Raw genomic sequence first — 72,089 nt, 5'->3', positions numbered from 1 at the left:
TGTATGGCTTTGACTATTAATATGACTATTGATATTAAAGTGACTTAAAGGAGAGTTGTATGACTGGGATTGCAGACTGGATTGGACATTTTGGAGATTCCTTCAGCATATACATCAGCATTTATACCATGAATAGTTGGCCTATCACACTAAGATAAGACAAGAAAGTAGTAAGAATTAATATCAACTCGGTTATCCTGCATGTTGAACTTGTGCGACCATTAATTGCAATTTCTTAAATACGATCCGATAGTGTCGGCACTGCATATTGACACATTGACTCACAAAGCTTCTCATTGAGCGCTGGGCTCTGGGTGACCTATGTAAGGGATCACTCCCTCCATCCTCATCCCACTTCACTGACTCAACTTGGCGGCTTGGATTTTCACTGTGGGCTTTTGGGCTTTGGACGGGGGTGAGCGGTCTCGTGTACTCAATCCCCACCTCTGCGTGGTGACTGACGGGGAAGAACTGAAGGAAAGAAGGAGAAGGGGAATAACTTTAAAACTAATAACCAAAAAAAAACAAAAACATAAAGGTACAAATTAAGTGAAAATTAACTGAGTAGATACCTGGCTGTTTCCTTTTTTTTCTTTTTTTTTCTTTTTCTCTCTCTTCCCTACTTCTCTCTGGAGTGTTTTTTTTCCAGAAGAGAAGTCAGGGAGAATGAGAGGCCGCCCAGTAAGAGGTGCGGTAGCCAATGCCCCCAAAATGAGTGCCAGTCCAGGCTGTGAATCTGGCCCTGTGTGTCTGTTTCAAGTTCAGTTGGTGGGAAAAAAAAATGTTATCTCTCAAAAATTACTACTTATTTCTAATTTTGTGATGTGAAATATCTCCAATTAGTCCAGTTTATTACCTTTAATGATGCATTTGTCAATGTGTCTGCTGAATTATATATTTTAAATTATTAAGCCAGTTTTAATATTATTGTACTTATAAATGGATGGCCTAATGCATTTTTCTAATTTCTACAACTCATTGTATGTATTGCTTGAAAAAAAGTCAAGTTGCCTTCTTGAACATCATGTACAGAGCGGTGCATTGTTGTATCATTTAAAATAAAGATTGTGGTGTTACCAGTGGGCTTTTTTTTTTACCATGTAACATTTCAAGTTAGTGATTACCTGTGAAATGGAATTATTAACATGATTAGGTTAATGAATAATTAAACATATAAAAAGGGTACTTATGTTGTTAACTAATTTAACACCACAGTTGCATCACACATTATAGAGCTCAGTTGGAAATAATATTAGCATCCCCATAACTAAAAAGTCATTACTAAATGCCCTGCTGGTTCTTATAATTGCTGTGATAAGCTAAGAACAGAATAATTGTCTTTTTTTCCAATATAGTTCTTTATGAAAACAAGCACTAAGCCCATATGCAAGTGCGTATATATATATATATATATATATATATATATTTATACATATATATATATATATAAAGCCCAATTATCTGAGGTATTTATCACAATTCAGTTTAAAGTTATATTTAACCATTATGATGTATTCTTTTTGGTTATGTGGTTAGAATTTTGTTATTTTTAAAGTTTAAATACTAAAGCAGTCACAATATTTAGACAATTATGATTACTAGAGCATTAGGGGGAATGTATAATATGGTGTATATATGTTTATTCTTTATGTTCAGGAATAAAAAAAAAAAAATAATAATAATAATAATAATAATAATAATAATAATAATAATAAAAAAAATCTAATTTCTATTACATTCTAATATTTCAGCCAATCTTAAGAGGTTGAAAAGACTTGCTCAGCATAATTATGACATCAAGTCATGACATGAAGGTCCCTCTGGCTGACAGTTGATGCTATTTAACCACTTCATTACAGGGCATTTTCACCCCCTTCCTGCCCAGACCAATTTTCAGCTTTCAGAGCTGTTACACTTTGAATTACAATTGCGCGGTCATGTAACACTGTACCCATTTGAAATTTTTATATTTTTTTCCCCACAAATAGAGCTTTCTTTTGGTGGTATCACCTCTGCGGTTTTTATTTTTTGCGCTATAAACAAAAAAAGAGCGACAATTTTGAAAAAAAGCACCATATATTTTCCATTTTGCTATAATAAATATCCCCAAAAATATATAAAAACAACATTTTCTTTCCACCGTTTAGGCCGATATGTAGTCTTCTACATATTTTTGGTAAAAAAAATCGCAATAAGCGTATATCGATTGGTTTGCGCAAAACTTATAGTGTCTACAAAATAGGGGATACATTTATTGAATTTTTTGTTTTTTTATTTATTTTTACTAGTAATGGCGGCAATCTGCGACTTTTATTGTGACCGTGAAATTGCGACGGACATATCGCATACTTTTGACACGTTTTTGGGACCATTCACATTTATACAGTGATTAGTGCTATAAAACTGCACTGATTACTGTCTAAATGTGACTGACAGGGAAGGAGTTAACACTAGGGGCGATCAAGGGGTTAAATATGTTCCCTAAAGTGTGTTCTAACTGAAGGGGGCGGGGACTCACAAGGGGAGGAGACCGATCTGTGTTCCTCTCTACTGGGAACACACATCGGTCTTCTCACCTCTGACAGGACGTGGATCTGTGTGTTTACACACACAGATCCACGGTCCTGCCATGTTCACGGGCAATCGTGGGTGCCCAGTGGACATTACGGCCACCAGGCATGCGTATCTGGTGCCGAGATATACGGCGGGGCGCGCGCGCCGCCGGAGGCACCTGCGCGCCCTCTAGAGGCTCCAAAAAAAAGATGTCATATGACGGCGGCCCGGAGGAACAAAGTGTTCCTGCCGCGTCATATTACAATACTGCGGTAGGGAAGTGGTTAAACTAAGATTTATTGGCATATTAAAACCTCCTATCCAAGTCACTTTAATTCTATGGTAAGAGGCCGTGAGGCTACCACCTCCTGCACAACTGACATGTTAAAGGGGGATGTACTATACAGGAAATAATTTTGTCTCTTCGGGTTCAACTCTTCATGACGTAACATACATTTTTCCAAATTTAGGTATAAGGCTGAAAACCCTCTAGAATGATGTATGTGTTGCATGAAACCCACCCATGGTAGTGAGACAGTCAACAGTAAATGGCTTCAATGTTTGGGACAAACATAGCTCTATAATCAGACAATAAAGATAACAGGGAAAAAACAAACAAAACTCAAGAAAATGGGCAGACTCGATGGACTACTTAGTCTTTTTCTGCTATCACATTTCTATGTTTCTATGTCTATTGTCTCAATTAAGGATGAGCCGAACACCCCCCTGTTCGGTTCGCATCAGAACTTGCGAACACACCAAACGTTCGTGTGAACTTTAGAACCCCATTAAAGTCTATGGGACTCGAACATTTGAAATCTAAAGTGATAATTTTAAAGGCTAATATGCAAGTTATTGTCCTAAAAAGTGTTTGGGGACATGGATTCTGTCCCAGGAAACATGTATCAATGCAAAAAAAAGTTTTAAAAACGGCCGTTTTTTCAGGAGCAGTGAATTTAATAATGCTAAAAGTGAAACAATAAAAGTGTAATATTACTTTAAATTTTGTACTTAGGGGGGGGTGTAAAGTCAGCATGTGAAAAAGCGCATGTTTCCCGTACATAGAACTGTCCCTGCACAAAGTGTCATTTCTGAAAGAAAAAAAGGCATTTAAAACCGGCTTTGCGGCTCTAATGAATTGTCGGCTCTGGCAATTACAGAGATGATTCATTCATAAAAAATAAAAATAAAAAAGCTGGGGGTCCCCCCAAATTCCATTAACAGGCCCTTCAGGTCTGATATGGATATTAAGGGGAACCCCGCCGTCAATTTAAAAAAAAATTACGTGGGGTTCCCCCCAAATATCCATACCAGACCCTTCAGGTCTGGTGTGGATTTTAAGGGGAACTCCACCCCAAATGTAAAAAAAAAATGGCGTGGAGTTCCCCCAAAAATCCACACCAGACCCCTTATCCGAGCACGTTAACCTGGCCGGCCGCAGAAAAGAGGGGGGGACAGAGTGCGCCCCCCCTCTCCAGAACCGCACCAGGTCACATGCCCTCAACATGGGGAGGATGTCCCCATGTTGATGGGGACAAGGGCCTCATCCCCACAACCCTTGCCCAGTGGGTGTGGGGGTCTGCGGGTGGGGGGCTTATCAGAATCTGGAAGACCCCTTTAACAAAGGGGACCCCCAGATCCTGCCCCCCTATGTGAATTGGTAATGGGGTACACTGTACCTCTACCATTTCACGAAGGAAGTGTAAATAGTTAAAAAAAACACACAGACACCGTAGAAAAAAATCTTTTATAAAAAAAAATTAAAAAATAAATCCAGCGGTGTGAATCCACTCTCGGCCCGGCCCCCCACTCCAACGTTGTCTTCTATCCAGCGACGGATGATCTCTCCAGCAACTGGTGATCAGCGGTCCGGTCCAGCGATGAGAAGATCCATCCGTCCAGAGCGCAGCAGGCGAGCTACTCTCTCCGCTGGACACAGCCCAGTGGAATGACGCGCTGGAGCTCTGACATTTCTTATATAGCTTCTTCTTCCCCGGATGACCTGCTTGCAATTGAAGTTCCCGCTGTGTAACGCTCCTGTTCTTATGCCAGTACTTTTATTACTGAGGACGCGGCGTCATCCGGTGACCCCGCCCCCCTCTGACACACATGTACTACACGGGGACTTCCCTATGGCTTTCCCTGTGGCGTCAGAGGGGGCGGGGTCATCGGGTGACGCCTCGTCCTCAGTGATAAAAGTACTGTCAGAAGAACAGGAGCGTCACACAGCGGGAACTTCAATTGCAAGCGGGTCGTCCGGGGAAGAAGAAGCCAGTGCAAGATGTGGATGAGAAGATCGAAGGAAGGAGCAGAGGAAGAAGAAGATGAAGGAAGAAACCGGAATGCACAAAAGAAGAAGCCGGTGCAAGATGCGGACGAGAAGACCAAAGTAAGAAGCAGAGGAAGAAGATGGAGGAATAACCCCGAATGAATGCACAAAAGAAGAAGATGGGAGAAGAAGCGCGGAAAGAAGACATTAATAAAGGAATTGTCAAAAACCGGCTATTGTCTTTTTTTTACATTTTTGACACTTTTTTTGTGAAATGGTAGAGGTACAATGTACCCCATTACCATTTCACACAGGGGGGGCAGGATCTGGTGGTCCCCTTTGTTAAAGGGGTCTTCCAGATTCTGATAAGCCCCCTGCCCACAGACCCCCACAACCACCGGCCAGGGTTGTGGGGATGAGGCCCTTGTCTCCATAAACATGGAGACAAGGTGCTTTGGGGGGACCCCAAAGCATCCTCCCCATGTTGAGGGCATGTGGCCTGGTACGGTTCAGGAGGGGGCGCTCTCTCTTCCCCCCCTCTTTTCCTGCGGCCGGCCAGGTTACGTGCTCGGATAAGGGGTCTGGTGTGGATTTTTGGGGAACTCCACACATTTTTTTAAAAAATTTGGGGTTGAGTTCCCCTTAAAATCCATACCAGACCTGAAGGGCCTGGTATGGATATTTGGGGGGAACCCCACATCATTTTATTTTTGGATGGCGGGGTTCCCCTTAATATCCATACCACACCTGAAGGGTCTGTTAATTAAATTTTTTTTAATGAATGCATTTTCTTTGAATTGCCAGGAGCCGACAATGCATTATAGCCGCGAGTCATTTTTAAATGACTTTTTTTCCCGTCAGAATGTCATTTTGTGCAGAGACAGTTCTAACCACGGGAAACATGCGCTAATTTACAGGCATATCCCCCCCCCCCCAGGTACGAAATTAAAAGGAATATTTCACTTTTATTGTTGCACTTTAAGCATTATTAAATTCACTGCTCCCGAACAAACGGCCGTTTAAAAAAATAAAAAATGCATTGATACATGTCCCCTGGGGCAGGTCTCCAAACACTTTTTAGGACAAAAACTAGCATATTAACCTTTAAAATTAACACTTTTGATTTCTCCCTTAGACTTCTAAAGGGAGTTTGGCGGCTTTACATATTTATTACATTGCGCCCTCTGCTGCGCCGGTTCACACGCACAATTGATGATTTATCCGGCGCACCAATTAAGCCATGAACCGGCGCAGCGCTTTGTTTATAGTAAATCAGCCCCACTGTGTGCATCTTCCAAATGTGGCTTTTAAAATGCTTAAAAAAATATTGATATAAAAAAGTACACAAAAAAGGTAGAATTTTTGATTGATTTAGATTCTGCCTAAAACAATTTTTTTTTTTGAACATCATTGATATTTTCCTTTATGATCTCTAAATCACAATTGCACACCATTATCTCTTCCACAACATCCACATCACCTAAAATAAAATAAAAAAAACCCATGTATTATACATATGCAGGCATACATCTATTACCTGAAGCTGTGGTCTCAGACACTGACCTATTGTGGTCACTATTTTGCCCACTTCATACACCTCTCCTCCCTCCACATCCTCAGGTTGTGGTGTGCTGAGTTCCCGTTCTTTCTGAGGTGTGGGGTTCCTGGTGTCCTCAGATGGCCCAAGTCTTTTCTTCCCTGTGATAATGAAACAAAAGGTATACTTAGCACACAGATATTTGAGGCCATAAATAGGAATATGAAACATTGCTTACAAGTATGGTACAATTGTCTGTTTTGGCAAAGTTCCAAGCTGAAGACATGATTATTTCCCTTTCCAAAGCTGGAATACTTAACTTTTTTGAACAAGTTACACACATGGAGACACCCCAAGTATCCACTGAGTCCAAATCCTCTCCTTACATTGAATCAAGTTTGCATTTCATTCTAGTTACAAACACATTAAGACAACATTGTACTAAACTTCTTTTAATACAAATAGGCATAACCAAATGTAGTTAACCTGTATCTGCCAAAAACATTTTATTAGTGGGCGAACGAACAATTTTTACTATGACCGATGGCTGTGCACATGAACCTGAAAGTTGACATTTTAACCACTTAACCCCCGGACCATATTGCTGCCCAAAGACCAGAGCACTTTTTGCGATTCGGGACTGCATCGCTTTAACTGACAATTGCATGGTCGTACGACGTGGCTCCCAAACAAAATTGGCATCCTTTTTTTCCCACAAATAGAGCTTTCCTTTGGTGGTATTTGATCACCTCTGCGGGTTTTTTTTGCACTATAAACAAAAATAGAGCGCAAATTTGGAAAAGAAAATAATATTTTTTACTTTTTGCTGTAATAAATATCCCCCAAAAATATATAAAAAAAAGTTTTTTTCCTCAGTTTAGGCCGATACGTATTCTTCTACATATTTTTCGTAAAAAATCGCAATAAGCGTTTATTGATTGGTTTGCGCAAAAGTTATAGCGTTTACAAAATAGGGGGTATATGGCATTTTTATTAATATATATTTTTTACTAGTAATGGCGGCGATCAGCGATTTTTTTTTCAGTACTGCGACATTATGGGAGGACACTTCGGACACTTTTGACACATTTTTGGGACCATTGGCATTTTTATAGCGATCAGTGCTATAAAAATGCATTGGATTACTATAAAAATGCCACTGGCAGTGAAGGGGTTAACACTAGGGGATGGGGAAGGGGTTAAGTATGTTCCCTGGGTGTGTTCTTACTGTGGGGGGGTGGCCTCACTAGGGGAAATCACTGATCTTTTGTTCATACGTCGTATGAACAGAGGATCAGCATTTCCCCCCCTGACAGGACCGGGAGCTGTGTGTTTACACACACAGCTCCCGGTCCCCGCTCTGTAACGAGCAATCGCGGGTGCCCGAAGGCGATTGTGCCCACCGGGCATGCGCACGGGACTCGGGGCCTCCGGCGGCGCGCACTCGCCCCTAGTATCCTGCGAGAGAGCTGACGTAGAGCTACGGGCTCTCGCGCAGGGGAGCCAACCTGCCGCAGTAAAACGACGGTGGCAGGTCGGCAAGTAGTTAAGCTGTCTTAGACAGGTATCTGCACCCCCTCCCCCCTGAAAGGTGCCAAATGTGTCACTGGAAAGGGGGGGGTCATCAAAGCAGAAGTTCCATTTTTGGGTGGAACTCTACTTTAAGTGGGTGTCATCTGTACCCATGGTGATATGAAAACAATCCCATTATCAGTGTAACCCGGTTAACCCCAATGAGAGCTGCTTCACTAAATGTCGGGGTGATGCCAAGGTTGCAACATGACTTGTTGATTGGTGAGACTCCATATTCCATATAATTCTTCAGACCCAATGTTCACAATTGTAACAAATTTTCATATTGTCTTCTAGACACAAAAGGCTGATTTCTTATATATATATATATATATATATATATATATATATATATATATATATATATATATATATATATATATATATATCAATACCTACATGACTTCCCTCTCCCAAAGAAGTCCAAACCTATACTACAGTGGAAGGGCGAGTTGAAAAGTTATTTGTCAACTCAGGATTGGGGCAACATGATTTGAACTTACTTACATGCACCCGTTCAATATCCATTAGAGAGACGGCCATAAAACTATACATCAGATGGTACATGACCCCCGTTAATGTTTTCTTCATTTGTATGCTGAGTCTAGTGTAAAACTACTGAACACCCTTTTCAGTCCAATCCAGTGGGTGATAGCCTATAACTGGCATTCCTCATATGCTCCCTGGTCAAATGTTTTAGCAAGATTAAATGATCTAAATGAACGCATTCATCATACACTTTATGACACATTGCATGTATTTACTAATACATGAGATTGTTGAGATATACTACTGTTCCTCATTACACCGTTTCCTCCAAAATATATGGCATTTTTCAGCTTACTTTTTCATCTCTCCTACGATGATACTACCTTATGTACAAATCTCTCGCATATCTATGCAGTCAAATTCATTATCTGTTTCTTATGGTATGTTCACTATTACTCAAATTCTGTACTGCTCTCATCCAGTACTACATGGTTTTGTCTCTTTGAAACGTGTGCCTAAGACCCCTTTTACACTGGGGTGGTTTGCAGGTGCTATTGCGCTAAAAATAGCGCCTGCAAACTGATCTGAAACAGCGACTGCTGTTTCTCCAGCGCTTTACAGCCACCGTAACTCCCGCCCCAGTGTAAAAGGGGCCTAATAAAATTGTTTCTAAGCAAACAAAAATAAAATAAAATTTTAGGACATTCATTTTACAAGAATTGCCATCTATGGTTTAATAGTAAGATTTTCCTTACTTTCTACCCTGTACTCTCAATATATAGTGAAAGGATATCTTCTTAATGTTAGGGAAATCTCCTTTTTTAGACATTTAATATTACATGAATGCAAATCATATTTACTGATAAACAGATTCACATAACATGGAGCCATTTAAACATCTGTATAAGAAATACAATTGTCAAAGTGTAGCACTACCCCCGAAGGAGCTGCTGGTTTGTTTTGGGTCTACGCTCTGGCTATCAACCCCAAAAACTGTCTCAAACCCTCCCTTGGCACAACTGGTATCAGTGGGAATTGTGGACCCCAATAACTGTTGGGGAACACAAATATCTTATCACACCACAGTAAATTATGTAAACAAATGGTTACCTTGAGTTGTATCGACCCCATAGGATGACAGAGGGACTGCACACAGATTCAGCTTAACCAATGTACCTCTTTACTTAGTAAGATAAAAGCAAAATAAACAAAGGTAAAACAGTAGTGGACTTCAAGAGCCCCACGAGAGTCAGAATTAGTGATAACAGATAAATACAAATTAAATTATAGTAACTATGCGGACCTGGGTAAGTACACAGCAAAGGGATCCCTTCAGTAAGATATGCACACTGAAGCACCTCCTCGCCAAGCCTCACCCAGCTCTCTGTAACAACAGCACTATACAGTCTAATGGAACCAATTACCCAGTTAAAGAGTATATAAATATATATCAACAGCTTACTATACCTATCAGGCAGTCTTTAGATAATATACCTCGCTAATGTGGTTTGGTGGGCCAGACCAAACCTTAATTTAAATTATCTCAACAGTTCGTGCACTTACGCGTTGGCATGCGTTGGCGCGCAAAGAGCAATTTGTATTCAGAAAAGGGAACAAGTAAACTGGTTGTAACAGGTGCTCTCCACGCCATCATAATGCTTTCTGGCGTGGAGCGCATACGGCGACCGTGCAATGGCGTCATTGAGCGGCACCGCATGCGTTCCACCGTGGAACGCGTAAGTGCACCGCAACTTACGTTGGTTTCTTTTGAATCAGTGCTAATGCACTGCACCTGCCTCTATGCTATAAACAGAGTGGTGTGCTGACTGCACACCGTTCTACTATTGTCAGCCGTAGCTCGGCCATGCTACAACCAATGGTGCCATCGTTCCCCATGCTGCAACTCTGACCAGCCTGCAACTCCTGCATTAATGCTGCTACATTTGCTGCAACAGACTGCCGTTGTCGGGGACAACCCTAAGATCTTCCTTGCTGAGACCCTACACTACGGAATCCCTTGTTGCTACACTGGAGCCCTGCAAACAGATAAGTAGCAATTGTTTCACTTGTAGTACTATAGAAAGATCTGCTGCATATATTCCACCTAAAAACAATTGCTGTTATTTATTAAGGCTTCTAGCTATTAACATACTACTTGGGATAGACTGCTGTGCCTATGACTGTTTGCTAAGGAACATCTTAAAGGGACATCTACTCTCTAATTACCTGAGCTATATTTGCCTCTCATATACAACTATTAGTTGTCTTCACAACTCCTATTTACTACGTGCTTGACATAAGTGTCATTTGTTTATGGGCCTTGCCCTAACTTGCTGAACATATTCGCTCTAACTTTTCTACAGTATGCTAAGGGTTGATGGTATTTTCATACCAACTCCCTTAGTGGCCTAATGCATTTGTATATGTTTAAGTGGTATGATGTAGAGAACCCCCAAACTCCTGTTTGCGTGGAGTGATGCCTGGGGTTTCGTACTCATAATCATTTGTATATACAAGTGCATTGGAATCTTCAAGTGTATGCTATCATTTTAAACGCTAATCTCTGGTCGTATGTTGTAATGTGTCCAACCTTAGTAGCTCAATGCTTGATGTGAGAGAGAGATGATGTAGAGAACCCCCAAACTCCTGTTTGCGTGGAGTGACGCCTGGGGTCCAATACTGAATTCTCACATAAAGAAGTGCATTGAAATCCTTGCTAGCCGCAGTTGTGGTTCACTTTGGGATGACAGTCTTCGGTTCTCCCATAGGTCACCGCTGCACCTGGACACCATCCGATCACTTCGTCAGGGATTCTCTCTCTGTCTCTCAATGGTGATCCACCAGGGCGTGGATAGGCCTCAAGGCTTTTGCCTAGATTTCTGGAGAGACACCTCACACAAGCCTCCTCGTAGGTTGAAGGGGTAGTCCAGAGAGAGCGCGCCAAATACGTCCTCCTCCTTAAATTACCTCCCCCAGCAGGCTGTGCGGAGTGCAAAGCATCCTGGAATTTTCAAAATAGGCACCTTCGGAGCCATAATGCGTTCCATGCTGGAGTGCATACGGCGCTCGTGCGATGATGTCATCGCCCGGCGCCATGATGCGTTCCAGCTTGGAACGCGGAAGTGCGCCGCACATGGCGCTTTGCTTGAATCAGTGCTTTTGCACTGCACCTGCACTACTCCTCTGCTCCCTATAAAGGCATTCACTTGGCTTCCAAGCCTTGTTCTATTATTGTCAGTCATAGCCTGTCAGCCGTAGCCTGTCAGCTGTAGCTCAGCTACCTTACACATGCAGCTGCCTTTGCCGGAACACCGCTCCAGGAAACAACTACTACTTTGCTCCTAAAACTTCCTCTACAACAACAGCATTGCTGGGAACTACATTCATGCATTGAACACCTTGCACCATGGACATTCCATCTCCTGCATAAAGATACCTACAAACGTATAAGTAGTCATTCCTTTACGTGTAGTTCTATAGGAAGATCTATCTCTAATGTATCATCTATTACAATTGTAGTATTACAAATATTGTGTGGATATTAACATATCTTCTGGGAGATACTATTGTGCTAAAGCTTGTTGCAAAGGATTACCTTAAAGGGACAGCTACAGTAGGTGAACCCGATTTTGTGTCAATCTCGCTCTCTTTCTCGGCGAGATTGAGCACCTACGAGCCCCATCGCGGGAGCCAGCGCCGAGCTGGCTTGCCGCGATGGAGACAGAGCCGTCATAGAAGCGACGGGAGATCCGACTTGGATTCCCGCCAATTCTACACGTGTGCGGCGTTTGTTATGAATCCTGAGGGGGAAGTCCCCGCCGGATTTTAAATAAAATGTGGTAGGTATCACATGGGTAGGTACAGAGCATGATGGGACTGTGAGGCCTATATAGGTCCGATGCAAGGCGCGCATCCGTCATTTCAGCGAGAAGGACCGGCGTGTCAACATCGGGAGAAGAAGAGAAGTGAAGAACATGACGTCACAGCACGGAAGAAGAACTCACAGCACGGAAGGAGAAGAAGACGTACAGCACGGAAGAAGGCACCGGACAGCGAGACGAAGAACCGGGGTGCGCCGAGTCAACAGCGGAGAGCGGCGAACATAGAAGGAGACCCCCCGGATAGCGGAGAAGACCCGTCGGGATAGCGGAAGAAGAAGCCCCCCCGCCGAAGACGCCGGAGGAAACCCGCCGGGGGGGTGGGGGCTTTTTTAAAAGCGACCCCCCCCCGGCGGTGGAAGAGAACCAGACGGCGGCCCCCACCAACCCGAAGACGTCAAAGAAGAAGCTCCCCCTGGTAAAAGAGCTAATAAAAAAGACAGGGGGGCCTCCGGAGCAGACTAATAAAATATTTTAATACCCTGTGTGGTTTATTTGTGTTTTTACCACTTTTCTTGCAGGTGAATGGGTAGGGGTACGATGTACCCCATACTCATTCACTTAGGGTGGGGGGCCGGTATCTGGGGGCCCCCTTATTAAAGGGGGCTCCCAGATTCCGATAAGCCTCCCGCCCGCATACCCCGACAACCAACGGCCAGGGTTGTCGGGAAGGGGCCCTGTCCTCATCAACATGGGGACAGGGTGCTCTGAGGTGGGGGGGGCCGCAGTGCGCCCCCCTGCCCCAGAGCACCCAACCCCCCCATGTTGAGGGCATGCAGCCTGGTACGGCTCAGGAGGGGGGGGGGGCGCTCGCTCGTCCCCACTCCCTTCCTGGCTGGCCGGGTAGCGTGCTTTGGATACGGGTCTGGTATGGTTTGTAGGGGGACCCCCTACGCCATTTTTTTTCGGCGTAGGGGGGCTCTCCTTACAACCCATAACAGACCTAAGGGCCCGGTATGCTCCTGAGGGGGGAACCCATGCCGGATTTTTATTTAAAATCCGGCGGGGACTTCCCCCTCAGGATTCATAACAAACGCCGCACACGTGTAGAATTGGCGGGAATCCAAGTCGGATCTCCCGTCGCTTCTATGACGCGCTTGCTGGGATGTGCTGTCACTATTCCAGTGAGTGCGAGATGTCGGCGAGATCTCGGCACCATGTCGCAGAGAATCAGCGCGATGCTGTCGTGCTAAAAACACAATATCACAAACACCTACTGTATCTCTAAATTACTACAGCAATATTTAGCTTATGTCTGCAACTATAGTTACCTGAGCTATATTACCTCTCATATGTAATCATTGCTACATCTATAATTATAGCTCATGTCTGCAACTATATTTACCTGAGCTATACTGCCTCTCATATGCAAATAGTATTATATCTACAATATGTACCTCAACTATGCTACTATAACTACCTGAGCTATATTGCCTCTCATACGCAAGTACTATTACTCAACTAAAGTGCCTGTCATATGCAAGTAAGAGTTGTCACTACAACTTCTATTTACTACGAGCTTGACATAAGTACAATTCCTCAAAGATCTTGTCCTAATTGTTTGAACATGTTTGCTCTAACTTTTCTATGCTAGGGGTTGATGCTATTTCATAGCATCTCCCCTAGTGGCCTAATACATCTCTACATGCTAAGCTTGATATGATGTAGAGAACCCCCCAAACTCCTGTTGATAGGAGTGATGCCTGGGGTACCTTACTGATAATGTATTAGTGTATTGGGATATTGACCTAGAACTATAATTTTAAACTCTAAGCTCTGGTCGCATGTTGTAATGCATCCATGCTTAGTAGCTCAACACCTTTCTTTATGTGACACAGAGATGATGTATAGATCCCCAAACTCCTGTTGCGAGAAGTGACACCTGGGGTCTAATACTGAGTTGTCGCATAGAGAATCGCATTGAAATACTTGCTACCCGCAGTTGTGGTTTACTCTGTTCACCAGTGCTGTTACAAGGCAAAGCACAAAAAAAGCCCACTTACACTTGTATGTTGCTGCTCATAAGTGACATGAAGCTTGTCCAAATCAATAATCAAACAATATGGAATTGGGTGAGCATTGTGTCATATATGATTAGTAGCTACCACTAATTACTGGGTTTTGGTTGATACATATAGCACAGGCAAATTTGGATTTATTACACTTATGTTTTGCAGCAACATGTACTAAAATGCATGTTTCTGCAACACATTGCAGCACACCTGCTCTATGTGTGCTGCAGTGCAATTGATTGTGACCGGCATCTTATAGCATTGCACAGTAGAGAATAATGCACAATGCCATGAAGTGCACTGCAACACATACCATACATTGTGGTGCACTGCCATGCTAAAAAAAGGGTTATGTACATTTTTGATCTGCTGTGGTGTGTTGGCAGCCCAACTAGCCTCCCTTAAGGGAAAAAAAAGTTAATATGCACCATAACATATTATATTGAATATTGTGCATGCATCTTAAACCAGGCAGTAAATGCAGTCTATTGATAATGCTTGATCAAAGATTGTGATAATTCCTAAAATAAGGTGAAGGCATTGTCAGAGGTATTACATATTGTACACTAAGGTACCCGTTAAGTTCACCAGGTGGTTTGAATACTACATAACCAAAAAGGTTATGTTTTGTTTCTGCTTGAAATCACTAAATCAGTTTTCATATACTTATAGTATTTGCAACTAATCCTCTATCATATTGTGGGTACCCGAAATACCACGCTTTATGTAATCTTTAAATATAAATAAAATATTATTCTACTGTATGGGCAATAAACAATGCCATATGTTTGTTTCATATTTCTTTGTTTTAATAATTCTACTTTTGTCCTGAAGTAATTTTATTCAAGTAATAAAATGTACTTGTGGCATACTAAAATTACTTCCCCCAGGCTTAGAGTTTTAATATAATCTCATTTTGGAGTTTATTAATCATATAATGCATTTTAATATATGTTTCTATTTTTATCAGAACAAAAACAGATAATCTATGATATGTTATTTTTATGGATATTTCCAATAGGATAAAACTTAGTAGTATATTATTTATTCAAGTAGTGGTAAAGTGAAAATAAATTGAGGCTTTTGTTGTATTGCTCCATTAATTAATACTATGAAAAAAAAAACATCCAGCTAATACCTGTGCATAGTTTCCAAAACAATAAAATGATTTTAACTACTTAAGGAGCGGAATTTCCCCCTTAATGACCAGGCCATTTTTTGCGATACGGCACCACGCCGCTTTAACTGACAATTGTGCGGTCATGCGCCGCTGTACCCAAACAAAATTAACATCCTATTTCTTCCCACAAATAGAGCTTTCTTTTGGTGCCATTTGATAACCTCTGCACAAAAAAAATATGTTATACTTTTTGCTATAATTAATATCCCCCAAAAATATGTAAAAAAAAATATTTCTTTATCAGTTTAGGCCAATATATATTCTTCTACATATTTTTTGGGGAAAAAAAATCGCAATAAGCGTATATTGATTGGTTTGTGCAAAAGTTATAGCGTCTACAAAATAAGGAACAGATTTATGGCATTTGTATTTTTACTAGTAATGGCGGCGATCTGTAATTTTTAGCAGGACAGCTACAGGACACTGTATCGCTGTTCCTACTTAGACAGAAAAGACAGTCTGTCTCTCCAGACTGAATGGGGATGTTTGTGTTTAGACACACACATCCCCATTCTGGCTCTCGTGCCCGTGATTGCATGTGGCCAGCGGCCGCGTGCATCGTGTGCTGTTCCTACTTAGACAGAAAAGACAGTCTGTCTCTCCAGACTGAATGGGGATGTTTGTGTTTAGACACACACATCCCCATTCTGGCTCTCGTGCCCGTGATTGCATGTGGCCAGCGGCCGCGTGCATCGTGTCCCCCGCCGTTAGATGTTAAAGGGCCAACATACAGCTATGGTGATACATGGGAATGTGCTGACTTGCCGCAGTATAATGACGGCGGTTGTTTAACCTCTTAACCCCCGGACCATATTGCTGGCCAAAGACCAGAGCACTTTTTGCGATTCGGCACTGCGTCGCTTTAACTGACAATTGCGCGGTCGTGCGACGTGGCTCCCAAACAAAATTGGTGTCCTTTTTTTCCCCACAAATAGAGATTTCTTTTGGTGGTATTTGATCACCTCTGCGGTTTTTAGTTTTTGCGCTATAAACAAAAATAGAGCAACAATTTTAAAAAAAATGAATATTGTTTACTTTTTGCTATAATAAATATCCCCCAAAAATACCTAAAAAAAAAATTTTTCCTCAGTTTAGGCCGATACGTATTCTTCTACATATCTACAGGTCTAACTATACGCGTCAAAATACCAGCTTTAACTAGAGACGACGTAAAGGAATGCGCCGGCCGCTCGTACGTTCGTGGATCGTCGGAAATAGCTAATTTGCATACCCAACGTGGAAAACGACGTGAACGCCACCCAGCGGACGCCGAAGTATTGCATCTTAGATCCGAAGGCGTACGAAGACGTACACCTGTCGGATCAAACCCAGATGCCGTCGTATCTTGTTTGGAGGATTCAAAACAACGATACGACGCAGGAAATTTGAAAGTACGCCGGCGTATCAGTAGATACGCCGGCGTACTCGCTTTGTGGATCTGCCCCATATAATTTACAAAATAGGGGGTATTTTTATGGCATTTTTTTATATATATTTTTTTTACTAGTAATGGCGGCGATCAGCGTCTTTTTTCCGGTACTGCGTCATTATGGCGGAAACTTCGGACACTTTTGACACATTTTTGGGACCATTGGCATTTTTATAGCGATCAGTGCTATAAAAATGCATTGGATTACTATAAAAATGCCACTGGCAGTGAAGGGGTTAACACTAGGGGGCGGGGAAGGGGTTAAGTATGTTCCCTGGGTGTGTTCTAACTGTAAGGGGGGGTGGACTGACATGGGGAAATGACTGATCTTCTGTTCATACATTGTATGAACAGAAGATCAGCATTTCTCTCCCTGACAGGACCGGGAGCTGTGTGTTTACACACACAGCTCCCGATCCTTGCTCTGTAACGAGCGATCGCAAGTGCCCGGCGGAGATCGCGCCTGCTGGGCACGCGCACGGTAGTCGGGGGCGAGCAGGGGGCGTGCAGGCACCCCTATTGGCTGCTGGGCGAGGTGACGTATAGCTACGTGCTCTCGCCCAGCAGAGCCGACCTGCTGCCGTATAACTGCGGGGGCTGGTCGGCAAGCAGTTAAACAAACTGGTCATTTGAAACTTTTTAATCATGTCTAAAGCCTCATACACACGGCCGGTTTTCCCAACAGGAAAACTGTGAGGAGAGCTTTTGGCCGAGAATTCCGGCCATGTTTATGCTCCTCGCAGTTTTTCAGACTGGAAAACTGCCCAAAAACCGCCGGACAAAAAAAAAAGAACTAGCTCTCTTTTTTCCCACTGGGAAAACCGGCAGACTTTTTCCCGGCAGTTTTTGCAGTTTTCCTATGGGAAAAACTGTGAAGGAGCATACACACGGCCGGGATTCCTGATCAAAGCTCTCCAAATGGGAAAACCGGCCGTGTGTAGGGGGAAAGACTGACCAAGCAGGTTCTCGGCTTTTCCCTTGGGATTTCCGACTGGAACTTTTCCCATGGGAAATCCCACACATGTGTTTGGGCATTACACATAAACATACTGGCAAAAGAAACATTTTGAAGAAGACTTATACAAACATTTGGCCTCTTTCCCTTTATTAAAAATGTAAGTTTCATGTTTGCAAAAGAAGAAAATATGTGGTACATTTCTGCAACACTTGTTTATCTGTTTTTTCCCTTTAAAAACCCTTCAGGTAAACAGAAAAATACCCACTGATCTGTCAGAAATGTAGTTTCTCTAAAGTTTTTCTATTGTGGGCTCACAAGGCAGCATTTTTGTTGACTGAGTTTTACCAGCCCTGGCCAGTTTCCTTTTGCTAAACAATCTAATCTATCCAATTGCGTTTATCTCCAAAGCAGTCCCAAGATAAGGAGTTGAATGGCTAAATTAACTCTGCAGAAAAAAACAGAAAGTGTGCAGAAGACACAGGACCGCTCTACATTTCTGACAGAATCAACCATTTTTTTTTCATTTATTTATAAAACTGTTAACAAAATCCTTCTACTGATATATAGTATTTAACAGACCAAAATGGAGAAAATATTATCATCATTAGGGATTGCATACACTTTACAAACACAAACATTTTAGGAGATGACAACATCAGCTAACACTAGCAGAGTTATAAGAAGCCCATGTTTTCAACTTTGTTGCTGTATCATATAATGTGACATACTATTGCCTTGGTTTGCTATCAAAGGAGGTCAAGCATTCAAAGGGAAAACTGTATTAACTTTACAAGACCAGAGGCCAATTTTAGCAGAGTAACATCTATTAAAGGGGGCACATTTTCTCCTGCCCATGTCAAAGACTTCTAAGATTGGCTATAGCCTGAGAGCCCCTTCTGTGGGTCTTATTGGGGCCCCAGCAGTGTTTCCTCTTTAGGAACAAAATCTGCTTTTAAAATTGGTAACTGCAGCGCTTGTGAAATATGTGGGGGGGGGGAGCTATGCTTTATCTCTTTCTTGGCCCCTTGTGCCATACAGGGTCACCTGTACTTTTTACCTATGTCTCCCTTTTTTGTGTTTCATTACCTTTTTCCATTTCCTGCTGTCATCTGCAGGTGTTGCATATGTGTGTATATGTATGTATATGTGATATGGGTGTGTGTGTATACGTATTGTAAGATTGGAGTGATCAGACTCCAGCGGTAGGTGCATTTTTTGTAAGTACTCCAGTCCAGAACTGAATTTTTAAGGGCCTGGTAGCCCACATTTATTTAAAAGCACAAAAAGTTCACAAATACGTCAGTAGCCCTCACATGGGGTTTCCACCATTACTGTATCTTGCATACCCAACACTTTAGCCTTCTGGCTTTCATTCTTGCCACCTGGCTGTTGCAGGCCTTTAGCCTAGGCCTTAGGTCTGCTCCTCAGAACAAACAAAGTTTCCTAGCCTTAAGCTGTCTCCTGATCAGCGCCTTGCTGCTCAATCACCAATGACATCTGCCTCCTGTAGACATGCATACTCTGGCTGCACCCATGCAGCGTCTGACTCCTCTCAGAGGGATGGGAGTCCACCTGACTCCCAGGCACAGACTTCCTGTCTGTTGGGTGGGGCCCTGAGCCATAGTCAGGTCAGAACTAAATAGCCCAACACACAGCTGTGCAATCAGTGTGTCTTTCTCTACAAAATCTGGCGTAAACCAACAGTCTTTAGTGTCGCACAGGGTCCCACCGCCACAGTATATACACATTAAAAAGAAAAAAATGTATGTGGATGTGTGGGTATACATATATGTGTGTATTGCTTTGATTTGCTTCAGCCCCGCACGCCCACGCTTTCAAAAGGGTGGGGCCAAGGAAAGGTGGACGTTCTTGAAAAAAGCATAGCTCGGATGGCTCTCCCACTCAGGAGAAAAGTTCCAAGGAAGACGTCTTTGCTCCTCTTCGCCAGAGCCAGCAACCCCAGCAAGAGTCCTGCAGGGCCTGTGGTGCAATACCTATGCCTAGGAGGCTCTTGAGTAGACACTGCCTGGAATAGTATGCAGCTAATAAGCAATGCCAAATATTTGTATTATTGATAAGAGTGAGTGAGTGAGTGAGAAACTTGTAAAGCGCAACACATGCAAACTGAATCGCCTCTGGGCGCTGTAGCCATTTCATGGGTAAGGAAAACCCCTTGACCTCAGAAGAGATGGGTTTTAATCTTTCTCCTGAAGGCCAAGTGGTCCGACTCCAGTCGAATGGTAGTTGGTAGCGCATTCCACAGCCGAGGTCCATGGACTGCAAATCTTCGATCTCCTTTGGACTTGTATCTGGCTTTGGGTATCTGGACAAGGTTTTGATTAGTGGATCGCAGAATACGATTGGGGTTATGGGCTTTTATTTTTTCGCAAAGATATTGGGGGCGTTTCCTTGAATACACTTATGCATTAGGCAGAGTGCCTTGAAAGTGATTCTGTCTTTTACTGGCAACCAATGAAGGGATCTCAGTGAAGGTGAGATTGATTCCCATGTTTTTTTGCCGATCACTAATCGCGCGGCCGTATTTTGAACGACTAGCAGACGAGTGATTTGGTATTTGGGGAGACCTAGATAGAGGGCATTTGCGTAGTCAAGTCTGGAATTGATAATTGTTCCCACCACGACTGTTATGTTCTCTTTCGGGATAAAGGGGGTGAGTCTGCGCAGTAGGCGCAGCAGATGGTGCAATCCGCTGACTACTGACCCTATTTGTGCATCCATTGTCATGTAGGTGTCAAAAATGACCCCAAGACTTTTGACTTTGGTGCTAGGTGTGATAGTTTTACCTAGAATGGGCAGGGGAGTCCAGGTTGACATGGGGTGACTTTTCCGGTTAGCGTGAAACAGGAGAAGTTCTGTTTTCGAACTGTTGAGTTTAAGATAACTGTTTGTCATCCAGTTATCTATTAAAGTAAGGGATTTCTCTAGTCCAAGAGAATAATCCTTTTTGTTGCAGATGCGGAAATACAATTGTGTATCGTCTGCATAGGAGTGGTAAAGTAACTTGTGGTTACTGATGATTTCAAAGAGAGGGCGGAGATAGATATTGAACAATACGGCGATAAGGGAGATCCCTGAGGGACTCCGCATGATACCATACGTTGTTCAGAAATGAAGGACCCCAGTTTCACTGTTTGGGAACTGTTTTCCAAGAAGGAGGAGAACCAGGGTAAAACACCTTCCGTGACTCCGGCTACTTCAGCTAGCTTAACCAGTAGTAGTCCGTGGTCTACAGTGTCAAAAGCCGCGATTAGGTCCAGCAGTATCAGGAGAGAGGATTCTCCTTCGTCTGCGGCCTCTAGAACGTCATCCCATATTTTGAGCAGCGCCGTTTCTGTTCCGTGACCCATACGGAAACCTAATTGAAATGGATCAAGTAATTTATGGGTGTCTTAATGCAGTTGTAGCTGTTGTACAACTTCTTTCTCCATTACCATGGAAAAAACATTTAGAGCTGTAATGGGCCTTCAGTTGTTTGGGTCTTTGGGGTCAAGGGTAGTTTTTTATAGAATTGGTTTTATTGTACCATGTATTGTACTATTGTACCATGTTTCTGCAAGGAGGGCACTATGCCTTCCTTGAATGATTGGTTTATGAGCTGCATGACAGCCGTTGCCAGTATATCGGCACTTTCTTTCTGCAGTTTAGTGGGGATGATATTATTGGGCGCTGTGCTGTTGCTGAGTCCCGATGATATTTTTAGTGGCATTGATGGAAATGGGTTTTAGAGTGAATTTTGGTGATTTTGGCAGATTTAAGTGGGTATTGGGTTTGTGATTTGGGGGTGGGGGGGTTGGTGCCGGTTCCATTTTGCTGAATACTTTCACGGATTTTTTCAATTTTATTAATGAAATAATCCGATAATTCATTGCAAAATTCTTGTGAATCGGAATTGGGGGCCTCTAAACAAGCAGGACTCATAGTCTGAGTGACCAGCTTGAAGAGTTTGCGGGGGCGGTTTAGGGCATTTGCGATGATGTTGGAGAAATGATTTTTTTTGGCCATGAAGATTTCTTTGTGGTATTTCGTTGTTATTATCTTGTAAATGGTGTGGTTTTTATCTGAAGAGCACCTTTTCCAGGCAGCTTCTGCTCTTCTACGCTCTTGCTTTAAGAACGTCAGCTGGTCATTAAACCAGCTGGAGTTGTTTTTCCGGATGCAAGTTTTGCGTTTTGGTGCTACTAAGTCTACAGACTGTAGTAGCGCCTTGTTGATGGCGTCAAGTGTTTCTGTGGCTGTTTGTTTTTGTTGAATTGTTTTTATTTTGTTCCCTAGTGTTGTTTTGAAGAGTTCCGAGTGGAGCTTCTTCTGCGATCTAGTCCAGTGAGTTGTCACCGTTTTGACGTTTTTTTTGGGCTGGCGTTTTTGGTGATTGTGAATTTAGTGGCATGGTGGTCGGTCCACGGTTGTGGTTCAATTTCCAAGACGTCTATTTCCAAATCTTGTTTGAAAATGAGATCGAGCGTATGACCTGAGGCGTGAGTGGGGCCTTGTATTAGTTGCTGCAGACCTAATCCTTCCAGATGGTCAATGCAGGCTTCGGCAACGGGGTCCAGCGAAGAGTTGGCCCAAAGGTTGAAGTCCACAAGCACCAAAAGGTGTTTGATGTTTAGGGTATATGTGGAGATGAATTCCGTCAGCGACATGAGAAGATGCATTTTTGGGCCTGGTGGTCTATAGCAAAGTAGAATATGGACCATGTCTTGGGGATTTGTTTGCAGCTGTAGAGTGAGGGTTTCCATAAATGGAAGCGAGTTTTGAAGGACTGGTTTGGTGATCGAGAGGTGAATCTTGTGGATCACCGCCAGGCCCCCCCTCTTTGCCCCACTCTGTTCTGCATTTGAATGCGATAATTTGCTGGCACCAATTCTCCAAGAATGGTGTTGCAATCAGCTGTGAGCCAGCTTTCTGTGATGAAGAGGCAGTCTAAATCGTGTTGAAGGATGAAATCATAGATTTCTTGTCGGTGTTTTACTGCCGACCTTGTGTTGACCAAAGCGTATGATATGCGTTTGGGCTGGGGTACCTGCGTGTAGTTTTTGACTGTCAATCGTCGGTTGATTCTTAACAGTTGCTCAGTCTTTAGAGATTTTTTGGTGACAGTTGGAAGTATAGAGGCATAAGGTTTTAATTCCCAGATAGTTTCTGCAGAGTATTTTAGATAACCCATGGTCGCAGAAAAACGTAGGGAAATTTATGTTTGATTGGGGGGCTTTGGAGGTGGTGGGAGGAAGAATACCCAGGTGAAGCATCACTCGTCAAGTCTTCCTTCCCCAAATTGGTCCAGAGGAAGGCGAAAAACCCCAGGCGTGCTGTGCCAATCTGCAGCGACCGGGGAAAAAAATGACTTCCTGATCCCTAGTGGCGATCGGTGAAACCCTGGATCAATTGATTTATGGGTGGGGGCGTGGGGGGTAGATACCCCTGTGTTACTGATGCAAGCTTATTTCAAGAAAAAACAGGTTGTGGAGAGGAAAGCAGGGGTCAGTTGAAATGGTATTTTAAATTGTGTGGGAGTGGTAAGATGGCCGCCAAACGGGAATAGGCCCGAGTCGGGGGCTGGGGTATGGGGACAATGCAGGGAGGGGGGTGGTGGATATCAGGTGGTGGTGGATATCAGGGGGACCGCGGGGAGAAGCCTAGGGGGGCTGGTGGTATTGTAGATAGCGGGGGAGGCTTTGGCTGAGTGAAAAACTCGGGTGTCCCGCTAGGCCACGACTGAAGCCGCAGACTTTCCTGGAAGCCGCCGCCGCTCTGTCTGGGCTCCAGATGGTAGCGGATGCTGGGGGCGGTATCGGGGGTGATAGCGGGGAGCAGGGAGATGGCGGGGGATGCGATTGGGGTGTAATGAGGGGGGTAATTGGACGTCCGTTACCCGGGATCAATCCGCAGCTATCCTGAAAAGGATGACCGCATCCGATCCCCGGATAAGGGGATAGCCCAGAGGCCAGATGGTGACCAGGCCTTACCTTGAGGAGCTGCCTAGGGTGGCAGGAGAGGGAGGTCAGAAGGGGATGGAGGATTGGTTCGTCTGGAAACAAACGGCGGATCCTTGCTGTTCTTACTGTGGCTGGGGGCTAGGAGGGACCTGCCTACCTGCCTGACTGCCTGTTCTGACTGGCCCTGGGAGAGCAGACTTGTCAGGAAGCGTCCTACTCTCCACTGAACTAGCACTGACTGAAGAGTGGCACAACATTCTGTTCTGAGCTCACCTTAATTACCTGAAGGAACTGCACTTGTGTTGAAAATTGTTGGGGGCTGTGGGATGTGCTGTGGGATTGTTGGGATGTGGCATCTTGCTAGATGCTTTTTCCTGCATGGCTGTCCTCCTGTAGAAGTCTCGAAGTCTGCCAGGCTGGTGTTGCGGCTGCCTGGGGGTGTCCTGGCCCTAACCCTCTCCCCCAAAGTTCTCTTTAGGAGAGATGGAATCTCTTTGCATTAGAGAGGTGTCTGGCGCCCATGAATCTATGTTGCACTGCACCCACTATGCCTTATGATCCACTATAAGTGGAGGGATGTTGGCAGACCAGGTTCTCATTAGACTGAAGGAGGCCTGGAACCTTGTTTCATATATTACAGATGCAGCAGTCTGCTACACAGAATATGGAGGAAGCCCCTCCTAGTTGCTTGTCTAACCACTAGAAGAGCACCTTGGGGGGCTAGGGAGGCCATATGGTTGAGACCCTGGGCTGCGAATTGCTTCCTAGAAGCAAAATTGGGGAAGAATAGAAGGGGTTAGAGAAAAATGCTCATATAAACAGGCTGCCAAAACCGTATATCCTGAAGAAGCTAAAGATCAACCTGCTCCTACATACTGTAGCATCTTCAGGTGCCGGAAGACCAGCAATAACCAGCCCATATACGGGGTGAGTCTAATGGGAGTGGTTTCATAATTATCAACCAGCTGCTGCACCTGCAGGACTCTGAGGAAAGTGGCAGGGTCTGCAAAATTAAATTTTTGTAGCAGTTGAGGCCAAAAATATGACTTGTATCTTAGTGCAGACTTCTGAGAAAATCAGTGAGCCAGTCACACAAGTTCATGGCCATACTCTTAAAGTAAGAGCTAGAGGGCACGCTTCATGGGTTTCTGGACAGCATGTGGTATAGATCCTTAGATGAAGCTACCAGGCACTCATGGTCACTTCAGGAAACATCTACTGTAGGTGACTGCGATATTGTGTCAATCTCGCTCCCTTTCTCAGCGAGATTGACCACCTACGAGCCCTATCACGGGAGCCAGCGCCGAGCTGGCTTGCCGTGATGGAGACAAAGCCATCATAGAGGCGACAGGGATCCGACTTGGATTCCCGCCAATTCTAGCTGCAGCATTTGGTATGCATCCTGACAGGGAGAACTCCACGCCAAATTTTAAATAAAAATCCGGCATGGGTTCCCCCCCAGGAGCATACCAGGCCCTTAGGTCTGGAGTTCTCCCTGTCAGGATGCATACCAAATGCCGCAGCTAGAACGACGGAACCCAAGTCGGATCCCCATCGCTTCTATGACGCGCTCGCTGAAATGTGCTTTGTCTATTCCAGCGAGTGCGAGATGTCGGCACCCTGTCGCCGAGAATCAGCGCGATGCTGTCATGCTGGAAACACATTCTCGGCAACAGGTACAGTACGCCAAGCCGGCTCGCCGTGATGGGAAAAAGCCGTCATAGAAGCGACGGGGATCCGACTTGGTTTCCCGCCAATTCTAGCCGCAGCGTTTGGTATGAATCATGAGGGGGAACTCCACACCAAATTTTAAATAAAAAAACGGCATGGGTTCCCCCCCAGGGGCATACCAGGCCCTTAGGTCTATTATGGATTTTAAAGAGGAACCCCCTACACCAAAAAAACGGCGTGGGGGTCCCCCCATAATCCATACCAGACCTGTATCCAAGCACGCTGCCTGGCCGGTCAGGAAAGGAGTGGGGACGAGCGAGCGCCCCCCCTCCTGAGCCGTACCAGGCCGCATGCCCTCAACATGGGGGGGTTTGGTGCTCTGGGGCAGGGGGGCTCCCTGTGGCCCCCCCTACCCCAAAGTACCCTGTCCCCATGTTGATAAGGACAGGGCCTCTTCCCGACAACCTTGGCCATTGGTTGTCGGGGTCTACAGGCGGGGGGCTTATCGGAATCTGGGAGACCCCCACCCTAGGTGAATGAATATGGGGTACATTGTACCCCTACCCATTCACCTGGAGGCAAAGTGTCAATAAAATAAACATACAACACAGGGTTTTAAAATAATTTATTAGTCAGCTCCGGGGGGTCTTCTCCGCTCTCCGGGGAGGTCTTCTTCCATCTTCTCCGCTCTCCACTGTAGTCTCAGCTAGAATTGGCGGGAATCCAAGTCGGATCCTCGTGGCTTCTATGACGCGCTCGCTGGAATGTGCTTTTTCTATTCCAGCGAGATGTCGGCAACATGTCGCCGAGAATCAGCGTGATGCTATCGTGCTGGAAACACATTCTAAGTTGTTTTTTTCTCGGTAGGATGAGACATTGATCCTACTGCTCTTCCAGTTTCAGCTGTTCTATACTTCCTCCGGGCCTCAGCCTATCCCCACATAGCTCATTAATGTCGTCTATATCGTCAACAACACATTTTAATGGGCTAAGAATCTTTTAGTTTGGACAAATTTTGAGTCGTGGGGTGTCGGTCACCAAGAAAAAGAGATCTGTTAGAGTTGCTGGTTTACATATCAGTTCAACCATTCATTGTAAAACAGAGCAGTGTTCGGTTCAGGCCATCACTTACAAGGCAGTATCAATTGCAAGAACTTTAAGCAGAAGGTTGTCAGAGATTCAAACTCTTGGAGCTCCAAAGTAAAAAAAAAAAATATATATATATATATATATATATATATATATATATATATATATATATATATATATATATATATAAATAGTTGGGTCTTGTAGATCATCTTGCATCAAATGCAGCAACAGCCTGCTATTTAACAGACAGCTGGACATTGCCTAACTTTCCAGAACATCACACAGGAAAGTCACACAAACTTTTTATTAATTTTCAGAACTTTAAAGTAGTATCTGTCCAAAATTGCCCCTTTCAGGTTATCTAAATAAACCTTTTGTCATTCCAGCTGGGAATCATCAAAGGAAAGAGGTTACTGCCTGGACCCTAGCAGACTTGGTTGTGCATATAGGCCTATGGGTTGCGAGCCTCCATCAGCTGCGGTGGAGCACTCTACCAGAACGGTTGAAGCCTCATAGGCAGCACATTCAAGAGAATGTATATTGTCTGTAGAGGGGTATCGTGGTCGTTTCAGCATTTCTACTCAAACTTGACGGTATAGACCCGGGGGCCTTGACATCAGGGGACTTTGTAGGAAGGACTATTCAGTCCTCTGTCTCATACTAATTAGAAGATTGGTTTGAAAAGTAGATCCCACCCTTTCAGCTAGTTATTTATCACTAGTATGCTGCCATGGTGGCGTCAGGAAAACTGAAAATTGTATCAAATACGTACCATAATTTTCCTTTCCTGACACCAAACCATGGCAGCATACGGTCCCACCCTTGCATGTTTTGGTATGTAGCTAATTACAGAAAATGGGGTGGGGCCTAACTAGGCCTTTAATTTATGCTATTCACTGGTCCTGAGGGGGTGGTCAAGAGGCGGAGCTCTATCAGTAGTTCGTATGTTAGTATGCTGCCATGGTTTCGCGTCAGGAAAGGAAAATTACGGTAAGTATTTGATAACATTTTCTATTATCCACACAAAGAAGGTGGATGGAGGAATGCTCCCTTGCTGGGACATTGTATTCTCACAGTGGCACCCACTATCAGAATACACTGATCAATGGCTGCAGCTACTGATTGTTGGAAAATCAACTTTCGTTGAGAGCGAGTGGCCAACATACTGATTGAAACAAGGACTGGCACAATTTTGATCAGGGTATGGCCAGCTAAACCAATAATTTAGATATAGGGGCAGATCCACATAGATCTGCACCTGCGCAGCGTATCTGAGATACGCTACGACGCCGTAACTTACCCGGCTTTGGTTTGAATCCAGAAAATATTTGCGCCGTAAGTTACGGCGGCGTAGTGTATCTCTTGCGGCGTAACCGCGCGGAATTCAAATGCGGCGAGTAGGGGGCGTGTTTAATTTAAATGAAGCGTGTCCCCGCGCCGAATGAACTGCACATGCGCCGTCCCTAAATTTCCCGCCGTGCATTGCGCTAAATGACGTCGCAAGGACGTCATTGGTTTTGACGTGGATGTAAATTACGTCCAGCCCCATTCACGGACGACTTACGCAAACAAAATAAAAAAAATTCAAATTCGACACGGGAACGACGGCCATACTTTACATTGCGTACGCCACCAAATAGCAGCTTTAACTATACGCCGAGAAAAGCCGAACGGAAACGACATAAAAGAATGCGACGGCCGCTCGTACGTTTGTGGATCATCGGATATAGCTAATTTGCATACTTAACGCAGATTACGACGGGAACGCCACCCAGCGGACGCCGAAGAATTGCATCTAAGATCCGATGGCGTACGAAGGCGTAAGGCAAATTCTTCACTGTCAGCATTCAGTTGAGTTCCTAATTGGATTTTGAGTCAAGTAGTGAGAAGTATGTTTATGTAAGTGTAAGTGCCATATCTTTCACAGTTTCTTTTATATTACAATAGTTTAGATTAAATAATTTTTTAAGAAATTTCTGCATCACCTAATAAATTACATAAGGCAATAACAGAGTATTTGCAAACCTGCACTGCAGAGTGTGCATTTTGTCCAAATTTTATTTCTACTTAATTTCTGGATTTCATGCTTTGGCAACAGTTTATAGGGGGTTTATCCTATTTAACATGATCCATCTCTTCTGGTGGCTCTTCATCATTTTCATCAATCAGGTAATATGTACTGTCCACAAATACATTTTGATTACTGTAAAAGTATCCCATCAGAGGCTGATTGAATTTGATAAGAAGCTACATTTGCATTTATAGGAGGGATGGTTTGATTAGATGAGGAAAAAGACTTGCTGAGTTGTTCAGTATCAAAAATTCAGATTATTGATCTTGCTTTGGTCATAAAGACAAATAAGCTAACAAAATGCCAAATCAGAAATGGCATTTTTGGTGACAGTATCTACTGTAGCTTTTACAGTTGCTGATAAGGTTTTAACATATCACCTAAAACAGCTATATATCACCTAAACTGCAAATTCAATCATAATTTAAAGCTTAAAGCTGGCCATACATGAATCAAAATTCAGCCAGTTCAGCAGGGGCCATCCTAATTTGAATCCATGTATGAGCAGACTGGGCAGAGATATTTACCACTGCTAGGGACTTATTAGTTGTCCCCACAATCAGGTCTACTAAGGGTGATTATATGAAACACCAGCATCAACTATGTAACTTGAGTATTTACACTGTGCACTTTTGCTACGGTCTCATACATGGCTGAAAGTATATTGCCCTAGCCTTGTTGCTGGTGGTCTGTGAAGCATGCTTTGAGAGTGTGTAAATCTATTGTGAATGCTTAAAGGTTTTCGGTTGGGGCCGAGCTGCATTACCTAGATCCATCCATACAATTGAGGGATGTTTTCACCAAGGCAGAGTTAGACCTTGTAAAGAGGTCTCAGTACCTGGTAATATTATTCCTGGTAATTGGAGCACAATTGGGTGATCACATGAAGCACTTTGTTTTTTCATATACAGTATACATAATTGTATCACCTATATTGGGACTGATTTTTTTTCTTACAGTACATTGCTATATGGACTTTATGAATCATGGGCTTATTGTTTTGCATATATATCAATTTCACATTTGACATGTAAATGTATGTGTGAATTATATAATTTTTTTTATGAATTAGAAGGCACTTATATACACTTTATGAGATCATATAGCCCCTCTTTCTCCTGAAATCAGTTCTGTATGGTTATACACAAGTCAATCTATTGATTGACTTGTGTACAAGCGGCCTGCCAGACTTCTTGAGCGATCAGTGCTGCCGGCTTTAGCCAACAACATTGATCATTGTATTCTGACAGGACAAGGAAGGATTGTCAGAATACAGTACCACAGTGCCAAGGATTCATCCAACCATATCAAGTGTGTGGATGGGGGAATCCTATGAATTTTGTTGTTCAACAAAAACAAAATCAAATTATTGGCTGCCAAGATTTAGTGTTTTTTTTTCCAGCACAATGGAAGGTTGAAATCATTAAAAATCATTAAAAAAATTATAAATTTTATTACAACATATATACTCCCATTCCTAGGTGGGGCCCCATCAATGTCATGCCTGATTGGCCACTCTGCACAAGGAAGGCGGGGAGAGGATACCCAGCTGCATGTGGTGGATACCCATCAGCAGTGGGTCCCCGCACATCTCATACGTGGCCAAGAATGGAAAAAGATGTCAAATCGTCGTCGATGACGGCGCTAATGCGGCATTGAAGCAGGAGGCCAGGCCCCACCCCCACATGCAGCTGGGTATCCTCTCCCCGCCTTCCTTGTGCAGAGTGGCCAATCAGGCATGATGTTGATGGGGCTCCGCCTAGGAATGGGAGTATATACTAGCCCTGGAGCAACCAATGGTTCATTTGCTTGACTCAATCACAAGGAACCACACACCTATCCCACACACTGGTCACCCCTTTCGCTGGAAGCTCAGTCACCTTTTTTTGGTATGTGTTTTCTTCCCTCTGCTTGATTTCATTCTACACACACTCCCCCATGTAGTCTCCTTGTGGGAACACATAGATATTTTGCTACACCATTTTTACGCATGTTAATAATCTATTTTTGACACATTAATTTCAGGAACACTATGCACTTTTCGTACACACATAGTATTTGGATCATGCTGTGACCACCGTGTTGTGCTCTGAGCGCTGTTCTCCATCCTTGGAGGGTTCCCCCGTCTCCACCCCCGGGGGAGACATCATGCCCGTACCCCCACTTTTCTTGGCGAATACCGGACTTGGCTTTGAGGCTGTGCAGTAGGTTTCCCAATTTGTCTCCACCTTGTTGGGACATAGTCTCTCTGTCCTTCCTTATTCTAAGGCCATTATTATTAGCCCCTGTCCATTTTTTTCCTTTCCAGAATATTACTTCATAACACTCCTGATAAATGGCTGTAATGCCAAGAAATGCATTGAGTGCCAATAAATGCCAACAGCTACTTGTCTCTATTACATATGTTTTTCAATCGATTTATTTTACCATGTATATTTGTCATGTCTATTTTCTATTTCTATTGCATGCTATGAGCAGCATATTTAGTGTAATCCTTGTGACTACCTATCTATTTGATACAAAATATCTGATATGAATTATAGATTGTAATAAATAAATCATGTACTTTAACTTCATGTTTATGTTATTATTTTTACTTGACATGGCGATCCCTCATTCAAAGTCCCATAAACTCTTACTTTTTTATCTACCAAATTAGGGATGGAGGCTGCCATGTGTTTTATATAGTGTGCGTGTCAGGTCACTTCTATTTACAGTATATGATATATAGATGTAAGTACAACAATGTTTATTTCATCATATATCAAGAAAATGTACATATAGGTATTAATACATACACAACAACATACAGTACTTCTGTAATACTTCCGGTAGGTCAGTGTCCACGTTGTGGGACTATTTGTGCACAGCTAGTAAGTATTTTGTGTATTTGTGAAGTGTATTGCGCTAACTTATATAAACATTTTACCACAACTGATCCTGTGAACTTGTTACTCAAAAAACAAAAAGTATGTGCATGTGTCTATGATTATTAGTTAATGTGCAAACAATTAACAAATAATGTGCAATGAATACCAGTACAGTGCCCTGTGCCAAACTATAACATATGAATTCCTCAATCCATCAAAAAAATGTGAAATAAATCCAAAAAGATCCACAGCTTGAATGTGCCCCAGGATAGCAAGAAAAATAAAAAAATTAAAAAGTAAAAAAAATATATATATGTATATGTGCTATGAAAATCCTTAATAGATGATTTCTTGCAGTGATGCCCAGCTATGTTTCCACCTTCACCGCAAATAGTGCCTACACCGTCACCGGATAAAATGGCCACTCACCAGATGGACCCAGAAATCTGCCTTTGGTTCATATGGATAACCACTCCCTCTCTCAGGTTTATCAGCAATCACTCCCAATGCTTTGGCTGTAGTCTTGTTCTATATCCACTCATGTAACATAAAAGACTATCATGGTGTAGTATATCAAATAATTTATTATGATTAAAACATATAGTTATTCCACTCACATGTAAAAGTGCCTGAGAGCCGGCACTGAGCTAATCCAGCCGTAAATAGGAGTATTTGGTGTACGAGTGTGTCCTGGTCCGCACGTGTGATGCCTCACTTTGTCGCCTGCGTTCCTAGCCTCGTTATACTTAGACTGGACATGACGAACTGGCAATGGTCCCGCAGCCTCTATGCATTTCGCAACTTAATGCGTCGTCAGGAAGCTGCCTCATTGGTGTTCGTCAGTCTTTTTATACCTCCCTGTGCTACTTGTTATCCTATCATCTGCTTTGTACAACAGGAAACACCACATCAGCCATTTTGACTACTGGCAATTCCCTGACTACTGGAACTTCCGGCCTGAAGTCCAAACTCCATTTTATTGGAAGTGAACTGGCCGCCATTTTAGTTACTGGCTACTGTTCGCTGCCGCTGGTGCGAACCTGCTGGCAACATTTTATTTTATTTTATTTTTTACATAGCTACCCCTCCCCCGCTTTGGTTTCATTGGTTTTATATTCACATTATACTTTAGAAGACTGCACTCCCCATTCCTGGAAGTAATACAACCTCTATTTTAACAACTGGTGGGTGTGTATTGCCCCAAGTGCAAACCTGCTGGCAACCCCCCATTTTTATTATGGAGACTTAACATAATCATTATAATTAGCCCCCTCAGTTATCCTTAAGCGTGTACTGAGTTACCCCTTTGTACACTCGTACACCAAATACTCCTATTTACGGCTGGATTAGCTCAGTGCCGGCTCTCAGGCACTTTTACATGTGAGTGGAATAACTATATGTTTTAATCATAATAAATTATTTGATATACTACACCATGATAGTCTTTTATGTTACATGAGTGGATATAGAACAAGACTACAGCCAAAGCATTGGGAGTGATTGCTGATAAACCTGAGAGAGGGAGTGGTTATCCATATGAACCAAAGGCAGATTTCTGGGTCCATCTGGTGAGTGGCCATTTTATCCGGTGACGGTGTAGGCACTATTTGCGGTGAAGGTGGAAACATAGCTGGGCATCACTGCAAGAAATCATCTATTAAGGACTTTCATAGCACATGTACATATATATATTTTTTTACTTTTTTATTTTTTTATTTTTCTTGCTATCCTGGGGCACATTCAAGCTGTGGATCTTTTTGGATTTATTTCACATTTTTTTGATGGATTTAGGAATTCATATGTTATAGTTTGGCACAGGGCACTGTACTGGTATTCATTGCACATTATTTGTTAATTGTTTGCACATTAACTAATAATCATAGACACATGCACATACTTTTTGTTTTTTGAGTAACAAGTTCACAGGATCAGTTGTGGTAAAATGTTTATATAAGTTAGCGCAATACACTTCACAAATACACAAATATAAATCCAACCTTTTGAGGTTGCACTTTTTATTGCAGCAAGACTTAATTAGAATATTGATATTATCTTGGCGCCGGTAACACATACATTTTTTCTAGTAAGTATTTTGTGGCTGCAAATATGACCTGCAGGTTTTTAATGTTTGCCTGCCATTAAAGTCAATGGGGCCCGCCGCAAACTTGCGGTTCGCGAACATTTGAGAAAGTTTGCGGTTAGCGTTCGCGAACCGCCCCGTCACATGTTCGTGCATCACTACCAGCGACCCTTTTGCTGCTAGGTGAAAGTGCTATCCACTACACCACTGTGCTGAACGAACATGTATCTAGAGATTCTTGTGTCCACTTGTGAAAATACAAGTGGGTCATGGCTAGGGACGAGCCAAACCCCCCGGTAGGGATGAGCTTTATGTTCGACTCAAACATTGGCTGTTTGGCGAACAGCGAACAATTTGGAGTTTTCGCATCAAATTCGAAAAGCAGCGGAAACACCCTTTAAAAGTCTATGGGAGAGAATGATAGAATGTTAATTTTAAAGGTTAATATGCAAGTTATTGTTTGGTGACCCGGGTCCTGCCCCAGGGGACATGTACCGTGTTTCCCCCCGAAAATAAGACCTACCCCGAAAATAAGACCTAGCACTATTTTCCAGGAGGGCTGCAATATAAGCCCTACCCCGAAAATAAGCCCTAGTTCGAGGTGATTGTCTGATTTTTGAGGAAACATGGTATAATCCTGGTACGGCGTGTGCAGTGTGCTGTGTGTCTGTAGCAGTGTCGGGTGTCATGTGCCTTTAATGCAGAGCGGCGCTAAGCTGATCTCCCCTGGTCTCCTCTTCTCCCCCCTGCCTGTCAGAGCTTCGGCGGGTAATTGAAAGCACTGTACGGAGCGGAGCCTCTGCAATCAATGCAGCACGGGAACTCCTGTCTCTTCCCCTGCCTGTCTGCGGGGAGCTTGGTCCCCCTCCCTTCACAGAGCTTCGGCGGGTAATTGAAAGCACTGTACGGTGCGGAGCCTCTGCAATCAATGCAGCACGGGAACTCCTGTCTCTTCTCCTGCCTGTCTGCGGGGAGCTTGGTCCCCCTCCCTTCACGGAGCTTTGGCGTGTCACTGAATCCACGGTGCAGAGCCTCTGCAATCAACGTGTGTGGTATGCAGCATGGATAATCCCAAGGTATTTACAGTTTCTTTTTCCTCACATGCTGGTGTGCCCTCTTCCCTGCTTGGAGCATTGCAGAGGCAGGAGGGCTGGGGTCCCTCGCTGGTGGCTGGGAGAGGTGGAGGAAGGCTGAGGTGTTTAGCACTGTTGGATTGCAGAAGCACACACATTCTGCATTGTGTGCTACTGCTGTAAAAGAAAGAATTTGGGCATTTTAAGTTTGTTCAAACTGTGGATTCCTGACAGACAGGGAGAGAGTGAATATATTAAGACCTACCCTGAAAATAAGCCCTACTGGGTCTTTTGTTGCCAAAATTAATATAAGACCCGGGCTTATTTTTGGGGAAACACGGTATCAATGCAAAAAAAAGTTTGAAAAAACTGCAGTGATTTTAATAATGCTTAACCACTTCCGTACCATAGGATTTCATATGACGTCCTTGATTTCAGTGGGGGTAATCTGAATGATGGGTGCAGCTACAGGCATTATTCAGATATCCTTTTTTACAGGCGGCGATTGTTCGCACCATAAGAACAATCATAGCGGCGGTTCCACCGCTTGATCATTCTTACAGGCGGTGGGAGGGGACATCCCCCTCCCGCCACCATCCGGTGCCTCTCCGGGCTCTCTCGTGCTATCAGAGGCCGGGAGAACTAATCGCCCGCCGCCGAATGAAGAGCATAGAGATTTAAAAACATAAACAAAGCCGCAATCGTGGCTAAAAGCATGAGATCAGTGAATTTTTTTTCCCGATCTCATGCTTTCCAGCCTGAAGGACAGATGTGGGGTCTTATTGACCCACCTCTCTCCATAAAGAGGACCTGTCACACACCATTCCTATTACAAGGGATGTTTATGTTCCTTGTAATAGGAATAAAAAACAAGGTAAAAAAAATGCAAAACTAAAAGTAAATGACGTAAAAAAAATTAAAAACAAAAAAATTAATTAAAACGCCCCTGTTCCTAGTAGCTCACACTCAGAAGCGAACGCGCATGTAAGTCCAGCCCACATATGTAAACGCTGTTCAAACCACACATGTGAGGTATTGATGCGTGCGTTGAAGCGAGAGCAATAATTCTAGCACTAGACCTCCTCTGTAACTCTAAACTGGTAAGGCCGTGTACACACGATCGGTCCAAATCAAGGAAAATGGCCTGAAGTCCAGTTTCATCGGTCCAAACCCACCGTGTGTACGGCCCATCGGTCTGTTGTCCTTCAGACAAAAATTAGAGAACTTACTTTAAAATCGAACCGATGGCCCGCTGACCGATAGGTCCAAACCGATGGTTAGTATGCACGACCATCGTTAAAAAACCCACGCATGCTCAGATTAATGAGGGGATGGGAACGCTCTTTCTTGTAAAACTCGCGTTCGTTTTTGACACGGCACATTCAACATTTATAAAATGAGTGTCTCGTTTATTGCAGCGCATTTTTTTCTTCGTTCTATTGCTAGAATAAACATGTTGTTTTGATGATGCTATTTAGATAGAGTTCTCCCATACTGATTTGTTTTCTTTTTTGCTTGTGATCTCCTGTTTTTTATGTTTTTTTCGCAAGCCAGATCTCCAAAATATTTTTTTGTACTCCACATATATATATTTTTTTTATTTGGCAAGTTATCACACCAATGTTTTTTTTGGTGGTTATTTTTTGTGAGAAATGTTTTTTTAATTTCTTTTTTTGTTGGACAATTTTTTTTTTTTTTTATGGAGATTATTTCTTTTTTTTTTTTTTGGCAAGTTATCACACCAATGTTACCCCCTCCCCCCTCATGGAGGTTGTGTCCTTTTTTAATTACACATTGTATTTCGGAAATGTTTGATGGCTATTCACCAGAAACACACAATAGACAAGGTTTTAACGTAAAATAATACCATACCGTAATATTACCATTTATTCTGGCCAAAATAAATTAGAAAAAGAACAGCAACACTTGATCAATTTACAAAATACATGCAGACTTTTTGGACACCAAAGGCACATTCAACCATGATCAAGAACAAAATCAACAATCTCAGGAGTCACAGTGTGCTCCACAAATCACAGAAATTAGAAGCAGCAGCAGATGACATAAATTACCCCAAGCTGTGGTACTACAACAACCTCAGTTTGTAGCCAAATCAGCAGAAAGGCAGGGAATCACTTTCTGGTCTTTCTTGCAGCATTCCTTCCAGGCTGCCTTGCAGAGTTACTTCCACGGCCCCGTCCACGGCCCCTTGCAGGTGGTGATGATGTGGCAGCAGGAGGAAGATGAAAAGCAGGCCAGGCCGGGTCACTCAAATCAGTGTCCCTTGTAAGCAGGTCCCTTCTCGCCCACCACATGACCTTGTTTATTATGTCTTTGGCCAGGCCCCTCTGTTCCTCCCCCAATTCTTGAAGGTCGTTGGAGAGGGATGCGCTGTAGCTCTCCACTGGGTTCAGGGGCCCCTCATGATCTCTGCAGCATCCCTGATCACCTGCAGGCTCTCCTCCTCCAGCTGCCTCAAGCGCCTCTTTTGGGTTGTTTGGCACATCTGGAGGGGATGCACCTGTGAGATGGTGCTGAGCCTGGGCACCTGCTGACATCCACTCGGCCCAGCCTCCTCCTGGCTGCCACTCACCCTTTCCGCCTGGCTGACATCTTCGGGAGCTGCCGCCTTCTGGCTGGTCTCTTCCTGTGTAGTAAAAAGGGACATGTTTTAATATTTTGCACAATCAATCACACACATTTTCATGCTCTTGACTGTTTTATTTTTTAGTAATTTAAATTGAACTGACTCTCATTCTGACCCCTGCAGTTGTCATCCCTTCTTTCTGCCCACGACTTTTGTTTGTGTTTCCAAGCTTTCCTTTTTGGTTACAAATTCATCTCAATAAACCAACAAGAATTTGAAGCCAAGAAATATGTTGTAAACTACTATACCTCACTGAAGCCCGGCAGATCTGCCTCCTCTATATCAGCCAACTCCTGGTCACACTCTGCAGGGGTGGGGGGAACCGTGGAAGTTCCGCTGGAAGGAAGCTTGGAAGGAAGGGTGGAAGGAAGATTGGAAATTGATTCCCGGCCATCCATTTGATCTTCCAAAAAGCTCAGCTCCTTGTAGTACCACAGCTTGGGCTCCTTTACAGCACTTGCTGCTGCTCCTGACCTCTGTAATTTGTGCTTTTTACAGTAGGTCTTCCTGTATGTGCCCCTGAGGTTGTTAATTTTATCCTTAACCATGGTGGATGTGCACTCCGGAATCCAAGTCTGCATGTATTTTGCAAATTGTTAAAGTGTTGCCGTTCTCAAATTGGCCTTGTGGTAGGCTGGGTTCCTGGAATCCCAAAGGGAGGGGAGTTCACAATATTTGTCTATAAATCGCATCATATTTTCGTGAATGTTCAATTGGTCCATCATTTAAATGTTTTTCTAGAATACCAAAAACAAGAATTATAAACACAAGGCTCAGCTTTTACATTGTCAGAATATGCGCACAATCTTTTGAGCTTCAAACACAGTGTCTCCTGCTGCTAAAATGATGCCCAGCTCTGCCCCATTGTTGTTGAAAATTATGACTTTACCTGCAGACCCTGTGTTTACATTTCACTAAATAAGTGGCATAAAAACATGCAAAAGTAATGATAGCATTCATCAAGGCACTATTCATGTGTAGATATCATGCCCCTCAGCATTGATGAGACGATACACTGCCTAATTACCTCTGTCCAACAATCAAAATCGTTGCCTGATCTGATACACAATAAAATAAAGAGGTTTTGCAATCTCACATATATATTTGGAGATGTCTCCGAGCAGATGGAGAGCAAAATAGCATGGGGGCCCCAAGCTAAATAATCGCACAAGGGTGTAATCAACATATAAACCCCCATCCCATGACTCAAGTCTCTAGGCCTCTGCTGGGCCCATTTTCAAATTTACCTTTGTTTCTGCCGTTCCTCACTTCCGTTCGAGCAGACTGGAGCAGACTCCGCGTAACTAACGTAATCACGTTGTTATCCTTATATCCCTGCGCATGCGTGAACCGCCGCCCTCTTCGCCCACCCATGATGGACCATTTCCTCTTTTCCACGCCCCTAATCATTGTGAAACAAGAATATGGTGGGGTTACAGGAGCGTGGTTTACCCTTTCCCGATGAGGAAAGGCCGGAGGCGGGAACATCACGATCCAGGCCCAGGCACTACAAAGCGGCAAATATGTCACTAGAAGAGATGGTGGAGATGGTGGACATACTGCGGAGGAAAGATCACATCGCTGGGCAAATTGGGAAGCCACAGTTTGCCATTCCTGTGGCGTGGAGGGAAACTGTGGGGACAAACAAAATAATAAAATGAGTACTTTGCCAAATAAACATTGCAATCACAATAAAAAACATCCTTGTGCAACATCAGTTTAACATTTAGTATTGGAGTGAGTATTTCATGGCCAAAAATATAGGCCCACTTATCAGACTCCTCACCCCTCTGATGGTAGGCCCAAAAATTATAAAATGAAGGAGAAAAAAAACATTGGGACAGATTTTAAGGGGGGGTAGGGGCAGAACTACAATGGAGCAGAAAAATCAGGTTGAAAAATGACTAGGCTAGGTGTGTTTGGCCCTAGGATAGCATGCTGGACAGGTTAGTGAAGGGAAAGATGCATGTAGGCCAAGAAAAGAGCATGGAAAGCTTACAACATGCATGGGGACAAAAGGGAACATTCACACCATATTACAATCATGGTAATTAGGGAAATATGCAAGAAATACAAGACATTAGCATACATTAAAAAGACATAGATTGTGATGTTTAAAGGAGTAAACTCACCTTAATATACTCCTCCTGCATGACTTGAATGATAGCAGAATACGTCTCCGGTATGATTATCCCAAGCGCCTGGGGAGAGATGCCTGTTGAGAACTTGAGGTCTTGCAGGCTCCTCCCAGTTGCCAGGTACCGCAATGTGGCAATAAGCCTCTGCTCGGCCGTGATGGCTTGGCGCATCACAGTGTCCTGCCTTGTGATATAGGGGGACAGAAGATCCAATAGAAGGTGGAAAACGGTGTCCGTCATACAGAGAAAGTTCCTGAAGTCATCAGGATTATTCTCCTGGATTTCCCTAAGCAGAGGCATATGAGAGAATTGGTCACGCTGGCACAACCAATTCTTGGCCCAGGAACTCCTCCTCCCACTGTTCCTGGCCAAAGTCCTTGAGTTAATATGAACTGCAGAAGACAGCCCATACGCAGCACGAAGTCTAGCAAAATCACGCTGCTCCATCATGGCTTCAAACCGGTCGGCTGGTCAGAACGCACTTAAAACAGAAAGCACCCCCAAATCCAGCAATACCTGTAAAGAACGCACTGCACACAGATACGAGCGGACAGGACAGCACTGCAAAGCAGAAACGACCCGAAATACAGCACTGAATGCCAAATACGAACCCACAAGCACACACTGAACCCGAGAATACGACCTGTAAAAGCACGGAGACTGAAAAGCGCGAATCAGCTCGAACCAAACTTTCACTAGCACGCGGTTACATGGAATTAGCAAAAGCGGACTCAAGGGCGGCGATGAAGTCTTTGGACTTCCCCTTTATAGTGACGTCATACGTGGTTTACGTGTCTGCGTTCTGACCAGATCGGATTTTGAACTGATGGTGTGTACGCACATCAGACCATCAGGCCACTTCAGCGGTGAACCGATGAAAACGGTCCGTCGGACTATTCTCATTGGATGGACCGGTCATGTGTACACGGCCTAATCTGTAAAAAAAATTCAAGCCTCGCCTATGAAGATTTTTAAGTCCCGAAATTTGGCACCATTCCGTGAGTGTGTGCAATATTAACGCGTGACAAGTTAGGTATCTTTACTCGGTGTAACATCATCTTTCATATTATCCTAAAAAATTGGGCTAACTTTACTGTTTTGTTATTTTTAAGTTTATGAAACCATTTTTTTTTGGCAAAAAAAAGGCGTTTTGAAAATTATTGCGCAAATACCATTGGAGATAAAACATTGCAATGACCGCCACTTTATTCCCTAGGGTGTCTGCTAAAAAAATATATATATAATGTTTGGGGCTCTGAGTAATTTGCTAGTAAAAAAATTATGATTTTAACATGAAGGAATGAAGTTCCAGAATAGGCGTGGTATGGAAGTGGTTAAATAAAAAACCGGCATGGGTTTTTGTTACACTGATCATGAAGGGGGACACCAAATTGAAAAAAAAAACGGCGTGGGTTCCCCTTCAGGAGCATACCAGGCCCTTAGGTTTGGTATGGATTGTAAGAGGGAACACCTACGCCGAAAAATGGCGTGGGGTTTCCCCCAAAATCCATACCAAACCCTTATCTGAGCATGCCGCCTGGCCGGACAGGAATGGGGGTGGGGACGATTGAGCCCCCCTCCTGAGCCGTACCAGACCGCATGCCCTCAACATGGGGGGGGGTGTGCTTTGGAGCAGGGGGGGCACTGCGCCCCCCACCCCAAAGCACTCTTGTCCCCATGTCGATTTTTTTTAAATTTGGCGCGGATTTCCCCTTCATGGTCAGTGTAACCTAAAAAAGATTCTGCCATTCAGGTGCACCACTTCAAGCCACGCAAAGGCAATTACGCCGCTTGATATTTACCAATATCTACTGATACGCCGGCGTAATTTTAAATTTCCCGCGGCGTATCTTTGTTTTGTGTCCACAAAACAAGATGGCATCTGGGTTCGATCCGACAGGTGTACGTCTTAGTACGTCGTCGGATCTAAGCTGCAATTTTTTGGCGGCCGCTAGGTGGCGTTCCCGTCAAAATCTGCGTTGAGTATGCAAATTAGCTAGTTACGGCGATCCACGAACGTACGTCGGCCCGGTGCTTTTTTTTTGAGGCGTACTCAATGTTAAGTATAGCCGTCGTTCCCGCGTACAATTTTGAATTTTTTTACGTCGTTTGCATAAGTCGTTCGCGAATAGGAATTTGCGTAGAATGACGTCACCGTCGTAAGCATTGGCTTGTTCCAGTTAAATTTCGAGCATGCGCACTGGGATACCCCCAGGGACGGCGCATGCGCAGTTAAAAAAAAAAGTTGTTTACGTCAGGTCACGACGTATTAACATAAAACACGCCCCCATTACATACATTTAAATTCCGCGCCCTTACGCAAGAGATACACTACGCCGCCGTAACTTACGGCGCAAATTCGTTGAGGATTCAAAACAAAACAAAGTAAGTTACAGCGGCGTAGTGTATCTTAATGCGCCGTTGTACGAGGATCTACCCCTTTATATCCACAAATAGTTTAGTTTTATGATTTTGAACAATTGTAAACCAATGTGTAATCTGTCATGTAGTGTATGTTGTCCAGTCTGAGAACTTATATTTTAAGCTAGGTTGATCAAAGGGCTTTGCAGGTTTTGATAAAATGCTCCTGGGAAAGTTTGCTCTTTCAGTGACAAGTGTATAAACATTAGATTTTTTGTAAAATGTAACAAATATAAAACCTGAAGCAGAAACTAGCCATGCTGCGCAATAGATCTCCAGCAGATCAGATGATTGCCTTTCTTTAATTTTCATTCGGTGTTATGAGAAATAATTAATATTCATTGGTATATAATAAATTAGTAACAATGAAAACAATCTGAGGGATATTCTAGCAGATTTGTACACAAACAACTTAAAGAAATATTTATGTAAAATCTCAGTGAGTTATTAGTAATACTTTATAAGGTACTGCCCTTGTTGTTTTAATTATACAAATAAAGGAAAAATGCCTCTGTAAATCCAATTTGGTTTATGTGACACATTTCAACATTGAGCATAGCTTCTTGTTAATTTCTGTTTCATTTACAAAGGGACATTAAAGAAGGACCTCAATTTTAAAAGTTGCCTGGTTGTACTGACCCTTGGAATCATTCTTCACTTCCAGAGTCACAAATTTACAAAAAAGTAAAATAAAACGTAGTGTCCTTTTTATTTTTTTAAATGACATTTTAAATATGTTTTTTCTATTTTCTAAAAAAAATATACCGGTGTATTAAAAAAAAAAAGGAAAATGCATAAACAATCTAAAGGAGCAGGTCTAAAATGTTTTTGCTAATGTTTTTTTTTTCTAATTTTGGGGGGGATTTTTTTCATATCAGAATTTATGATCATATCTACTAGTCATAATCACACATGATATGGTATTAAAAAGTAATATAACCAATTTCCCTTCTTTTCAAATTTTTTTAAAAGTTATTTGATTGATATTTGAAAGATCATATTACTAGTTCCCTAGTCCAGGGTTTAATGCTTCCTTATCTTCTCAGATATGAGTGTAGCAAAACCAGGTTGGTGATTTGATAGTAGGATCTTTTTTTTTTTACTGCATTTGCCTTATCTTGTGTTAAAGTAAACAGATAAAGGGTCAACCCGATCTTTTTATCAGATTTCTGGAAGCAGAGGTAAGAAATTGTAATATAACCATTTTTAATTGTCACACAACATTTTTTGGAACTTATATGGATAGTGCAGAAAAGTTTGGTGCCCATAAACTACAGAATGACATTTCATCCATAGTGTATTCCTCGTTAAGCTCATTTGAGGTGCTATGTATATAGTATATGAGTTTGCATTAACCCAGTGTTTCTCAATTCCAGTCCTCAGGCCCCCCCAACAGGTCAGGTTTTCAGGATTTCCATTATTTTGCACAGGTGATTTGATCAGTTTCACTGCCTTAGTAATCACCACAGCCTTTTCATCTGAGGGAAATCCTGAAAACCTGACCTGTTGGGGGGGCCTGAGGACTGGAATTGAGAAACACTGCATTAACCCAACAGGAGCATATCATGCTTACATCATTTTGTTTTGGGGACATCAGCCATTGTGCCTAATGTGGTTTAATTCAGTGGAAAAAAACAAAAACAAATGTACAGTATCACATGAGTTGATAGACAAACTACCAGCAGATTTTAATAATGTTCATATATTGCTATGACCATTAAATAAGTTCTGCATATACAAATAAAGAAGTATATAATAAGAATACTTGAAATAAGCACAAAAAGTGTAAAATTTTAATGTGAAAATATACACAAAAACCTTAAAAAATATATGAATTGGATAGTGCATTGTCTGAAATAATTAGCATAATTTTTGTGATCGTATTTAGTCTAGACTACGTTGTGGCGTGTAATAAATAAACTCCTTGGAGTCTTGTGCTTTCCATATTTAAAGGTCAACATTCTACAAGTGAACTTGAGATGATAAATGTATAAGGTGTATGATTTGCTTGACAGTCAAGAATAATTATCCAAAGTACAAAATATTGAAGGGCATAGTCTACTGTACAAGTGTGCATTCTGAACCAACCAGATCTATAATTAATCTCTTTTTGGAGCATTACAACCTTACCTTTTTATATGCCATCAAAGCCACATTGTAGAGTGGTGCTTTGATAAAAGTTCTAGAATTGTACTCCTTTAAGAGCTTCTCTTGTTATACTTTCTTTAGTGTATGAACACATATATTATTCACAACAAAGGTTATTTTGCACTACATTTATTTTATTAATTTTTAAAACAAAATGTATGTTTTAGTGAATGAATAGGTGGTAAAGCTGAAATCCAGGATGTTATAAAATACAAATTAATGCAACCCTGTAGCCATAATACATAATTAAATGCATTTTAAGGTGCAAGTGGTTTACGTGGTTGATTTTTACTTGGTATCAGTCTTCTGCAGAGCCACTACAGATGAGCTCAAATTTGGGTAAGGAAAAGCAGCACAAGTAGCCCATAATTTGTACTGTTTTGCAATGAGCATGCTGTTGGGATGAGGAGGGAGTGGAGTAACAGATGGATTAAATGTTCCTTCCTTATGCTTCTGAGGAGACTTCTGTTACTGAACTGCAGCAGAAAAAGTCATGAATGGCAGAGCTGTTGACACTTCAGACCTAAATAGACACATTTACAAATCCTTTGCAGGTACAATAGTTATCATATATGGATTTCCTCTGTGTATTTCGCTGCTTGCTTGGAGTTAAATTTTAGTACATGGATCAATTTACTAAGAGCTACTAATCAGCAATTTGCAGTAAAATAACTCATGCAGTATCTATCTCTTAGGGATGGGGTAAGTGTTTGGTCAAAAAAAAAAAAAATCATTGGCCACAATATTACCCCTGACTACACCTGTCAGGTGCAAAACTTTGGCTAGTGATGGTTTGGGGATAAGTTGCAACACACACAAACGCACACTATAAAAGGATGCTCTCAACGCAGCCCTTTATCAATGTGTGAAAGTTTAGTGACAGTGAGGGATAGCTGACATTTCTTTTAGGGACAGAGAGTTGGCTAGCGATGTGTCTTGTGCTACTAGTGTTTTATGCTTACAGGATCAGTGCTATATACAGTATTAAATCCTGTACTGCATATTTGATACATATACTTTGCAATGATTGCAGTTTGTGTGACTAAGGAGAGTGGAGTGTAACCCACCTGCATGGACCACATACAGTAGGACCCAACAGTCCTTCTTAGGACTACTTATTTGTGCGTATCGGCAGCAGGTTCATTTGCTGTGTTGTGCTGTCACCCCATTTTTTCTTGTAAATTTGGTGGTGTTTCTTTTTTCTTTTATGTACTACCGTATTTTCCGGCATATGAGACGACCCGGCGTATAAGACGACCCCCTAATTTTCCATGAAAAATTTTGGTTTTAGGATATACTCGCCGTATAAGACTACCCCCTACTTCCGAGACAACACCATTTAGAAAACAAATCAGAAACAAAAAAAAAACATCAGATTTGATTTAAACATGGTAATTTTAATGAAAACTGTTGACTTTCTGGTACTTAAAATCACCAAAACACATTAAACTTAACAGATTTTATTTAAACACAGTAATTTTAATGAAAACGGTTGATTTTCTGGTACTTAAAATCCTTCAAAATCCTCTTCATGTTCATCCTCTGACATCAGAAGTACATCAATGACATCTTGTGTTTCATTTGTAAGACAGTCATCATATGGATCTAGTTACACATCAGATGGTGTGGATTCAGTGTCGGCTTCCCCTTCATCTTGCCACAAGTACTCGTCCTCCATACCATCCAATAAATTTATTATGCCACACTTCTTGAAAGACTTGATTACTTTTTCTGCATCAATATCATTCCAAGCTTTTATGACAAAGTTGCACAAAACATCTAACTGTGGAGCATGCATGTTTCCTCCTTTTGTGAATGTCTTTTCGCCGCTAACCATCCACTCATTCCACTGCTCTCGAATGCGATCCTTAAATGGCTTGTTTAGGCACACATCCAGTGGCTGTACCAACGATGTCAATCCTCCAGGAATAACCGCTGCGTCTGTGTTCATTCTTCTCAGCCTTTCCTTTGTGCTGGGAGTTAAATGAGCCCTGAACATATCCCACACCAGTAGGCTACGTTCTTTACGAAGTCCACCTGGTCGTCTACTCCAAACATTTTCAAGCCATAGCTTTACCCCTTCTTCATCCATCCAGCCTTTTTCATTCACATGCACAAAAAACTTCAACAGGGAACTTGATTTTTGGCATTGTTTTTCTTTTGAAGATAATCATGGGTCTTAGTTTGGCACCATCAGCTGTACATGCTAGTACCACTGTAAAACTGGACTTCTCATGTCCTGTTGTTTTGATTAACATAGTTTTTGCACCTTTTGAATTTACGGTTTTATTTCCAACCATATCAAAATTCATTGGAGTTTCATCCATATTTCCGATCTGACTTAACGCATAGCCATGTTTCTTGCGCTGTTTTATTACATAGCGATGGAAATCATTTTCCTTGCAGTCGAGATCTGCTGGTAATTTTTGTGCAATTTTGGTCTTTTGCCTCAATACCAGATCATGCCTTTCCAAGAACGTAGTACACCAGGATACAGTGGCCTTAAATCCTTTGCTGTGATCTGGGTGAGATTTGGCCCACTGAAGTGCAGAAATCCGTATGCTGTTTCGGGTCACTACATAACCATTGCGGCGATGCTCATGCACCATGTCTGCTACATGCTTCTCGAGTTCTGGCCAATGTGGGGTGCCTCTTCTTAATGCACACTTATCCCTTGGCATACTCTTTAATGCATCTGCCTTTGCTTTCCAGTCTCGGACCATCTTTTCCGTTACACCATACTGTCTTGCAGCAGCGCAGTTATTAATTTCCTTCGCAAAGTTTACAACTTTAAGCTTAAAACTGGCTTCATGTTTCCTTCTCCTTGCTGGAGCCATGCTGGGGCCCTGTCTATCAGCCATTTCTGAAATCTGTCAGGTATTACAGTATCACTTTTTTTAAATCAAAAAGGAAACTGTTCACCAGTCCCAAAGATCCCACAATTGGTAGGCAGCAACAATAAATCCTCTCCTCCAAAGCACCATAAATCATACCGGTATTTATTATATGAAGGGGAAATCTGGAGCTGGATGTGCAGTACGGGTTGGTTATGATGCTTTGTAATACTGTATACAGTAGCGCAGGTACACACAGTATACAGTAATATCATGCTTTGTTAGTAGGTACAGTACAGTACCGTATATATGATGCTTTGTTCCAGGTACACTATATACTGTTGATGTAGATCAAATGCCTTTGTTGGTACAATATATAACAGTACAGTATATGTCACATGTGAGGTATTGAATGTCTGCTTTCTATGGGTCCGTTTTCTATTGCAGAATACATTCATACAGTGTGCACCACTAAGAGCCAATCATCAGCCGGCGCCGCTCCCATCATGCTCGGATTGGCAGATGTATTTTGACCAATCCGAGCAGGCGTAACAAGCGCTGCATGCAGTAGCAGCGAACATCCGCCAGCAGGGATTGGCCGAGCGCAGCACACAGTGTAATCCCTTACTACATCCCCGCACACGTGGCGGTAGCAGCTTCGGCGGCGGCCTCTTCACTCACCGGGATTCGCCTCTATACCCGGTACCGACCACCCGGCGGGCCTGGCACCAATCTGGCTACCTCTTGTACAAGGTATGGAGCACTCGGCGGGCATTAAAACGACATTTTGGCCATTGTACCCGGCGTATAAGACGACCCCCAAGTTTTGGCACTGTAATTTGGGTCTAGAAAGTCGTCTTATACGCCGGAAAATACGGTAGTTTGTATTCTTTTATTTTATTTTCCTTAAAAAAAAGGTAAAAAGGGGTTTATTTTTCTCGCAGAGTTTTTGGATGGATGAGCACTAAAGCCCTGTACACACGATTGGTCCATGCGATGAAAACGGTCTGATGGACCGTTTTCATTGGTTAACCAATGAAGCTGACTGATGGTCAGTCGTGCCTACACACCATCGGTTAAAAAAACGATTGTGTCAGAACGCGGTGACGTAAAACACAACGAGGTGCTGAAAAAAACAAAGTTCAATGCTTCCAAGCATGCGTCGACTTTATCATGAGCATGCATGGATTTTTAACCGATGGACGTGCCTACAAACTATCGTTTCTTTTTCTATCGGTTAGGTATCCATCGGTTAAATTTAAAACAAGATTGCTTTTTTTTAACCTATGGATAAATAACCGATGGGGCTGACACACGATCAGTTTGGTTCGATGAAAACGGTCAGACCGTTCTCATCGGTTTGACCGAATGTGTGTACGCGGCATAACAGTTGGCGATGCATTGGTTCACAGGGGTGTACATACGAATTAGAGAATCTAACCCAATTTTTTCTTCTCGCACCCCTGCACACACAGTAGTGTCTGCATATTGCTGCATGTGATGAAGTCCAAAATCTTCAAAGACTCTGAAGGCAAGCAGTCATATTAAATAAAATCATTTGTCAACTGCTCCTTCAAATTCATTTGTTATCAGATCATTTACCCTTGTTGCAAGATATACATTGGTAAAACTAGAAGAGAATTCCATAAGAGGACTTGGCAAGTATATCCACAAAGGACAACAATTCACCAGTGTCAATACATAGTTACATAGTTAGTCAGGTTGAAAAAACACACAAGTCCATCCAGTTCAACCATAAAAAAATAAAATAATAATATACTATAAATCCCATATATACCCAATTCTATACCCACATTTGATCCAGATAAAAGGTGAAAAACCCCAGCAGAGCATGATCCAATTTGCTACAGCAGGGGAAAAAATTCCTTTCTGATCCCCCGAGAGGCAATCGGATATTCCCCGGATCAAATTTACCTATAAATGTTAGTACCCAGTTATAAGGGATGAGCCGAACACCCCCCCGTTCAGTTCGCACCAGAACCTTCGAACGGACCGAACATTTGCGCAAATTTTTAGAACCCCATTGAAGTCTATGGGACTCGAACACTCAAATTCAAAAGTGCTCATTTTAAAGGCTAATATGCAAGTTATTGTCGTAAAACGGGTTTGAGAACCTGGGTCTTGCCCCAGGGAACATGTATCAATGGAAAAACGGTAGTTTTTTCTGGAGCAGTGATTTTAATGATGCTTAAAGTGAAAAAAATAATTGAAAAATTCCTTTAAATATCGTACCTGCTGGGTGTTACTATAAGAAAAAAGTCATTTAAAACAGCTTGCGGCTTTAATTTAATGTCTGCAATATGGATGAAAATCATTGAGAAAAATAGCATAGGTTTGCCCGCCCCTCTCCCCCAGGTCATTACCAGCCCCTTTGGCCCTATATACTTTTAACAGCAGTATACAGGCGATGCAAACAAGACAGGGACTGTAGGTTTGTTGTTAAGTATAACCTGTTTGTAATTTTGAACTGGTACTTTTTTAAAGTGTAGATCCAGCCCAAAAATCTATTTTTTAAGCTTTTGGAAAACATAGAGAGGGGTTATCACCCCTGTAACATGTGTTTTGCTGTCTGTGCGCATCTGTTCAGAAGATTGCACCTCACTTTCTGTCCCAATGACAAATGATTTTTTGAAAATGTGGGTTTTTTGGTGCCCCTCGGCCTCCTAACTGTGTTTTAAAGGTTCAACTTCACATCTATGCGATACATCAGAGTATGTGCCTTGCTGCAGAACAGCCTATTAATTCGATGCAGCGACATTTACCACTTAAGACCCGGACCTTTACGCAGGTAAAGGACCCGGACAGTTTTTGCGATTCGGCACTGCGTCGCTTTAACTGACAATTGAGCGGTCATGTGACGTGGCTCCCAAACAAAATTGGCGTCTTTTTTCCCCCACAAATAGAGCTTTCTTTTGGTGGTATTTGATCACCTTGTTTGCGCTATAAACAAAAATAGAGTGACAATTTTGAAAAAAATGCAATATTTTTTACTTTTTGCTATAATAAATATCCCCTAAAAATATAAACCAACATTTTTTTTCCTCAGTTTAGGCCGATACGTATTCTTCAACCTATGTTTGGTAAAAAAAAATCGCAATAAGCGTTTATCGATTGGTTTGCGCAAAACTTATAGCGTTTACAAAATAGGGGATAGTTTTATTGCATTTTTATAAAAAAAAAGTTTTTTACTACTAATGGCGGTGATCAGCATTTTTTTTCATGATTGCGACATTATGGCGGACACATCGGACAATTTTGACACATTTTCGGGACTATTGTCATTTTCACAGTAAAAAATGCATTAAAAATGCATTGTTTAATGTGAAAATGACAATTGCAGTTTGGGAGTTAACCACTAGGGGGCACTGAATGGGTTAAGTGTGACCTCATCTGTGCTTCTAACTGTAGGGGGCGGGGCTGGATGTGTGAAGTCATTGATCGTGTTTCCCTATATTAGGGAACACACGATCAATGACAGCGCCACAGTGAAGAACGGGGAAGCTGTGTTTACACACAGCTCTCCCCATTCTTCAGCTCCAGGGACCGATCGCGGGACTCCAGCGGTGATCGGGTCCACTGGTCCCGTGCCCGTGACCCACGGCTGGGCACTTAAAGAGGACGTACAGGTACGTGCTTGTGACCAGCCATGCCATTCTGCCGACGTATATCTGCAGGAGGCGGTTCTTAAGTGGTTAAATTAAATTAAAAGAAGGCCCATGCACTTTGGTGCTATTGAGGGGTGGCAGGCAGTTCATTCTCAAATTAATAGGCTGTTCTGCAGCAAGGCACATACATTATTGCGTGTAAATAAAAAATAAATAAATGCATGCTAACCAAAGCACCATGCATTTTTTGGAGAATCGTGAGAGAATTGTGATCTTCATTCTAAGCAAAAGAATTGTGATTCTCATTTTTCCCAGAATCGTACAGCTCTACTGCCTTTAGGAATTAATATGAGAAACACCAGCAAATCTATTGACGTAGCTTTAGGTGCACACTGTACAGAGGACACAGACAGTACACCATGTGAAAATACTGTAGCTAGCACAATCACCTGCCTGCCTGTCAGTAAATTAGGAAGAGTGGATGTAGCTAAACTCAATACAGTGTATAAATATATATACAACACCTGGGATGCATATATATCCTCTACACACTGTAACTCTAACTGACTAGCCTGCCTGCCTGCCTGCTCTATCTAACTCCAAAAAATGACATTCTCTCTCTCTCTCTGTAAACCACCAACACACTACACAAGGCCGACTTCCAGGCAGCATTATATAGTGTGGGGTGTATACTAAACCCCCTGAGCCATAATTGGCCAAAGCCACCCTGAGCCATAATTGGCCAGGGTGGCTTTGGCCAATTATGGCTCTCTGTTTTTTGCACACTGTGATTGGCCAAGCATGCGGGTCATAGTGCATGCTTGGCCAATCATCAGCCAGCAATGCACTGCGATGCCGCAGTGAATTATGGGCCGTGACGCGCCACTCGAATTTGGCGCGAACGGACCAAAACGTTCGTAATTCGACGAACGATCGAACATACGATGTTCGAGTCGAACATGAGTTTGACTCAAATACGAAGCTCATCCCTACCAGTTATATTATGTACATTTAGGAAATATCCAGGCCTTTCTTAAAGCAATCTACTGAGCTGGCCAGAACCACCTCTGCAGGGAGTCTATTGCACATTTTCACAGCTCTTACTGTGAAGAAACCTTTCCGTATTTGAAGGTGAAATCTCTTTTCCTCTAATAGTAAAGAGTGCCCCCCTGTCCTTTGTGTTGACCGTAAAGTGAATAACTCAACACCAAGTTAACTATATGGACCCCTTATATATTTGTACATGTTGATCTTCTCAAGAGTGAATAAATTCAGTTCCTCTAATCTTTCCTCATAGCTGAGCTCGTTCATGCCTTTTCTCAATTTGGTTGGCCTTTTCTGCACTTTTTCCAGGTCCCCGATATCCTTTTTGAGAACTGGGGCCCAAAACTGAACTGCCTATTTCAGATGAGGTCTTACTAATGATTTGTACAGGGGCAAAATTATATCTCTCTCTCTGGAGTCCATACCTCTCTTAATACAAGAAAGGACCCACAGCTTGGCATTGCATGCCATTATTAAGCCTATGATCTAACAAAATCCCCAGATCCTTCTCCACTACGGATCCCACCAGCTGTACCCCCCCCCTAGTATGTATGATGCATTCACATTCTTAGCCCCCAAGTGCATAACTTTACATTTATCAACACTAATACATTTTAGCGACGCACATTGAGCATCAACTAAAGGTTTTAAATGTATGGTAATTTACAAGCTTGAATTGCCTAAAATTGAATTGCCTAAAAGGAGGGGAGGCTGGGACAAGGTGGTATTATAAAAGGAAGCAAAACAGATCTTTTTGTTAGATTGTTTATCACCAAAGGGGTTAAACAGTCACTTGTCACTACAATGCTTCCTATGAATGGGATATGTTTCTTTCTGGTCTTGGTATTTTATTTTGTTTCCCTAAGTCTGTACAAAAATAGCTTAATTAATATCATTTGAGCTACTGCATGGCATATTAGAACAACTACCAGAGCTACCTGAGCCATCCACAGTGTCAACTGGAACCGCCGCAGCCATCACACACACACACACACACACCTATGGATTGCAATGTGGACTCTCTACTTATTGATACATGCATTAAGCGGAGCAGCCTGAATATCGACCCCGGCACACTGAGAATCCAGCATGATGGAACAAGAGCCATGAGTACTAAAGACCTCAGAATGATCTCAGTATTGGTCATATCAGCTGCAGGATGATGTGAAGGGTAGGTTACCCATCCAACAAGGGACCACCCCTGATATGCAGGTCAGGTCACAGGCACTACAGGGAGTCTAATTATATAGTACCCAGCTTAAATATAAGTATTCCTGGTATGATTATTCTCTTATTGCTCCTCTGCAATCAATATATGTCTGGCTGCTGTAGCATGCTCCACTTGGGTGGACTATTTACTCCCAAAGTACTATGTACTATTATGAAACTACCACACTGATACACAGGAGTCAAAAGGAACAGTCATTTACAACAATCATCTGTGCCACAGACTCTGCTTTTTTTTTCTTTCAAATAGTTTTATTGAGTTTTATAAAGTACAAAAAGAATGAAGATACATATGGGAACAATAGAACATAGGAGCATATATGACAAAGTAGGCCATTTACACCTTCTATAAAGGAAAGTAGAGGGTGAGTAACTGATAATAAGACAATTATAACATTCTAATCTAAAATTCAACAACAGAAATAGCTAGCCTTCCAAAGCTATAGTTGTTCTATCCAACGACAACCAAGTCAATGAAGATAAGCAAGAGGCAAAGATCCTATTTCCAAAAGGAGAGCATGAGAGAGCAACAAAAACAGTAAGGCTCGAAATCTTGACACAAAACCTTTAACATAACTAAGTTCTCTGTCCTCAATCATCACAAATCCCGGGTCCCGCCGAGAACGCCCCGAATGGGCACAAACTGCGCTAGGGCGACCACCCCGCGACCCCGAAGTGCAACGAACAACAAGGACCTAACATGCGTTCTGTGGGCTTAAAAGTGGCAAAGGATCCAAGCCTGAGCTTCAAGATGGGGAGACCAAACAACTTAATTTCCCAAAGGTAACCGGGCTACATTTCCATTTCGAACGTATTGGAGGCCATAATATCCCATTATATAAAGAGGGGAGGGAGATAGGAAAGAAAAGAGAAGAGGAAGAGCCAAACAGCAGGGCGGACCCCAACCATGTAAAGTGGCTATGTGTGTGTTATACCCGAATCCCCTGGTGGAGGGAAATGCCCATATGATGGCTGGGCCCAGGGCTCCCAAGTGGAGTCAAACTGATCTTTATAATCGAGCAAAATGCTTGTTAATTTTTCCTGGGACATGATCTATGAGATTTTGTTTTCGGCAGCTAAAAAGGAAATCCTGGGCTGTTTCCAAGCCTTGGCTATCGTCAGCTTGGCTCCCAAAAAAAGGAAGTGGATTAAACTCTGGGTGAATTTGTGAGTCTTGGGAATGAAAGTGTTGAGAAGGGCTACCTCTGGAGTTCTTGGAATCTGAAGGTCAGTCACTTCAAATATTAGATTGAACATCCTTTTCCAGAAGGGCCTGACTTTGGGACATTCCCACCAGATGTGGGCCATAGAACCCACCATATCGCAACCTCTGAAGCAGAGAGGGTTTGCGGAGGGAAACAAGGGTGCTAATTTGGCAGGGGTGAAGTACCATCTGGTCATCACTTTGAGGTTGGCCTCAATCAAGGACACATTCCTAACCACTTCGTTACTGAGCCTGTTTTTCAGATTCAGTGTTTACGAGACTAAAACAGTTTTTTTTGCTAGAATATTACTTAAAACCCCCAAACATTATATATATATTTTTTCTAACACCCTAGAGAATAAAATGGCAGTCATTGCAATACTTTTTGTCACACCGTATTTGTGCAGCGGTCTTACAAGCGCACTTTTTTTGGAAAAAATTCACTTTTTTAAATTAAAAAATAACACAACAATAAATTTGACCCAATTTTTTAATATATTGTGAAAGATAATGTTACGCCGAGTAAAATTATACCCAACATGTCACGCTTAAAAATTGCGCCCGCTCGTGGCATGGCGTCAAACTTTTACCCTTAAAAATCTTGATAGGCGACGTTTAAAAAATTCTACAGGTTGCATTTTTTGAGTCACAGAGTAGGCCTAAGGCTAAAATTATTGCTCTCGCTCTAACGATCGCGGCGATACCTCACTTGTGTGGTTTGAATACCGTTTTCATATGTCGGCCCTACTCGCGTATACGTTCGCTTCTACGCGCGAGCTCGTCGGGACGGGGCGCTTTAAAAAAAAAAATTTTTCGCATTTATTTTTAGTTATTTTACAATTTTTAACACTGAAATAAAAAAAAATAAAAAAATTATCACTTTTATTCCTATTACAAGGAATGTAAACATCCCTTGTAATAGAAAAAAGCATGACAGGTCCTCTTAAATATGAGATCTGGGGTCAAAAAGACCTCAGATCTCATATTTGGGCTTAAATGCAAAAAAAAAAAAAAAAAATTTGGAAATGTCATTTTTTCAAATGACAAAAAAAAAATGTATTTTTAAGAGGCTGGGCGGGACTGACGTTTTGACGTCACTTCCGCCCAGCAGAGCTATGGGGGACGGGCGAAGGAGATTTTTCCTTCAGTCTCGTCCACGCTCAGCTGCCAGATGGTCGCGATCCCCTCCGCCGCTACCGACGGCTCCGGTAAGCGGCGGAGGGCGCGGGACAGCGGCGGGAGGGGGGGGCCCTCTCCCGCCACCAATAACGGCGATCTCGCGGCGAATCCGCCGCGGAGACCAACGTTATCGTGTACAGGACCGTCGGCACTAAAGATGGATACCTCAGTTGTGGCAGCAGCTGCTGCCGTTACTGAGATATCCATCTTTAAAAACAGGACGTCTTTTGACTATGGGCTGGAAAGCAAGTGGCTAATCCCTTTATAGGCTCTAGAAAAGGAGGACAACCATGTTTCCAGATCCCAATGTATTTGGAAGTCATTTTCCCAAGAAGTCATAAAAGGGGCTTTGCAAAGCCGACGAGCGAGTGACTGATAGATAACAGAGATTCTACCCCTCTGTTCCTCGGCCTGTCTGCACCATAACTCGTAGGCTGTAAAGCGAGGTGGAATGGGTTTCCCCTTCCACAGTTTGTGTAGAAAGTGTTGTAACTGGCTAAACCTGAAGCGCTCCGAGGTCGGGATCTCTAACTGTCGTCCGCAAAATTTCAGAGACAGTGGACCCGAAGCCGTGAAGAAATGTCCGATTCGATACAACCCCTTGTCCAACCACCATTGGAAAGATTTTATGTCTAGTCCCGGGGTAAAGTCAGGGTTGTTGAAAATGTGGGCTAGTGGACGACATTCAGAGGTTAGTGAAGTTAAGGTTTTCAGCCTGTCCCAAAGGGAAAGGGATTGCGAGAGGATAGGGGAGAGAACGGGGGGTCGAATTCTGGAAGGGACCCATAACAAGAAGTCTAAGGTGTAGGTGGGTGCAGCTTGCCTCTCTATTTGTATCCAGTCTGGTTTCTCAAATTTGGAGTATAACGTAGAGAGTTGAGTGAGTCTAGCTGCCTGAAAATACCAAGTCAGTTTTGGAAGGCCCAACCCCCCTTCCTTTTTAAGTCTAAAGAGCGTATTACTGGATAACCTATGCCCCGCACCCCCCCCCCCAACTGAACTTGGTCACTTTCCTCTGAAGGGACTTCAGGTGGTCCATCCTGATGTTAATTGGTATGGCTCTAAACAAGTAAAGCAACCGGGGAAGAAGTGTCATCTTTATGGAGTGTAATCTACCAAGCCAGGATAGTTCGCTCTTAGCCCAGTTTTTAAGGTCTGCCTTAAGCTTCTGGTAGATGGGTGGAAAGTTTGCTGAATATAAGTGTTCAATTTTAGAAGTAAGGTCGACCCCCAAGTATTCTAAGGAGGTATCCCTCCACTTAAATTCAAAGTCACTTTGTAGAGTTGCTACTAAGTCAGGTTTCAGGGAGATGTTGAGGGTGTGGGATTCAGCATAGTTAACTCTCAGGGAAGAGACCTTTGTGAAGTATTTAAGCATTTTACAGAGGTTAGGGAGAGAAGTTATGGGAGAAGTAATGAAAAGCAGCATGTCGTCTGCAAAGAGACCGCATTTGTGGGTCTGGGCTCCGCACGATACACCACGGATGTCGGTATTGGAGCGTATGGCTATCGCTAAAGTCTCAATGGCTATGGCAAATATCAAGGGAGAGAGGGGACACCCTTGTCTGGTGCCCCTGGAGATGTTAAAAGAAGACGAGAAGTGCCCTTGGAGACGGATCATCGCTTTATGGGTGGAATAGAGGGAATGTAAAATACCCAAGAAACGATGACCGAATCCCCATTGTTCCATGAGAGAGAAAATGTATGGCCATTTGACAGAGTCGAAGGCCTTGTATAAGTCAAGGGATAAAAGCATCCCTTCCTGTTTGGGACATCCATCCCATCCCGATTGAAGTAGGGAGACTATATCAATGGCCCTCCTTATTTGGTCTGATCCCTGCCGACCCGGGATAGACCCCACTTGGTCCCTATGGATGTAACGTCCAATGAAGGAAGCTAGGCGGTTGGCTAGAATTTTCGTCAGTATCTTCAGATCATTGTTTATGAGGGAAATGGGTCTATAATTTTCTACCTCCTCCGGGTTCTTATTCGGTTTAGGGATTACTGCTATGTAGGTGGTATTGAGTTGAGGATCTAAAGGAGTACCCTTAGCTTTTGCATTGAAAAACTTTGCCATGAACGGTGCCAATGTGTCTGCAAAAGCAATGTAGTATGGGACAGAGAGGCCGTCAGGTCCCGGGGCTGAACCCGTTTTTAGGTTCTTTATGACCTCCTTTATTTCCTCAACCGAGAACTCCCCCTCTAGGATGTCCCTATGATCAGATGAGAGAGTTGGGATGGGAAGATCCCGGAGGAAGCCAGAAGTCTTGGGGGTATTATCCGAAGGGGTCGGGCTATAAAGTTTGGAGTAAAACTTGTGGAATGCTTCAAGTATTTTATTGGGGTTTGCCGAGAGGGTCTGTCCCGTGACTCTAATCTTGGGTACGGAATGGGTGCGTACTCTCTGTGAAAGCTTGGAAGCTAGCATGAAGCCAATTTTATCTTTTTGGTGGTAGAATTTTGCTCCCCCCCCCAGCGGATAGCTTTCTCCGCTTTTGCCGTGAAGGCTAGGTTGAGTTCCAACCTGGTAGCATCCAATTGTTCTGTCAGAGTTTTGGAAGGGGATTCCTTGTGTAGGATTTTCAGGGCCCTGAATTTGTTTTCTAAGTCTTCGATATCCCTAAGCCTCTCTTTTTTGAGACTGGACTCAAGGCCAATTATTTTGCCCCTGATAGCTACCTTATGAGCGGCCCATAGAACCTTGGGGGAAACGTTTTCTACATTGTTCAAAAGGAAGTATTCCTTTAGGGATTGCTCAATGTCTGTGGCAATAATGGGATCACTCAAAATTGATTCATTGAGACGCCAGTGCATCCCTGGCGACCTAGTGAGAGTATTGCGCAAGGTGAGGCAGACAAGGGAGTGATCTGACCAAGCAGTGTCAAAAATGGTTGCTTTATGAGCCAAAGGTATAAGATTGGGGGGCAGTAGGATGTGATCTATCCTAGCATAGGATTGATGGGGAGCAGAATAATGGGTGTAATCCCTTTTTGAGGGATTCAATTCTCTCCAAATGTCGGCCAGGCCATGTTTATGCAGGGTCTTTGCTATATTCAAGCTGGCCTTAGTAGGGCGCGTCAGCTGAGCCTTATGGGATCTACAGTAGACTTGTCAAGTCCCTGATCAAAGGCAACATTCGAATCCCCATCAAAGATAACCTTGCCCTCTACAAGGGGGAGCAGGGTTTTAAGAAGGACCTGAAAAAATTTAGTCTGGCCTTTGTTGGGGGCGTAATAGGAAATTATTGAATATATGTTACCTTCGATTGAGCCCTTGACAATGATAAATCTGCCCTCAGGATCACTGAGCATTGAGATATGGTTGAAATTGCAGTTCTTGGAGAAAAGAATAGCTACACCCTTAGTTTTGTTTTCAGCGTTCGTAAAATGTTGAATGTTGGGTAATGAGAGTGGAGGAATTTGGGGCTATATCGAATCGGAAAATTAGTCTCTTGGAGTAGGACAATATCTAACCTCAGGGAGCGGTAATGTCCGAAAGCTAATTTCCTTTTCCTGGGGAGTTCAGCCCCTGAACGTTGTGTGAGGCTACCTTAAGGTCCCTCCCCAGCGGGTTTGGGTCAGCCATTAGCGCAGAGGGGTGGAAAGCTACTGAAACAACAGTCACTCACCATTCAAAGTCCTCTCCTACCGGGGTTGGGGAAGAAGCCGGGGAGGTTCTCGGTCCGGGCCTGGGAGCTTAGGTTGCGCACGACCTGCTGATCAGCTTGAAAGAGAAGAAAAGTTAGAAAAGGGAAGGAAAAGGGTAACAAACAAAACAAACATAAAACAACATCTTCCAAGAAGATCAATGGCGTCTGGCGAGCAAAAATCCAGCCAGAGGCCTACCAAAAAGCGTCAGAAACCTCTAGAAGAGGTCCAACGACCCATACCGCAGAGGCGAAAATCAGCCCCTGAGGGATGGGTGGAGGCGCAAGGGTGTCACCCCAGACCCTTGCATCTATGAAGACCTGAGACATGAACTAACACAGCTAGCAAAAACAATTAACAATGAGAAACAAAGCAAAAAAAACGTAGTGCATATATGGACATACAAGAGTTCCTGGAGGAAGTCAAAACGGGAGGGCTCCAGTGTGGGTGGCGGTAGAGACTTGGGGTCTCCAGAAGGGATCCCAAGGGGCCAAAGGAAGCCTACCAAAGGGGGCCAGGTTAGCTTGCAGAAAGTCTTCAACCAGAAAGAACATGGCCGATGGACGGCCTGACGCTAAACACAAAGACCCCACAGAGAAAAAGAATAATACAAAATATAAACAAAAAAAACCCAGAAAAGCCTGAGAAAAATATTCCATCAAGACTAAAGGCAGTCATAAAAGGGCCAACCTGGCTACGTGTTAGGGGAGGAGCTTGAAGCTCTAACAGCAGCGGAAAAAAGAAAAAAGAAAAAGAAAAAGGGGGGTCCCTGAGTGGTGTGCTCAGGTGGGGGGCAGAGAGGAGGAGACATCTGAACAGTCATCTTAATGAGGTCAGCCGTCTTTGGATTTCTTGGGCTTCCCCTTGTTCCAGAGAGGGGAGACTGGACTTGTTGGAGTTGGTATTTGGCGGAGGACGCTAAGGCTACTGAAAAATCCATGGGTGCTTCCTGAGATATCAGCTTGAGATGAAGAAAAAGTTTCTCACCTTCCGGTAAGCTGGAGAAGGCATAGGCTTTGCCCTGGATGGTGAATTTTACCGTGAAGGGGAAGTTCCACCGGTACTTAATGTCCCGTTGGGCGAGAACTGTAAGGAGCGGTTTAAGTGCACGCCTCTTTTGGATGGTGGAGGGCGACAAGTCCGTGAAGATTTGTATTTGATGGCCGCGGCAGGTGACCTGCTGCTTAAGGCGGGATTGTCTCATAACTTCCTCTTTAACGGAGTAAAAGTGTGGTTTCACTATTACATCCCTTGGAGAGCCATCCTTCCTGGGGGGTCCTAGGGCCCTGTGAGCGCTGTCCAACTCTAGGCGGTGAGGTGGTATGTTAGGTAGAAGCTCTTTAATGAGATCTTGGACTGCAGTGGGAATGTCTGTTATAGTGTCAGGGAGGCCACGGATTCTAAAGTTATACCTCCTGGACCTGTTTTCGAGGTCATCAATCCTGGACAGGGCCGCGTCAAGCTGGTCCTGAAGGATTGGATAAGTGCTGCATTTTGATTTGTACGAGTGACAGTAATATCCAGCTTGTTTTCGATAGCCTCCATTCTGGAACCCAGATTGGCAAAGTCTGATTTAATGTCTCTTGTGATTTGGGCGGCTGTATTGGCCAGTCCTCTCTCTAGGAGAGTGGAAAGTTTAAGGAAAAGGTCTCCCTGTGGGGAGTATGGATCCTGGTCAGGCAGGCTTGGGGAGGGAGTAACCTGCTGGGATAGTGAGGTAGGTCCGGCTGGGGACAGAGCGTATTCATCCATAGCTCGGCCTAGTAGGGATTCGGTAGAAGCCGGAGAGGGAGCCTGGGGGTGTTGTGGGTGTCCCTGGGTCACCTGGGAATATGTGAGGGTTTCGGGTGCTATTACCTGCCTCTGCTCCAGCTTTCTTTCCCCGGAGGCCGCATATGGCTGTGTGGAGCCGGCCATGGTGGCCATCTTGGTACACCCGTCTCAGCCCGCTTTGTTGAATTCCGGCCCTAGATCACGTCTGGCCGACGGACCAGACATCCAGTAGTGTTCCCGGAGGCTTCTTAAGGACGTGGGCGGAGGAGCCGAATCGCGTCGTGCAGCGCTGTGCCCACTGTGATGATCGCGGGTCTGGGGTGAAGCGGAGCTCCCTGCTCAGGCATCCATTACAGAGCTCCCGCGCATGCACACCCCAGACTCTGCTTTTTCTAGCACAATATCATTTATTCCATGCATTTTCCTATATATGCCAAAATTCACTTTTTGTCCAGACCAGAGCTTTTTATTGACCATGACATATCGACTGGACCACTGTTTATAATAGAGTGTATGCAACTTAGCTGAGAACCATTGAGACAGGGTGATAGGTATGGGATGGGTATAGTCCTCAACCTATTATTTTCTAGCACATCATTCACCCGTTGTGGATTTAACATGGGGTGCTGGTATTTTTAGGGCTCTAGCAGGGTAGTATCTGCATTTGCCATGCAGGTGGATTAGCAGGGATTTAGGGGACCTTCATTGGGGTGGGTATGCCCCAGCTCCCACTGGAGGTCTGTCAGTCACTGTTTAGAAGAGTATCTACTGGGATTGGCATAGTGAAGGTTTTAGCAGGTTAGGGTTGATTTGTAGGGTGGGGAGGATTAGAGTGTGGGATTATGGATATGTGATGCTGTACACTTTCTTATCTAGCATGATACTTTTTTTGAAGAGGTAACTCGCCTGGGTGTGTACATATTTATTTTTCTTTGTTTTTTAGTTTGAACTTTTTTTCTACATTCTTTCCAATTGAACTTTATTTTATTTGAATTTTCTTTTATTAATATATTTAGTATTTTTTTGGGACAGCAGCAACAGCAGCTTGAATCTGTGGAAGGCACACCAACAGGTGTTTTAATGTGCAGTGCTCTTTATTTGCAGAAGAGCACTGCACATTGGGTGCTGTTTAGTCCCCCATAGCACCACAGTTTACAGTGCTTCATGCACAACCCCCATACAGCTATTTAAATAGCTGAGAATTAAAGTAGAGAAAAAAACACATAATATCATCATCATCAGCTAGTCAGTGGTGGAGTAGGATGCTCCGGACCTTCCGCATCGAGTCTGCTCTCACCCAGGGACCAGACAGCTAGCTAGTTAGCTAACCAGCCAGGCAGGCAGGCTCCTTCAAACCTTGCTGCACAAGCCAACTTGCAGCTCCAGGACCAGCTCCTTACTCCCCCTTGGACCCCTCTCCGCCGCAGGTAAGACCCTGTCTCTCAGGGCCATCTATCCTCCCTGGAACCACGGATGGCCGTCCTTTTCAGGACAGCCATCTCACCAGGTTAAACACTGCGGATCCCCTCTCTTCTTGTCCCCCCATCGTCCCCCACACTGCCACCTACAATTGGGGCACCCCCCCGCCACCCCATCGCCACCTCCGAGGCAATTTTCGATGCTCTTTCGCATCCGCGCCAGCCTAGCACAGATTCGCGGCCGCCGCGTTTAGGAAAGACCGCGGCTTCAGCCGCGGCCTAGCGGCGCGCCGCAGACGCCCTGACACAGGCCAATAAATACTTAAAATTTATCCAAAACTGCCCTGAAACACCCCCCCTATCCTTGGAGGACCCCATCCTCCCCCGGATTCAACAAATCCAACTTAATTACCCAGCTTTAGCCCCCTACCTTGAGGCCTGTGTCCTGATCAGCGGCCATCTTGGTACACCCCAGCAATAGTGACACTTCTCACCCCCCCCTCAAAAACCAACAGCACTTGATTCAGGGTTTATCCGATCGCCTTTCAGGGATCAGGAAGGAATTTTTTTCCCTGCCGCAGCATATTGGCTCAGCTCGGCCAGGGTTTTTTTTGCCTTCCTCTGGACCAAGCCGAGGGAGAGGATTCAGAGAATCTTCCCTCCATCACCACTCCACACCTGCGCCCCCCCGGTGACTGGCAACTATGGCTAATCGCCGCTACGCTGCAGAAACCATTCGGGGTCTGAGACGATTCGCCACAGCATTACCAGCCGTCACCATAAAGGCCTTAAAAATAGAGCATCTTTTAAAAATCGATCGACGATCGATCATCAAAAATTTCAACCATTTACCCCAGGTTAAGCACATATCATGTGCTTTGATCAACACAAGATCGGCAGTAAAACACCGATCAGAAATCCACGATTTCATACTACAACACGATCTAGACTGCCTCTTTATTACAGAAAGCTGGCTCTCAGATGACTGCAACACCATTCTCGGAGAACTGGTGCCAGAAAACTATCGAATTATAACGGAAAACAGAATAGGGCAAAGAGGAGGAGGTCTGGCGGTGATCCACAAGATTCACCTTGCATTCACTAAACCAGTCCTTCAAAATCCTCTTCCATTCATGTAAACCCTTACTCTTCAACTTCAAACAAACCCCCAGGAGACTGTCCACATTCTTCTCTGCTATAGGCCACCCGGGCCAAAATCGCAGCTTCTGCCATCATTAACGGAGTTTTTTTCCACTTATACCCTTAACAGCAAACGTCTCTTGCTGCTCGGAGATTTCAATCTCTGGGCCAACTCCTCACAAGACCCCATTGCTGACGCCTGTATTGACCACCTGGAAGGGTTAGGGCTACAGCAACTTATATGTGGGCCTACTCATGCTTCAGGACACACGCTCGACTTAATTTTCAGACAAAATCTGAAGATAAGCATTTTGGAAAATGAACCATTGCCATGGTCAGATCACCATGCAATTAAATTCATAATTCCCAAAATTCCCCCACAGATAAAAGCACCCAAGCCGGTGACTACACACTGGACTAGATCGCAGAAGAAGCTCCATTCGGAACTCTTCAAATCTACCTTGGGAATTAAAATCAAAACAATCCATCCACTTCAAACAGCCTCAGATACACTGGATGCCTTAAATGCAGCCCTACTACAGTCAGCCGACTTAGTAGCACCGAAACGCAAAGCCCGCACCCAGAAAAAAAAGTCCAGCTGGTTCAACAACCAGCTGTCACTACTGAGGCAAGAGCGCAGAAGGGCGGAAGCCGCCTGGAAAAGAAGCGCTTCAGAGGAAAACCTCATCACCTACAAGGCAATAACAAGAAAATATCATAAAGAAATCTTCGAAGCCAAAAAACAACATTTTTCTATGGCGATCAACAATGCCCTAAACCGCCCCCGTGAACTTTTCAAGATGGTCACCCAGACCATGAATCCAGGATGCCTTGAAGCCCCCAATTCAGACACCCAAGAGTTTTGTAATGAATTATCGGATTTCTTCATCAATAAAATTGAGGGAATCCGGGAAAGAATTCTGCAAAACAATACTCCCCTCAGCCCACCACACAACACCCAGAGAAAATTTCTACAGGCAACAAAGTTCACTCTGAAACCCATCTCCATCGATGCTACAAAAAATATCATCGGTACTCTGCGAAACAGCACAGCGCCCAATGATATTATTCCCACTAAACTGCTGAAGGAATGTGCTGACATCCTGGCACCACCTATCACGCAGCTTATAAACCACTCATTTAAGGAAGGCATAGTGCCCTCCCTGCTGAAAGAGGGCACAATCCAGCCCATCTTGAAAAAACCGACCCTCGACCCCAAGGATCCAACTCACCGTCACCCCATAACAGGCCTAAATGTCTTCTCCAAGGTAATGGAAAAAACAGTGGTACAACAGCTGCAACAGCATCTAGATACCCATAATCTACTGGATCCATTACAATCAGGCTTCCGTCCCGGACACGGGACAGAAACAGCTTTACTCAAAATATGGGACGACGCCCTTGAGGCAGCAGACGAAGGAGAATCTTGTCTCCTGGTTCTGCTGGACCTAAGCGCAGCCTTTGACACGGTAGACCACAAACTGTTACTGAGGCGTCTGGCTGAGGTAGCCAGAGTCGCAGAAGGTGACATACCATGGTTTTCCTCCTTCCTGGAAAACCGATCACAAACAGTTAAACTGGGATCTTTCATATCTGAGAGGTGCACGGTGTCATGCGGAGTCCCCCAAGGATCCCCCCTGTCACCGGTGCTTTTCAACATCTATCTCCGCCCTCTCTTTGATATTATCAGTAGCCAAAAACTACTCTATCACTCATATGCAGACTATACGCAACTGTATTTTCGCATCTGCAACAAAAAGGATCATCATTCCAGTTTAGAGAAATGTCTCTCTTTGATAGAAAACTGGATGTCTAAGAGTTATCTTAAACTCAACAATTCCAAAACAGAACTTCTCCTGTTTCAGGCCAGTCGCAAGAGTCAACTGGCAACAACCTGGACAGCCCCGCCCATTCTGGGCCAAATCATCACCCCTAGCTCCAAAGTCAAAAGTCTTGGGGTCATTTTTGACACCTACATGACAATGGACGCACAAATAGGGTCAGTAGTCAGCAGTTCTCACCATCTGCTGCGCCTACTACGCAGACTTATCCCATTTATCCCTAAGGAAGACGTAGCAGTCGTGGTGGGAACAATTGTGAACTCCAGATTGGATTACGCAAATGCTCTTTACCTCGGACTCCCAAAGTACCAAATCTCTCGCCTGCAAGTCGTTCAGAATACGGCCGCCAGACTTGTGACTGGGAAAAAAACATGGGAATCAATCTCACCTTCACTGAGAACCCTTCACTGGTTGCCAGTAAAGGACAGAATTGCTTTTAAAGCACTCTGTCTGACACATAAGTGCATCCATGGGAAGGCTCCGCAATATCTTTGCGACAAGATAGAACCCCACAATTCCAATCGCCTTCTGCGATCTACGGGCCAAAACCTGGTCAAGGTACCCAAAGCCAGATACAAATCCAAAGGAGAAAGAAGGTTTGCATTCCAGGGTCCAAGACTATGGAACGCTTTACCAACCAGCATTCGGTTGGAGGAAAACCACCTGGCCTTCAGAAGACAGATTAAAACTCTGCTCTTTTGATGTCAAGAGACAGGAACCATCAAGCGCCCAGAAGCGATTCAGTTCGCATGTGCCGCGCTATATAAGTTTTTTCATTCATTCATCATGTCTGACAGGCTTACAGAGAGGGGAAGAAGTTGCCATGCAGCTATAAGTGGGAGAGCAGCCCCTGTGTCCACAAGTCAAAGTAATGGTCATTAACATGATATATCTACAAGAAGGGCATGTTTTTAATTTCTTTCAGATGATGGGCATGCTAAACAGCCAGAGTACATGGAGATGGTGGTGAAATGGCTGACAAAGGCATCATCCACAGCTACTCCTGCAAACTGGCATGTAGGAGTCAACTGAATTCAGAGGCGTTGCTAGGGGGGTGCGGGGGGTGCGGTCCGGACCCAGGTGACACCCGCTAGAGGGGTGACACATCCCGATTTTTTTTTTTTAGCTGACATGTGGGGGGGGGGGGCGGCTCCCCCCCGCGACTGCAGCGATGAGCGCCGCGGAATCGGAGCGCCGTGGTACAAGAGGAGGGGGGTTGCGGGGTGACACCGCAGCACCATCCATCCCCTCCTCTCACAGCCACGGGCTGTTAGCGGTGCTCGGCAGTCGGCACACAGTCACAGCCTCCTCTCTGTTTGTGTGTACAGAGGGGGAGGGGCCTTCTGTCCATGTGCCGTGGCGCTGCCTGCGATGATCTGAGGTACTGAATGGGGAGGGGGGGTGTTTGCACCTGGGGGGATTTCACTGAAGGGGGGGGGGTGTTTGCACTGAGGGGGGGGGTGTACTAAGGGGGTGTTTGCACTGAGGGGGTTTTCACTAAGGGGGGTTTGCACTGAGGAGGGGGTTTGCACTGGGGGGTTGCACCAAGGGGGTTTGCACTGAGGGGGGTGATTTTCACTGAGGGAGGGTTGCACTAAGGGGGTGTCTGCACTGAGGGGGTGTCTGCACTGAAGGGGGTCTGTGTAACATGCAGGGATCCAGAGGTGCGGTGGCTGTGTAATGTAAAAGAGGTGCAGTGATGCAGGGTGCTGTGTAATGTAAAAGGGTCCAGAGGTGCAGGGGCTATGAGATGTAAAGGGGGCCACTGATGCAGGGTGCTGTGTAATGTAAAGGGGTCCAGTGATGCAGGGTGCTGTGTAATGTAAATGGGTGCAGAGGGCTGTGTGGTGAAAAAGGGTCCAGAGGTGCAGGGGGCTATGTGATGTAAAGGGGTCCAGAGGTGCAGGGGGTTATGTGATGTAAAGGGGTCCAGTGGTGCAGGGGGCTGTGTAATGTAAATGGGTCTAGTGATGCAGGGTGCTGTGTAATGTAAAGGGGTCCAGAGGTGCAGGGTGCTGTGTAATGTAAAGGGGTCCAGAGGTGCAGGGTGTTGTGTAATGTAAAGGGGTGCAGAGGGCTGTGTAGTGTAAAAGGGTCAAGAGGTGCAGGGGCTATGTGATGTAAAGGGGTGAGGAGGTGCAGGCGGCTGTGTAATGTAGAAGGGGTGCAGTGATGCAGGGTGCTGTGTAATGTAAAAGGGTCCAGAGATGCAGGGTGCTATGAGATGTAAAGGGGTCCAGTGATGCAGGGTGCTGTGTAATGTAAAGGGGTCCAGTGATGCAGGGTGCTGTGTAATGTAAAGGGGTCAAGAGGTGCAGGGTGCTATGAGATGTAACGGGGTCCAGTGATGCAGGGTGCTGTGTAATGTAAAGGGGTCCAGTGATGCAGGGTGCTGTGTAATGTAAAGGGGTTCAGAGGTGCAGGGGGTTATGTGATGTAAAGGGGTCCAGTGGTGCAGGGTGCTGTGTAATGTAAAGAGGTCCAGAGGTGCAGGGTGCTGTGTAATGTAAAGGGGTCCAGAGGTGCAGGGGGCTATGTGATGTAAAGGGGTCCAGAGGTGCAGGGGGCTGTGTGGTGTAAAAAGGTCCAGTGGTGCAGGGGGCTGTGTAATGTAAAGAGGTCCAGAGGTGCAGAGTGCTGTGTAATGTAAAGGGGTCCAGAGGTGCAGGGGGCTATGTGATGTAAAGGGGTCCAGTGGTGCAGGGGGCTGTGTAATGTAAAGGGGTCTAGTGATGCAGGGTGCTGTGTAATGTAAAGGGGTCCAGAAGTGCAGGGTGCTGTGTAATGTAAAGGGGTCCAGAGGTGCAGGGTGTTGTGTAATGTAAAGGGGTCCAGAGGTGCAGGGTGTTGTGTAATGTAAAGGGGTGCAGAGGGCTGTGTAGTGTAAAAGGGTCCAGAGATGCAGGTGCGAAGTGATGTAAATGGGGTGCAGTGATGCAGGGTGCTGTGTAATGTAAAAGGGTCCAGAGATGCAGGGTGCTATGAGATGTAAAGGGGTCCAGTTATGCAGGGTGCTGTGTAATGTAAAGGGGTCCAGTGATGCAGGGTGCTGTGTAATGTAAAGTGGTCCAGAGGTGAAGGGTGCTGTGTAATGTAAAGGGGTCCAGAGGTGCAGGGGGCTATGTTATGTAAAGGGGTCCAGTGGTGCAGGGGGCTGTGCAATGTAAAGAGGTGCAGGGTGCTGTGTAATGTAAAGGGGCCCAGAGGTGCAGGGTGCTGTGTAATGTAAAAGGGTCCAGAGGTGAAGGGGGCTGTGAGATGTAAAGGGGTCCAGTGATGCAGGGTGCTGTGTAATTTTAAAGGGGTCCAGTGATGCAGGGTACTTTGTAATTTTAAAGGGGTCTAGTGATGCAGGGGGCTGTGTAATGTAAAGGGGTCCAGAGGTGCAGGGTGATGTGTAATGTAAAGGGGTTCAGAGGTGCAGGGGGCTATGTGATGTAAAGGGGCCCAGTGGTGCAGGGGGCTGTGTAATGTAAAGAGGTGCAGGGTGCTGTGTAATGTAAAGGGGCCCAGAGGTGCAGGGTGCTGTGTAATGTAAAATGGTCCAGAGGTGAAGGGGGCTGTGAGATGTTAAGGGGTCCAGTGATGCAGGGTGCTGTGTAATTTTAAAGGGGTCCAGTGATGCAGGGTAATGTGTAATTTTAAAGGGGTCCAGTGATGCAGGGGGCTGTGTAATGTAAACAGGTCCAGAGGTGCATGGTGCTGTGTAATGTAAAGGGGTCCAGTGATGCAGGGTGCTGTGTAATGTAAACGGGTCCAGAGGTGAAGGGGGCTGTGAGATGTAAAGGGGTCCAGTGATACAGGGTGCTGTGTAATTTTAAAGGGGTCCAGTGATGCAGGGTACTGTGTAATTTTAAAGGGGTCCAGTGATGCAGGGGGCTGTGTAATGTAAATGGGTCCAGTGATGCAGGGGGCTGTGTAATGTAAAGGGGTCCAGTGATGCAGGGGGCTGTGTAATGTAAAGGGGTCTAGTGATGCAGGGTGCTGTGTAATGTAAAGGGGTCCATAAGTGCAGGGTGCTGTGTAATGTAAAGGGGTCCAGAGGTGCAGGGTGTTGTGTAATGTAAAGGGGTGCAGAGGGCTGTGTAGTGTAAAAGGGTCCAGAGATGCAGGTGTGAAGTGATGTAAATGGGGTGCAGTGATGCAGGGTGCTGTGTAATGTAAAAGGGTCCAGAGATGCAGGGTGCTATGAGATGTAAAGGGGTCCAGTTATGCAGTGTGCTGTGTAATGTAAAGGGGTCCAGTGATGCAGGGTGCTGTGTAATGTAAAGGGGTCCAGAGGTGAAGGGTGCTGTGTAATGTAAAGGGGTCCAGAGGTGCAGGGGGCTATGTTATGTAAAGGGGTCCAGTGGTGCAGGGGGCTGTGCAATGTAAAGAGGTGCAGGGTGCTGTGTAATGTAAAGGGGCCCAGAGGTGCAGGGTGCTGTGTAATGTAAAAGGGTCCAGAGGTGAAGGGGGCTGTGAGATGTAAAGGGGTCCAGTGATGCAGGGTGCTGTGTAATTTTAAAGGGGTCCAGTGATGCAGGGTACTGTGTAATTTTAAAGGGGTCCAGTGATGCAGGGGACTGTGTAATGTAAAGGGGTCCAGAGGTGCAGGGTGCTGTGTAATGTAAAGGGGTCCAGAGGTGAAGGGTGCTGTGTAATGTAAAGGGGTCCAGAGGTGCAGGGGGCTATGTGATGTAAAGGGGCCCAGTGGTGCAGGGGGCTGTGTAATGTAAAGAGGTGCAGGGTGCTGTGTAATGTAAAGGGGCCCAGAGGTGCAGGGTGCTGTGTAATGTAAAAGGGTCCAGAGGTCATCCCAGAATGACGTGGTGCACGTGAAGCACGCACGTCTGAGGGAGGGCTTCCCCATGTTACGGACCTGAGCCGAGAGGAGGAGACGGAAGGAGGAAGATCCGACGGCGTCTCAGCGGCAGCAGCTACGATGCAGAGCGGGAGTCTGCGGAGCTGTTAGAGGCTGAGTACGCCGGACACCTGTTACGCTGCTCCACGCTGCTCTCCAGGAACCCAGCCTCCCCCAAACCACTGCCCCCCCGAGGAGAAGGTAGGCACGGTATAGTGCGGAGGAAGGCACGGACGCCTCCATCGGCTGGCTAACATAGCAGCCGCCCTCCATCCCCTCTGCCTGCCGTGATTCTGCTATCTTAAATCTCTAAGCTGTGTAACGGGAAAAAAAAAAAAAAAAAGAGAAAATCGCCTACCAGGTAATGTAAGCCCTCTGTTTGTTCCTCTCCTATTGAGATGATGTGGGACTGGAGAGGTAGATCTATGTGTTGGACTCAGGATTGTACCTGGAAAGCAGAGTGATGTGGTAGGATGGTCAAGCATACCACTGCACAGTAAGGCTCATTCCATAGGCAATACATGCTATTTTGACAGAGAAATTAGCCATGGTAATAGTCTGAACCAACCTGTGTAACACTGTCTTAAGCACCATATGACATCTAGCTGTTTAGTCTCCATTAAGATACATTAAGACACAACCCGTAACCATCATACAGTCTGTTTCCAAATGCATTAAATGAATTAAATATTCATGGACGATTAATTGGTATCTCAAAAATACCCCATAAATACCGAGGTTATTGGTTATTGGTAAGGGGGTGCGGTTGAAAGGGCCCCGGCCGCCTAGAGGCATTGTATCCCCCTCGGTGCCAAATACTGTTTAAATCACAGCGGGTAGGACCTGTAGCACGGCCGGAAATATTGGAGCCAGTTATTCACCTATTCAATTCTACTAGCTTTCTGTTTCTCCTTCCCATCCCCACCATTTGACCGTGGGTCCACTGTATGAGTAGTGTCTGGTTGGTTATATTGGTTCAGTGGGGGGTAAAACATCCTCAAAATAGTGCGTGGGGGACCTCCCTTGCCCATAGCTCGAGCAACGGGAGATGACCCCGGGATCCCCTAGAACACCAGTGTAAAATCTTCAGAAGGTGAGGTTAAGGCAGCTCGGTATTACCCTCCCTTCCCAAATAAATAAATACCACTGCCTAAGGAAAGAAGAAAGGGAAAAGGGGAGGCGGAGAGGCAACCATCAGCTGTCCAAACTGGGGAAACGCATCAGAGGGACAAAGAAATACAACATGAATAAATCTACAAGGGGGGCCGCCCCTAAAATCCCCAAAGATAACCCCCCCACCAGTACGATCAGACACTACATGACATCCGAGGGGAGCTCTAAGAGCCCAGGCCTGTCAAAAAAAACAGAAAAAATTAGTACAACTAAAAAGGGTGTAGGGGGGGCAGTGACCCCAATCACGGACACCTCAATAGAAAGTGAACACGAGGTCAGTCAAACGGACGACTCCAGACTGGACACTCATATCCCCACAAGGGGGGAACTGGATGGGATGTTAAGGAGAGTGGAAACTGCGATAAGAGAAGAAATTAGCGCATTAAGAAAGGATTTATTCCACATGTTGGAACGGGTCGAGGAAGCGGAAAAAAAAATGGAAAAACAGGACTTAGAATTAACCGACTTAAAAATTCAACATCAGACGATGAAACAAAACCAGAGGTGGTTACAATACCGACTTGAAGACCAAGAGAACCGTAACAGAAGACAAAATTTAAGGGTGCGATCTATTAAGGAGGAGAAAGGGGAAGACCTGAGAAAAATTCTTAATGACCTATTCCTCCCCCTCTTAGATAATGGCACGGAGGGCCCCCTCAAAATGGAACGTGTACATCGTGTAGGAAAGATGAGAGAGGGAGAAGGTAGATGGCCCAGGGACATTATCGTGAGGTTTAGATATTTTGAAGACAAAGATGAGATCTGGACAAAACTCAGGAGAAAGGCCCCCCTACGCTATGACGGGACTGATATTCAGATTTTCTCGGACTTGGCCTGGGAGACTCTGGCCAGGAGAAGGTCCCTCAAACCCCTCCTGGAACAGATGCGCCAGCTTAATATTAAGTATCAATGGGGTTTCCCGGCATGTCTGATTGGCCGCAAAGAGGGGATCTCGGCAAAGTTAACATTCCCCGAAGACTTGGTAGGGTTCTGCCGCAAACTGGACATGCCGGTTTTGGAGATCCCAGGGTGGGATGAATAGTTCATTTTGATACAGATAGCCTCCTCAAGCGGTTAAACGAAGGTTGAGTTAGG

The sequence above is a fragment of the Rana temporaria genome, chromosome 2 (assembly GCF_905171775.1).
Source record: "Rana temporaria chromosome 2, aRanTem1.1, whole genome shotgun sequence".
Taxonomy (NCBI): Eukaryota; Metazoa; Chordata; class Amphibia; order Anura; family Ranidae; genus Rana; species Rana temporaria.
The sequence above is the reverse complement of the archived record's forward strand: the minus strand, read 5'-3'. Positions refer to the sequence as shown.